The sequence below is a fragment of the Ostrea edulis genome, chromosome 7 (assembly GCF_947568905.1).
Source record: "Ostrea edulis chromosome 7, xbOstEdul1.1, whole genome shotgun sequence".
NCBI classification, from domain to species: Eukaryota; Metazoa; Mollusca; class Bivalvia; order Ostreida; family Ostreidae; genus Ostrea; species Ostrea edulis.
The window spans coordinates 80,983,890-81,055,978 of record NC_079170.1 but is presented as its reverse complement, the minus strand read 5'-3'; the positions used below and the strand labels follow the sequence as shown (position 1 = coordinate 81,055,978).

Below are 72,089 nucleotides of genomic sequence, written 5' to 3'. Positions count from 1 at the left end.
TCTGCGTTATATACAAATAATCAATAATATGTTTCAAAATATTGAATCCAAGGACAATAACTCTGTTTTCATTTAATCATTACTTAAGTTCATAATGCGATATATTTTCTTTATATTTTACAGAAATTTAAAAAAAGTTTGTAAAGATACAGTTTTGTGAAATTATTATGAATACTATTCTTTCGTTTTAACTAGTTTTTGTGAAAGTGTGATGATGCAATTTTCCGCCATTGATACAAGCCATTGTACATATTAAAACGTATGATGACCTACAATGTATATAATTTAGTAATTTTAACGCTAATAAATTACCAAATAAAAAAATGGAAAAAAAATACGCATTTCAATATTTTTATCAGATACTAACGCGAATATGGATCTTCCATTGCACAATGATTAAATATTTCAGAATTCGAACAATTCTACATGTTTGACCTGGGCTTCTTTTTTGTTATTGTAATGATGCATTGATATACGATTAATCTAGTTCACCTATTACATAAAACCTCCCATTTTCATCTGATTGGTGTAATAGGTTGAATTTGACTTTTTCTGTTTAGTGTCATATAGTCAATATCTATTCTTATGCTGGTATGTCCTCGTTTTTCAGTATTTTATCCTCTCAGGAGGCGGCTATAAAGTTTGGAAAAATTTACTAAGTCTTGATTGATTGATTGATTGAATATTGTTTAACGTCCCTCTCAAGAATATTTCACTCATATGGAGACGTCACCACTACCGGTGAAGGGCTGCAAAATTTAGGCCTATGTTCGACACTTATGGCCATTGCGTCAATTCCCACCTGATCAAGATATAGAGCTCACTAGGGGGTTTGACCGGTCGACAGGGAATGCTTACTTCTCCTAGATACCGGATCCAACTTTTGGTAATTCCAGATATCATATGAGATTGACCACTGTTCGTTACCTTATGTATCTCATTTTGTGATATTTTGCGCATCCAAAATCAGCCTATTCCTCTGTAAAGATGATGGATGAATGGTATTTATCAACTTTGAAAAATGACATGTTCGTCATAAGTTACACTAGGAGCCACCTTTTATAGAAAATTGGATGATATTGAAAGGTTATAATTGTTTAAAACCTGGATATAAATCCAGATAAATGTATACATGTGTTCATAGGAAATTACTTGTATGAGTCATTTGGACTCGTTTCAATTCTTTAGAAAACAAACAAAATTACCATTACTATCTCTTTTAGATATTCAACATCTGATGTAGAGAGCAGAATAGCCAAAGCAAGAGCAGCCTTCGCAAGCCTGAGGAACATCTGGAAGTCAACAGCCATCAGCATCAAGACCAAGATCAGGATATTCAAGAGTAACATCATTGGAGTCCTCCTATATGGTGCCGAGTCGTGGAAGGTGACCACAAGTATTGTTCACAGACTGGATGTCTTCCAGACCAAATGCCTACGACGGATTCTGAAGGTCTTCTGGCCCAACACCATCAGCAACAAAGATCTATATTAGAGAACATCAACATCACCAATATCTGAGATGATCAAGATGAGACGATGGAAATGGATCGGACATGTCCACAGGATGGGAGCAACATCAATCCCAAAGATCGTCATGAGATGAACACCAGCAGGAAAGAGAAATAGAGGGGGACCAAAGGAAATATGGCGGCGATCAGTAGAGAAAGAGATGAAGGAATGTGGATGGACTTGGGGCTGGATTCAGAACATGGCAGCAGACAGACAGAGATGGCGATCCTCAGTGAAGGCCTTATGTGCTTCCTAGCACGAAGAAGATTAAGTAAGTTAAGTAATCTCTTTTAGAATATAATGAATTTTAAAACATGTTAAACGTGTTAAAAATTTAAATGTGCTTAAGATCTATAAGCTGCAATTTGATGTTTCGTTTTAAAACACTTTATTTTTACAGTGTAAGGTTAAATTGCATCAATATTTCAACTTGAAAATATATTCCCTCCCTCGTGATGAAATGTGATGATATACTTTTACCTTTTATTATCTAAACTTGTACAGGTGTACTGAATTATTCATTAAGAATTACCCCAGGCCACGTTTTCCGTCCTGTAGTATATAGTTATGTGATGTATACTGAATACACCTCCTAGATCCGCCCACCACTTCGCTGTTCGTTTATAGTTGTTGGATAACGTACATTGTCCTCAATTACCAGATAAGTCTGATTTCTGTCCGTCTACCGTTAGATCCGCTCCCCACTTAAAGATATCATAGGGATACTGCTATATATATATATATATATATATATATATATATACATGTATATATATATGGATGACATGTACAACAGTGAATAGTCGATTGTCGGGACGACCTGTCCCTTCCTCAATACGATAGAATATTTTCGTAGAAAAGATACCTATAAGCAATACAAAATAGAGATATGGGCAAACACGGACTCCTGGATATACCAGAGGTGGGAACATGTGCCTAGGAGTAGTAAGCATTCCCTCTCGACCGGTCACACCCACCGTGGGCCCTATATCGTGATCAGGCAAACGGAGTTATTCGTAGTCAAAATGAGTCATTCAAATGTTTTCTTAACGTATTGTTATGTATTTGATGTCCGTGGAATGAAAGGAAGCCAAGATGACCCACTGCTTGCCAGTTAGTGAGAGTTCGCCTTCAAAAAGGGTGTACCTGGACACCATGAATCAATCCAGCATGCATTATTTATATCTTTAACTTTGTGTTTTGTGAAATATTGTATGTATATTTCATATATCAAAATTTTCTAAAAAACAATTGTAAATAAGGAAAATAGTTTTTTTGAATGACTGGACAGACGCAAGGGTCATATCGTAACAGATTGGTGTTAGAAGTGGGATGATAAAGTCGACAATTTTTCATGATACATATTTTTTGTAATGTACAAATCTTACAGTGTTTTTTGTAGTCAGAATTTTGTGGGCAGGATCGCATTACCGTTATCATGGTTTTGATTTATGCATGGGACCCCAATTGGAGAAAACCTACCGTGTTTGTGTTGTTTGTTTGGGTATAAGTTTAACCTTTATTTATGTGTGTCAGTCCTATAAAATCATAACAGAAACAACCACATTAAGGGAATAAGAATGGTCATTTATTCAAATAAAAATCAAATAAATGCCAATAATCAAGAAATAAAAATGACCATGTATTCAAATACAAATCAAATAAATGACAATAAACAAACATATATTCAAGAATAGACTAGGGGCAATATTGGACCAAAAAGCACCGATGATTAGAAAAACATAACGTTTTTACATGAGTTAAAGATACAATACGGATGATAAGGAAGTGTCCCTGAGTCATTATTGTCAATATGCATATATGTAATCCAAACACTTACCAATACATGTAGAAATATGTACATGTACTAAAACATTATATATGTAAGATAACATCATCAAGAAGCACATTCATATTTCAAACATGAGTAGACGTAGTACAAAAGGACAAGATGAGGCGTAAGTAATCTGCAACCGTAAAATGATAGCATCAAAATTCTAGTTCAAGGGGAAACCTTAAACTGGGCTGTTACCGCCCCAACATTCTCTACCCAGAGTTCCGTGCTCAACTCGCACTATACCCAGAGTTCCATGCTCAACTCGTGGTATACTTCTGTCATCGCTGAATTTACAGAAATCTTAAAAAAAATTCTAATATCCAACATTTGTGTTTTGGTCTAAATATTTAGTCATATTATACCTATTGTTAAGCCGTTCTTGGCACACTGATTTTGACTGAGGATAACTCCGTTTACCTGATCAGGATATAGGGCTCACGGCGGGTGTGACCGGTCAACAGGGGATGCTTACTCCTCCTAGGCACCTGATCCCACCTCTGGTGTGTCCAGGGGTCCGTGTTTGCCCAACTATCTATTTTGTATTGCTTATAGGAGTTATGAGATTAATCGCTGTTCATATCTTCACCTTGCATTATGAAAGGCTTCTGGTGCAATTAAATTGATGTTTACTGTAAATTGTTTAAAATCGCTGTTTTGTGATCCAAAATTTGGAACTACTTTGTATATGTGTATGGATGTAGGTCATTCATGTGGTGGAAATTTAAATGTAAACATAGAATCAAAGTAAGAAGACTGTAACAATACGATAAAACTTGTAAAATTTGAGACAAACAGCTAAATGATAAAACGTACTTTAAAAAGTGCCAGTGTGTTATGAAAAGAGTCTGACGTATCAGCTGTTGCCGGAGCATTTAAAGGTAAGCGCATATATAAGCGAGGATGACTGTTTATATCGTGTGATTATATTGTCATGTGATTCAAGGCGTTGACAGAGGTGTAAGTGGAGCTTGCATAACGCGCCCTCTAGTGAGATAATGCCACCTCAAGTTTTATTTTACGACGATTAACAAACAAGTTCTACAATTCATATTAATGCTTCTCATCGGTTTAGTTTTAAAAGGGTCGTTGTATTAGAATTGTACTGTGGTATTAGTTTTGTTTGAATTTATTCTTTTTGTTTTGCGAATTGTGCAGTTTTGTTGCAAACTAATGTGTTTTTTGCGCTATTATAATTTTAGCCATTATTTAAGAAGGAGTCATTAAATGAAACTTACCGCTGATGGTCGTGAATTACAATCAGCGGATAGGGAGAAGGAAAATCAGGAGAGGGACAGAAGGTTGAATTACAAGGAGTGGGGAGGGAGCAGAAGAGCATACAACGTATATTCGCAAGAAAGAGAAAGTAGAGACTGAGAGATTCTGGCTTCATGAGAAAAAAAGTATGGAAGATATTTAAAGTAAACACCAATCATTATAACAAAAGTTTGCTTTAAAGAATAGCGAAAGAAAAAAACCCAGTAACTAGTAGTGCAAACTAACAGTAAGAAACAGTACCCAATATCATAAATACTATATGAAATACAAAATTCAGAGTTGTGTAAACACGGATTGTGGTACACATCAGAGGTGGGAACAGGTGCATAGGAGAGAAAGCATCCGCTGTTGACCGGTTACGCCCGTCATTAGCCCTTTATATTGAATGGGTAAACAAAACCATCCTTAGTTAACATAAGTATGTAAAGAGCGCGAATCTTAATTTGCAGACACTAGAGATTTGTTAAAGCAATATAGAATGATGTTTTTTTTTAATGTTTGCCTTTCTAATCATTTGATAGTAATGTTCAATTTTGGCTTAAGTTTAAAGTCATTTATGATCCTGCAACCTCTATTACAATTACAATATCAAATTTTGTCATTTGAATTAAATCATGCTTTACTTTTAGAATATGCAAAAAGTTAAAATTGGGTCATTAAAATATTTTACATAGAGCAAGCGTGTAGATCTTCTTGTTTGATCTACGTCACAAACCTCCCTTGTCTCCACCGGAAATAGGTTAATGGACACCATGAGTGCTAGAGTGCTTTTATGTATCTGACTGAATTCTTGCATAATATTCTAAATATATGTTTACTTAATTGAAATATTCGTACGCTGATTAAATAATCTGATTCCTAAGATCAACAAAGTAACAGCTTTACACTTATCTCAAATATGGACCACAGTCCATCAACTCAACGATGAAATTGTTTCTTTACATTCTGTTATGGATTGATCGAACTTGGTATATTTGCATTCGTATATCTGTATTTTGCGTAAAATACTTCACACTGTGTGAAAAGTTGTAGAATCATGTGAAGAATATCCCCACTGCCTCAAAACGAAACACATCCACTTGCAATGTGGAATTTTGTTTTCAATTTTTGATTTGATCATCGAATCTAGCATTTATATTGGATATAATGGCAATTGATGAATGCGGAGAAATATGGAATTGAAAGTTTGCAAACTTTTTCAGTATATTTGTTGTTCAGTCACAATTCTTGGATTGCTTTTCAGAGTACAAACGGCATTGAGAGAATTTGATTTTTTGCCAGACAGTCGATTTGATAACTATTTGCTTAATCACGGATTGTTATGGGAATTGCCGAGTGCGTCTACATTGATGTGTGCTGTTCGTTGTGCAAAATTCAAAACATGCATTTCGTTTTATTTCAATCAAGACAAGAAATGTTGCCGCGGCTACGAAACGTTGATATTGACAACAGAAGCAGGCGGGTATGAAGGCAACTGGAACTATTTCTATTTAACACAAATTGGTAGGTAATCGTTCATGGAAACAGGTACTTATGATGTATGCCTTTTCCGATATTAGAGCAGTAAAATAATATTTGTTTTTAATTTCTTTCCTTTCCCCACTTAAAATTTTGGCGACATGTATCGGTGGATTGACGATGCAAGGTGAAGATAACGAACAGTGATCGATCTCATAACTCCTATAAATAATACAGAATAGATAGTTGGGCAAACACGGACCCCTGAACATACCAGAGGTGGGATCAGGTGCCTAGGAGGATTAAGCGTCCTCTGTTGACCGGTCACACCCGCCGTGAGCCCTATATGAACAAATAATAAATATCAACAGTTTCATCCAAACTTATTTCTTGTACTTGTGCAGCTGAATATAGATTTTCGGAAACTCGTATGAACCCATATCAATTGTTATGTGTGAGATATTGGTGGCACAATTGGTGATATCAAGTGTACGGTGAATATATGTATGCTCTATTAACTACAGATTGACACTGGTTGACAGAGGATGCTTATTCTTCTTAGGCATCTGATCTCACCTCTGGTATATCTAGAGCTCCGTGTTCGCTCACCTCTTAATAATCTTATTAATTAGTATATGGTTGTTAAAATGATCTAGTTTGCCACTACAAACTATTTTGGGTCGAATAATTTAAGACGTGTTTTATACCGATTGTTAAAGCGTTCTTGGCACGCTGAGTTAAACTATGGATTACATCGTTTTCCTGATCAAGATATATGGCTCACGAAGGGTGTGATCGGTCAACGGGGGATGCTGACTCCTCCTAGGTACCTGATTCCATTTCTCGTGTAACCAGGGATCCGTATTTGCCTAACTTTCTATTATGTATTCCTTAAAGGTGCTATGAGATTGATCACTGTTCGTTATATCCACCCATCCTTCCAGGAGTCATAAAGGAAATGCTTTTATCCAATTCACATCCTTTTGGGACTGAAAACGTAAGCTAAAATGTGATTATTTGTATATATTTAATGTTTTGAGACACCATCGACAATTAGTGAAACTCCTCCTAGGCACCTGATCCCACCTAAATAAATGTGTCTCACTGCACTCCAAACTATATATACATGTATGACGTCACAATGAAGAATACACCACGACATACATGTCTATAGTCGTATCGTTGGAGAAAATGCCATAGTATTTTGTCATTATTTACAAAGACTATCAATTGTTAAGTTGTATACCTGTAGATCTGCTGTCAAACTTTTGTTTTTATTTAAGGTAAAGTGTGAAAGAATAGAATGACAACTACTGATATTCCTCAATTCACATCGCGCTTTATGACGTCATAATGAAAATAAAGCGTCACGTCATAGTTGTATGTAAAACTTTTTTTTTCATGCTTTATTTTTAGACATTTACAATTACATCTACATAGATGATCTCACATACAAAATCACACACATGCATACAATATCTTCCATACAAAAACTTTCTACATGAACTAGTATTTGACAGCTAGGCATAATTTAAAGGTATTGAAAATATACACATCAACAAAATGATACTAAAAGTAATGATAACAAATATATAACCTATAAAGCTTTTGTTTTTCATCACTTGTTATAAACAATATCATATATTGAGCATTTAGTAAATAGTTTGGATTTGCATCCAAACACATTTTCACAGTATTTTTCCATTTTTCTGTAGTACTTAAATAAATTCACTGCCTCAGAAAATTTTGGCCTGATTCCTTGTGATCTGGAATAATATATGAATTTTTTGATACTAATAAAAGAAAATTTTCTAAACAGCTTCCTTCTGTATTTCCAAGTAAGAGTATTCTTCTTGAAATTTTATAACCATTTTCAATTGCATCGAACCATTGCTCAAAATCATTCCAAAATAAGTTGACATATACACAATCATAGAATATGTGAACTATTGTTTCTGCTTCACAATTACAAAATGTACACAAATTATTGTCTGAAATTTTAATTTTGTAAAGAAAGGAGTTGGTAGCAATGTAATTCATTAGTATTCGGTATTGAAAGTAAATTATTTTTGTCTCTTTTGTACATAAAGATGCATTTACAAAATAAAATATCCAGTCTTTTCCTGAAATGGGTTCATCTGATAAAGTTTCCCACTTATCCTGTTTAGAGATTGGGGCTATAAACTCCTTTCCTTTCAATATTTGATATAAAAATTTAACATTGCAGGTTGACAAAAAATTTTGTACAATACATATTTCAATATGTTCATTATCTTCATGAATTCTACCTTCTTTCAATGCAATGATATCTCTTTTGACTTTTGATGGTATTTTTGATATTACATGAAAATAGTCTAAAAAGTTATTAGTACAAAGCACTCCTTTTATTTCATTAAAACATCTAATGTTTCCATGTTCAGACACCAAGTCCTCTAGGTTTTCAATACCATTATCAACCCATTTTGTATAGAATGCCCACTTTTGTACACAGCAAAAGTTTCTAATATCTAAGCACAAGTAGGTTGATACATGTTCAGGACTTTTCTTAACCTTTACTAATGCTTTAATAACATCTCTCCAAAATTCATTATCAATAGAAAACACAAACTCTTGGAGTTTTTCTTTTGTTAAATAAAAAATGAAATCTATATTCTTAAGGTTAAAAATGCAACGTAACAAATGCTGCCAAGAACCTTCATATTTTGTCAGGTACCTTTTAACCCATTTTAATTTGATATGTGAAATGAAAGAGGGTAGGTGAACCATGTTTAACCCTCCATCATCATAACTACCAATGAGTGTATTTCATTTTACCTTTTCTGTCTTATATCCCCAAATAAATTTGAAAAATATTTTATTTATTTCATCCAAAATATTCTTTGGAGTCATAGTTGTATGTAAAACTTATACGGTACCAATTTTGATGCACCAGATGCTCATTTCGACAAATTATGTCTCTTCAGTGATGCTCAACCGAAATGTTTGAAATCCGAAATAACAAGTTTTAGAGCTATTATAGGCAAAAACAGTATGCCAAAAAAGTGGAGTCAAATTCGTTGAAGGATAAGAGCTATGCGTGAGGGAGATAATCCTTAATTTTGAAATGAATTTCTGAATTTTATAAAAGCAATTAAATATACATCTCTATTTTCAAGCTAGTAACGAAGTACTTAGCTACTGGGCTGTAGAGACCCTCGGGGACTAACAGTCCACCAGCAGAGGCCTCGACCCAGGGGTCATAATATAAAACTTATACGGTACCAATTTTGATGCACCAGATGCGCATTTCGACAAATTATGTCTCTTTATTGATGCTCAAGCGAAATGTTTGAAATCCGAAATGTATCTAAGGAAATTGTCATAATATTTATTTGCTAATTACTACCGCTGTCAAGCGGCTTATGTGTAAGACTCTATGACAAAATAATAATAGGCCTAATGTTTCTCAAATGATATTTAGAGGGAAACATGAAATGATCACATGAAATACCTGCGAATCTTGCTAGGGAAAGTAGGATTTGTTTTGATGCTGTAATAATCGATCATTGTTTGTGAATAGTATCCCCAAAGACAATATTTGACATCTAACAACCCAACTGTATGACAAACGGGATGATTTCAGCTTCTCCATCGTCAACTTCCCACATTTATGTAGCAATATTCCATTATCACCTGCATATGGTGTTTATATATCTCAACTGATTCGATATGCAAGAGTTTGTTCTGGGTATAGTCAGTTTTTAAATCGAGGTAAGCTACTGACAAACAAGTTGATGGTACAGGGATTTCAACAGTCTCGATTGAAGTCAGCATTTCGTAAATTCTATGGTCGTTATAACGATCTAGTTCGTCAATACAACCTCGCATTGGGTCAAATGCTGTCTGACGTGGTTCATACCGATTGTTAAGCCGTTCTTGGCACACTGATTTTGACTGCGGATAACTCCGTTTACCTAATCAGGATATGGGGCTCACGGCGGGTGTGACCGGTCAACAGGGGATGCTTACTCCTCCTAGGCACCTGATCCCACCTCTGGTGTGTCCAGGGGTCCGTGTTTGCCCAACTATCTATTTTGTATTGCTTGTAGGAGTTATGAGATTGATCACTGTTCGTTATCTTCACCTTGCATTAACGAAGATAGGAATTTTGAAGACATTCTCAAGCATTTAAAAAAATAAACAATGCTTAACCTCCTCTCTAATTATATGCTATTTATATTTCAATGCTATACCACCTACTTGCGCTGATAGAGCGATTTATTGCATGAACTATGGAATGTAGAAAACGCGACTGATATGATCAGGTAAGAATAAGAGTGGGGTCTTTTCTTGTATATTTTAAGATATCTTAAGATAGTCTTAGTTGTAACTGAGGAACATCTGCATAACGAGATGGATCTTTTCAACATAAAAAAGATTTATTAGTGTCATTTTTATTAACTTTACATTACCCCCCTCTAGACCCACCACTGGCCGGGCTTTATATTGTCGTGAAGGCTACAGTTGTATGTTCAACTGTGTAAACACACATCAAGCAATGGAACACGAAGAGGTAATTTATTTTCAAAGATGTAGTATATAAGATAGGGTTCAAGCTAAAGAAACACAGAAGTTTATTTATGATGACGCGGGACTGTGGAACACCCGTCAGGACATTAGTTGTATTGAATTTAGAAAACAAACAAACAAAAACACAATATTTTTAAGATTTTTAATAAATGTGATACTACAATGCTTGACAATTAAATAAAAATATCATTCATCGTTTTAGGGTTAAATTGTATTTTGTTCATGAAAATGCCTAATGCACTCTTCAAAAAATTATTCAATTATAAAACAAAATGACAAATCGCATAAATGAAATAATTCTTTTTAATCCGCTACCATGGAAACAACGCCAGTGAGTAGTAATTTCATATGATTTCTTAAATGTTAATGATCCAAATATTATATGCATTTTTTGTTGCCATGGCAACCAATTTAAATCTTATTCAAAGTATGAAAAGTGCTATTTTTGTGTTTTAAAATAAAGATTTTGTACCAATTAGTATAATCTTATGGATGTTACTCTTTTAAAAAAATCTACCAGCTTTTTACCCCATAAGTTTGCTTCTTGTAGTTTTTATACCATTAGTATTCCCTTTTGTACAAAGATCCAGATAATGTAAAACATCACAAAAATAAGCCCATCGGGTCAAAAAACGTCATGCTGTATAAATCCATCATTATGAAAACTACCCCCAAATTGACAATGGTCGTCATTTCTGGTCAAAAAACAACGATGCTAGGAACTGGTTGGCACTACCACCATTAAACAAGTACAAGCGTGTAGATCTGACTACGCTTCAGTTCTCTAATTGTCTTATATTGCAATGTTATGGAATCTGTCAATTGCATCAAAGCGACTTCCTGAAGCAACCTTGAAATACATAAATATCGGGTCTGGTGAGTGATGTTATCATGTAACAATGTGGTCTTCTCTAGTATAGGAACGATGAAAATAACGAACAGTGATAAATCTCATAACTCCGATAAGCAATACAAAATAGATAGTTGGGCAAACATGACCCCCTGGGCACAGCAGAAGTGAAATCAGGTACCTAGCAAGCATTCCCTGTCGACCGATCACACCCGCCGTGAGCCCCTATATCTTGATCAGGTAAATTAGTTTCATCTAACTAATGAACATTGGATAGCGACAAGGATTTTGCAGACATGATATGTGTTTTATCAATACCTTGGAAGCATTCTAAAACGACCTCTATACAATCCGTTTCACTGGGCATCCATTCCTAATTTGATATTTTTATTTCTTGCACTGATTATTCCGAAAGACTGTGTATCCCGACAAAAAAAAAAAGATTGTGTGGGTGTTGCTCGAAGAAGCAGTCAATATTTATTTCTCTATGTGTTAAGAAGGAACCATTTGAATAAATTGTGAATGAGAAATTCTTAGGTGGGAAGCTTGAATTTGAACAAACTTCTACCATTGCATGCTAATACTAGAATTTAAACTTGAGGTACAGCCCTGTTTTTATCATTCTAGGTCACTGTCCTCCTCTGTATGGTTACAGCAGAATATATGAGTATTGTGTTGGATATGAAGGGCTCTTCATTGGTGATGAGGGATTGGCTAAATGTCAAGAAAATAGTGGAAGATATTTACTAGTCAGAACGGCAGAGGAAAACAGATTTGCAAGCCTGTTAGCATGTATGTATTGTTTTGTTGTGAAGTATAGATTAGGCAATTTTCTTCACACTAAGTGTCTAGTAAAATATATATCTTTGCTGATGCAGAATTATCAAGATGCAATATTTTCTGAACGTAAAAATACTCAGTTTAAAGGACACTTGATGAAAAATATGGTTGCAATAAATACAAATGTAAAATTCCTAAAAGAAAATAAACACCGGGCTTGTAATTTATGTATACTGTTGAAAAATTAATATATCTTACCCTTCTCTACATAACTCTACATTGATTTTCCCAGTGATTTGACTGATAATTTAAGGGGAATGAATTAAATTTCATACGGTAAATTGTATTCATCAGCCTTATTCCTAATTTTGATGTATATAAAGACGAATGTCATGCGGATCAAAGCATTTAAACTGAAATAGTCCATATGTTGTGGCACCATGGTAAATAGAAAAAATAAAGCCATTACAATTTATTTGCATCATGTTTTACAAGAGTATTTAATCAAAAGTTGAATGTAGAGCAGCAAATTTCCATGAAATTTAAATTGTCAGAGGCAATACCTACTTCTCATCTCCGATGTGAAACCGTAGTCAAAACCAGTGCCAAGAACAGTCTAACAATCGGCATGAAACATATCAAACTGCATTTGACCCAATGATAGGCTGTATTTGCAAACGAGATCGTTATAACGACCATAGAATATGCGAAATGTTGATTTTAAAGACGAATCAGAGTGGCGTTTAACAAAGTAATTTTTTGGATGACTGATCACTAGAAAGAAATATTTGCGTTTTCTATTTTTGTTGACGAAGTAACTGTCTATGATGCCAAAAAGTCTAGTCTTTAATTTCAAGTTTACTGTATATTATGTCATTGAACTAGAGTGAATCTCAAAAATTGGCCAAATCAGCAGAAATTGTCCATTCATGAAGTATTGTCTTCCTGACAGTAATTTCTATTCGCAGTCTTCGACAGTTTTGAAAAATGCTAAGTGTAAATAATCTAATATGGCAATTTTATAGCAAATTCATTATCAATATTTCATTTGAGTGGCCCATTTCTAATATTTATTACTTTCATAATCTTATAATATTTTAAACCATTCATGCAACGATGTAATATTTCAAAGAAATACAATGGCTAGCCAGTCACGCCAGTTTCCATCTTTGTTTGATATCGGTCTCATAGCAACCCGAATATACTCGGCAATCATCGTTCCTATGTCCAGGTATACGCTTACGTCCGAGGGTTTCGCGATTAATGCGAAACACTCATAGTAGTAATGCCCTCAAGCAATATACCTTTGTCTATATTGCTATTTTTCCCCTCATTTATTTTTCAACTATATTAGTTATACTGATAGGCTTTAATTGTTGCAAACTTAGAATTTGAAAAAAATACAGTCAGTTACAGCTTGTATTGCTTTAAGTTGAATGTTGTAAAGACAAACTTAGGAATGCTAAAATGCATGAAGATTAATCAATGCTAAAGCAATTTGGTACTAAACAGGACAAAACAGATATTATGGTTTCTCATTATTGTGCCAATAAAACATCTTAAGTACAATACCACACTTACTTGCCAGTTCTGTATAATTTCAGACAATTTTGAGCAACTCCCAAAGTCATCAAATCGTCAAATGGTAATTCAAGGAACATTTGACTTCACAGACATGACTTGGAAAGATGACAACGGAAACACCCTCACGTTTACACAGTTTCTGACAGAAGATATTCCTAAAGCTGACCGCGTCCTGTACATCAAAAACACCCATCACAAAGAAAATTTTACAATGGGTTACCGACGTGGAGCTGTGCATCGATTTATAACTATATGTGTAGTTTGAAAGTTTATATTAGAATTTAAATTTTAACATCATCTACAAACATTTTACCTAAGACTGAAATTGAATCATGAAAACCACACAGAATATAGACTGAATTCTATCACTATGGATATTGTCTATCACAGACTCTTTAACCCACTGCAGCTTATGAATGACATTCCCTCCGAATCATACCGCCACATCCTTAAACTCAAATTTACTAACAAAAGAATGGATGTCGTACAAGCAATATTCTTCGTCATAAAAAGTTCAATATTGTTTTCCAACATATTCAAGTTCAAGTATGCACCTTGTATCCTACAAATAAACTTCCACTATACTATTGCATCCAAACTTGTTAAATACAAACAAACTTTGCAATGTCTGGGTACTGGATAAACCATCTCATACTTGATATCCCCTGTTCTTTTAACTAATGCTGTCCAGCTGGATATGTCATTACTGGTGATGTCGAAATAGTAGAAAATGAAGACCTGAAATCCCTTATTTTAAAATGTCCTTAATTCAAAGAATCCGGTGTTTCAAAACTTTTCTTAAATCAACAACATAAAAAACCGTACAACTCTATAACACCTTACACAAGAATTCCTTTCGATAACTTAAACACTATACTTTTGAACACCTCTGGTGTGTCCAGGGGTCCGTGTTTGCCCAACTATCTATTTTGTATTGCTTGTAGGAGTTATGAGATTGATCACTGTTCGTTATCTTCACTTTGCATACAGTTGCTTCTTTGAAAAAAACCCCGGAAAAAGGACATACATGTATATAGTAATCAGTCATCCAAAAGACTACTTTGTTAAACACCACTTTGATTCCACTCACACGTACTCTAATAAATGTTAATACTAAAGATAGAAGTTCTTCATTGACAGTATATTCGTAGTCTTTGGTGATCATGTCTTCCAACAGTCTATTGTATTTTCCATGGACATGGATTGTCTTCCTTTGCTAGATGGCCTGTTTTTATTTCCTTCTGAAACATGCATGTACTTTATTTCAAAGCGTCTACATGCAAGGCAAACTGCCAACTCAACTTGATGACAAACGGGATGATTCAGCTTCTCCATCTTCAACTTCCCATATTTATGTAGAAATATTCCATTATCACCCGTATAAGGTGTTTATATCTCTCAACTGATTTGATACGCAAAAACGTGTTTTTAAGTCGAGGCAGGCTACTGAAAAACAAGTTGATGTTACAAAGCTTTCAACAGTCTCGTTTAAAGTAAAGTTTTTCACAGATTATATGGTCTTTATAACCACCGGGTTTGTCAGTGCAACCTATCATTGAGTAAAATGCTCCCTGATTCTTAGGCTGTTCTTTGCACACAGATATTGACTATTGATTACTCCTTTTAACTGATCGAGACATCGGGCTCACGACCGGTGTGACCAGTCGACAGGGGGTGTTTAGTCCTCTCAGGCACATCGCCTTACCTCTTGTATGTCCACGGGGTCGTGTTTACCCAACTCTTTACTTTGTATTCCTTATAGGAGTTATGAGATTGATAACAGTTCGTTATCGTCGCGTTAGATCAGAAGACAACATATCTTGTTGTGGCCTTCAGCTTGACACTTAGATATATCGACGATGTTTCACTTGTTAACAATAATCATTTTCATTACAATTTCGATTCAATCCCCAGTGAACCCGAAATAAAAGACAACACAGAGCCATCAACAGATGCTTCGTACTTGGATATTTTATTGAAAACAGATATTAAGAATAACTCTGTTTACCTGATCAAGATATAAGGATCACGGTGGGTGTGATCGGTCGACAGGGGATGCTTACTCCTCTTAAGCATCTGATCCCACCTCTTGTAGATACAGGTGTCCATTTTTGCCCAACTCTCTATTTTGTATTACTTATAAGAATTATGAGATTCATCACTGTATGTTATATTAACCTTTCATTAACGGAAAACTACAACCCAATGTTATGAAAATCGGCATGTATTAAGCTTTTCCATTGTCAAAATCCCACATATATGTATGGATATTGCATTAGCACCTGGAAATGATGTTTATACCTCTCAACTGATTCGATATGCAAGAGCTTACTCTGATCATGATCAGTTTTCAAAAAGGAGACAGGATACTTACAAACAGGTTGTTGTTACAGGGGTTTCAACAGACTCGTTTAAAGTTAGCTTTTCGATAATTCTATGGTCATTATTCCGATCTAGTTTGCCAATAGAACTTGTCTTTGTGTCAAATGCTGTCTGACGTGCTTCATACCAATTCGTAGAACGTTCTTGGCATACTGATTCTTACTTTGGATGAGAAGTCTCCATTTACCTGATCAAGATAAAGGACTCACGGCGGATGTGTCCAGTCGACAGGGTATACTTACTTCTCTTAGGCACCTGGCCCACCTCTGACATATCTAGAAATCTTTGTTTGCGAACTTTCCATATTCTATTCCTTAATTTGAGTTTCGATTTTGAAATTTATCACTGTTCGTTACCTTTAATTTTTCAAACAATGATCTGACCTCATTTTGGGGAGCAGCCATATTACATGTACCATCGCATGGCTATCCGTCATCACGGTGCTTACACTGCAGTTTGCTGTTCTATTCCAGCGCATTACCACGCTCGAAGATTCCGATGTGTATTAACCATTCTATGTAATGAGTTACATTATCAAAGCTTTGTGCATGATGGAAACCAGGTAAGCAATACTAAGACGAGCGCTTCATGTGAAAATAACAGTGATCAATTCCATCGATTCCTCAAAATGCAAAACTGATTGTAGATCAAACGTAGATCCTTTGACACACCAGAGATGCTATCAGATGTCCGGGGGAAGAAATGTTTAATACTATTCTGAAGCTTAATGGATTATTCAATAAAAGTATATCAACCTAATTAATTACTCCGCATAAAAAGCAGATATGTTAAACTCAAAAACATCAATATGCAGAGTATTTACGATTTCTAAGTAAACAAGAGAAAGGTATTGATGGAATTGCAGAGTATTTACAATTTTTGAGGGGGAAAGAAACTCGCAGACAAAGGTAATTGTACATGAATTCTAATATCTCCCTGGACACTGACTATATCACAAACATTTTAAGTGAAATGCTTTTAGAATTTATGCTTGTGCTTGTTTAATGACTATCGGATGTTGATTAGATTTTATGCAATGAAAATAAAACAATCCTTGTACCATCTGTTAAGGCAGGTTTCCATATATAGCGTAACAGCTGAATACGCAAGTTCCGAGATATCAACTCTTCTGTGATGAAGGTACATTCAGTATTCCGTTGAACGCTTGGGTGGGTACAAGATGCATACAAATGTTTTAGACTATCTATGTAAATAAGGATAAAAGTTATTAAAGCGTATTTTGTTTTATATCAGCAGTTGCTATACATTAAACTGACCATTTGAAGAATAATATTTGTTTGAATTAGGCCATTTAACTATCAAATATGAATTCATTTTTTATTTCCTCTTCTGCACGAGTGATACTTTAATTAAAGAAAGTTGGTGATAATCGATTTTTATTTGAGCTATTTTATTATCAAATAATAATAAACTTACTAAAATTGTGTGTCCTAGCAGTTTGTGTGCTTGTATGATGCCTGATAATCATCCTTTACGCAATGTATGAAGGTAGCGATAAACATTTGTACCCACCGAGTGTGGAATAAAGTATGTTTCGTCTCACTGTGCGTAAGAGTTCCACAAAGGGAAAGAACTATTGGGCAACTCGGAAATTGCGTATTGCACCCTACTTCAATAGTAAATAAATTAATGTAAATGTCAAATGATAAACCTAGGTAATATGATTTCTTGAGTTGCTTTTATATTGTAAGACAACGTTTAAGAATCTTCAGAAAATTAAAAATCTTATTTGTCTTGTTAGGATCGATTATAAGGTCTCTATTTACAGAGGTCGAAAATTTATTCATTTTTGTAATACAGAAATCGCCATAACATTTGTTGACAAACAATAATGGAGATATTGACTTTTTTTATCAGATAAAATGTAATTTTGCGTGAGAGACCAATGTTGAAATCAAGAGGGTTGCTAAACAATGAACGAGAGATTTAAGTAGATGTTTTGTAGACCCCACAGCTTAGAAAAAAATAATGGGTCGATAACATGGAAAACGGAGACATATATATAGTACTTGCACAACAGGAATGATAATACCATCTCAGCAACGTTTTCGAAAACACTAACTTTTTATGGTAATTCTTATTGAGTTACTAAGAAACTGAGATATACATAGGCGTTAAGATACATATTAAAGTCCCACATCAACACTCGTGAAAGCACATATGCACATACACACACTGTATGATAGATAATTGCACATCTATACATTGTATTTATCAATCTATTATTAATCTTGTATTTATCTTCGACTTTCTTAGAGTCAAAATTCGCAGGATTATTGAAAGAAAATAAATCACAGTATTCTGTCATCGTCTCATTTGCAAAGCATATTTAGTATTTCCTAAACTTCGACAATACCTGACAATGGCAGTCGATGCCAATGTCTTTGATTGGGAAAGAGCAATAACTGTTATAAAATGCTCTAATATAATCAGGTATATTGTATATGTTCTCCAATTTGTCGGTATTGTAACAAACTTCATTCTTAAATGAAAGAAAACAAGGCATATAAAGTTCCTGCTACATTCTAAAACCTCACTGCAACTTTTAGCGAAGGATTAACGAACAGCGAAGGTACGGTGAATGAACGCAGAGGGAACAGTGTTTGAATGCTGAACGCAGTTTGGTGAATGGTTGGTGATTGGTGAGCAAACGCAAAACGTGAACCGAGCGCAAACGTGAGCGCAAAGTGAATGGTGGTAGAACGGTGATTAAACGGTTAATGCAAGGTGAACTATCTTTTTAAAAACACAACGCCTCGAATGTTTTCATTGTATTGCATCTATTTCATAATCAGCAATAAATGAAAAAGGGAATAACTTTCGTAGTACCGACATCACCAGACTACATTAAAATGTATGCAGCTTTTTTTGAACACTTACCGGGAGAATTAAATAAAGACGCAATGTCGTTAGAATTATGAGACATGAACACCTACACATGTATATAGCGGTACAGGTACGCTACTTCATTTTATGTATGTTTCCCACAAGATACACTATATAGTTATTTATTATCTCTTACATGAAAAAAATAGTCAGCATACAATTAATATAACAGCAATTAACGATAAGAAAAAAGGAATTAATGGATAATTCAAGAATTTGTTTAGCATCCTTAACGACGATTGTGTAGAAATTCAAATATACTGAACAAATTCTTCGAAAGTAAAGTAAACCTTCAACCTATATTGAATATCATGGGGGGAAAAAGAAAAGGAGACAAAAAGCAACAATGTATTCTCTTTTTGAAATTTGTGGTCAAAATAGATTTTGATCCAACATATTGACGAAGAAAACCTATCATGCATTGTTCTGACTTACTCTTTCTTTCCATAATCGTGAAAACAAGGAAGTTCCATGATTTTTATAATTCGAATCGAACACCCCGGAAAGCGTATTTGAGAACGCTACGATGTGTGTGAACCACTGAAACAGTTTACTTTGGAATCATCATTGTTCGTGGGGGATTGTTCGTGGGGGATTGAAGTTCGAGGATTTCGTGTGTCACTCTTACCCACGAATATACGTGTCCTCGAACATATTTTAAACCAGGTAGAGTTATATCTTCTACTTATATTGTACATCATATCGCTTTCCCAAGAAATTATGTCCTCACGAACCAGCAAAATTTTGCTTACCCATGAACAGTGGCCCCTGCGAATTAAAATGCTTCCCCAGTATTCCTTAAATGGCTAGTGGTTGTGTAGTATATGTTCACTTAAAGATATAAAAAAAACATGAACAAAGAATGATTTCAAGGAATTAAGATAATTTCTGGAGTTTAAATACATTGGGTGTTATCTTTGAAGTTGATGTTTCTTGGTTTTCCTTTTCTGTCAAATCTTTAAAACTATATAACCACAATACTGATATCAAACCATATTTTTTTTATTCGTGAACAACTAAACAAAATATCACACCCATCTGAAACAAATATACTTATTAGTAAAACCAATTCCCATTCTGAAGCATTTTGAAATATGTAGCTTTACTAAGTCCTCTGAAGATCTCTTGTCGTCTTCTTTCTTGCAGTCCATTCCCATGTTTCCGTTATATTCTGAGTTACAGTGAAAATATTCAGTTTCGTCACTGTATGTTGCAGCATATACTCTTCCAAATACATACATGTATGCTGCATATTTTATAATGTTTTGGGCCAATTGTGACAATCTATGCTATCATCACTTCATTATAACACTGTGATAATAGATGTCAGACAGAGTTCAAACACAATCACAACCATACCAAGGTAAAGTTACTTTTGATTTTTTTCACGCCGACAACTGTTAGTACTTTGAAAGATATTGTAACATTATCAAATTCTCTGATGACTCCTTGTTGTCCTCTATTTTTGACTTCACATTCCCGTTTTTGCCGGGTTTCAGTGAAAGATATCAGTTTCCGTAAGGTATAATGCCGCATACACTTTTCTTATTATATATACGTGAAGCTTATTTTCTATCATTAGACTGTTCTAGGTCAGTCGTGATGATTTCTGCTATCATCGCTTCATTAGAGCTCTGTGATAATAGATGTCAGATACAGTTCAAGCACATTCGACTGAATATTATAGTAAACGCACTGTTGAATTATACACTGTGATTAATACATTATAGGCATGAACCTTATGTGACATTCTAAACAACCCTTTAAAAATGACATTTCAATTAGTTAAATTTAACCTTTGTAAGAAAATTGTATGTAAAGAAAAATATGTTATAAAGTTATTTGCAGAAAAGGGTAAGATATGCCATCATTAATGTACAATTTGTCTTACAGTTCACGAAGACGTGGATCGAGAGGAAGATTAAAATTCTTACTTATTTCATGTAGGACTCTCTCACAGGGAACACAGCAGTAAAATATATTATAGTTTTCAATGCGCTTGGTGTTGTGTAAATAATGAAAAACAAACATTTAAATTGTATTTCTGTAAAACAGGACTGTAGACGATATGGTACTTGATTCTCAAATTCAAATAGCGCAATTGACAATTTCACTTGTACCTAAACATTTTTACGACTTTGAAAGCCTATTGAGAAAAGAGCACATTTTGAGAAATTAAGACCCATATAACATTTTACTGATTTTCAAATAAAGGCCTACTCTCTCTCTCTCTCTCTCTCTCTCTCTCTCTCTTTCTCTCATTGTTTCATGTGTAAAACTTATACGCTACCAATTTTGATGCACCAGATGCACATTTCGACAAATAATGTCTCTTCAGTGAAGCTCATCCGAAAGTTTTGAAATCCGAAATGATAAACTTGTAAGACCTATTTTAGGGAAAAACAGTGTGCCAAAAAACTAGAGTCAAATTCGTCTAAGGATAAGAACTATGCATGAGGGAAATAATCCTTAATTTTGAAATGAATTTCTAAATTTTATCACAGCAATTAAATATACATCCCTATTTTTAAGCTAGTAACGAAGTACTTAGCTACTGAGCTGTAGAGACCCTGGTGGACTAACACTCCACAGGCAGAGGCCTCGACCCAGGGGTCATAATGTAAAACTTATACGGTACCCAGTTTAATGCACCAGATGAGCTTTTCGACAAATAATGTCTCTTAAGGTTTGCTCAGCCGAAAGTTTTAACCTTTCATAATAATAATACATATTAATGAACATTTAATAGTATTTGTGAAAAAACAGCAGTAAAGGTATACAGAGTGGTATCTATAATCGTATGTTTTTACCTGCTAATAGATTAGCTTAGTATCTTCATTGGTAAGCTTCATAGCTATTTCACACTCTATGGATGAGGAATAGGAAATTTAATTTCACACATTTTATGAGTTATGTAATGATTCAGTTTGCCAATACAACCTGTTATTGGCTTACATACTTCCCGACGTGTTTCATATCAATTGTTATGCTGTTCTTTACACTCTTATTTTGACGACGGTTTACTCCGTTTACCTGATAAACATATAGGGGTCATAGTGGGTGTGACTAATCGACAGGGAATACTTACTCCTCCTAGGCACCTGATCACAAAATAACAATGAAATTGAAAATATATTTATTTATATTTGACATGTTTTATACCGATTGTTAAGCCGTTCTTGGCACATTGATATTGACTACGGATTAAACTGGTCAAGACGGGGTGTGACCGGTTGGCAGGGGATGCTTACTCCTCCTAGACACCTGATCCCACCTCTGGTATGTCCAGGGATCAGTGTCTATCCAACTCTTATTTTGGAATTCATTATAGGAGTTATGTGATTGATCACCGTTCGTTTTCTTCACCTTTTCATACTATCATTTATAACATACATTTATATCACATTTCAATATCATCAACTGACTGTAAACCAGTGTTACCAAAATCGTTTAAAAGGAGAACTGATATTCTGTCAACGCAAATATTTTTTATGGATCATTGTATAAACAAAGAAAAGTACAGAAAAATACAAATGCTTTTAGAAATAGAAATAATGGTGTTATGGAAAAATTCATGGGCTAATGAGAGAACATAGATAATGTCACATCGTTTGACGATTTTACATATGCAATCATTCGTGAGATTTAAGATATCCTAACCATTGATTGATTATTCAAATTATCATGCCTTTTTTCCCCAAGATTTCTAAATTAAATTTCAAAAGTTAACGAAAGCAAATGTTAGAAGATCGCAATCGTTTTTCGAAAATACGTTTTATAATTCGACTAATCGTTTGGCTTGAACACACCCTTTGAAACAAAAGAGATGGGATCTGGAGTCTTGTAGGAGTAAGAATTCGATTTGTTTTGCGTAACGAATTATCAATAGATTGGTGTTTTGTCCAAATCGTCATTCTTAATAGGTTCGATGTTGCAACTCTGAACATCGTGTTTGGAAAATAAAACCCGATAACTATATCCAATTAACATAATTAAAAACAAAACCACCACGGTAAATCAAATCAATATTTGTACGCTTTATTGATTTCTACCTACTTCATTGACATTGAAAATATATCTTACGCTTTGCTGCTATACACTTTCAATACTGAAAGTGAAGATAACGAACAGTGATCAATCTCATAACTTCCATAAGAAATGTAAAACAGATAGTTGGGCAAATACGGACCATTGGATATACAAGAGGTGGGATCAGGTACCTAGTTGTAAGCAGTCCCTGTCGACTGATAACACCCGTCATGAGTCCTATGTCTTGATCATGTAACCGGAGTTATCAGAATCAGTGTAACAAGACTGTCCTGACATTGCTATAAAACACGTTGGAGAACCTTTGATCCAATAATAGGCTGCAAAGACATATTAGATCGTTCTAAGGGAGCATTTAACAGTGTATGCCTAAAATCATCGTCTGTTGTATTTTCCATAGTAACGTGAGGGTGCATAAATCACGGACAAAGAACAATATCAAGAAATGAATTCATGGAGTTAAATTACATTTTCCTGTTCATTTTCTCAATCAATTATCACGGCTAATATCTGTCCGATTAAGTTCCGAGAAATGAAATGCTAGAATTTATATCAAACTATAAGTATTTATTCGTTTACATTGACACCACAACAATAGACCTATAGCAAGTAAACATTTTCCAAATGTTTATGAGTGAAATAAGTTTTCCCTCCTGAAATATTTATACTCACACTTTTAGCAAAGTCACATGTAGTCAGCATCTATGAAAAAGTTTATAGCTTCAAATATTCAAATTGCAACAGAAGAGTTACATAGTTTGGCTTGCATTTAAATTGACATTTGTCGTTGTCGTTTTCTGTACTCTAACAAATAGTGAGTATTTCCATTTGAACACTGTATTTGTGTCTCTGATCGACTTCTACTCAGCAGTCGACACGGTTCAGCTGAAGACAGCGATCTCTGAGTCAGTCTTTTTGTCTGAGATGTCACAATTCTCTCGGTAGCTATTCTGGTTTTTGAGCAGACGTTAGAGGAGCTCACTTTGCTGGGTTCAAAACTCCTCTGGCCTTTATCAGTGCGTCTATACATCGTCCTCTCTAATTCAATTGACCTCTTTATCTTCGGAGAATCACATTCTTTGATTATATCTAGCGGACAAGATTTTTGGTCAGCCGACAACTGGAAGTATTTTGAAAGATGTTGTAACATTACTAAGTTCTCTGACAATCCGTTGTTGTCTTCTTTCCTGCTGCTCTTCTCCATTTTCCCACTATATTCTGTTTTTCAGTGAAAGATATTCAGTTTGTAAACAGTATGATACCGCATACATTGTTCCCTATATATACATGTATTCTGCATAGTCTGGGTCATATTTCATAATCTATGCTATTATCACTCCATTATAGCTATGTGATAATTGATGTTAGATACAGTTCAAACACAATCACTTGGATGTTAGGTTAAAAGCACTTTTAGATTTTATATTGTTATGAAGACATTATATAAGAACCATATTGATATGTCCCTAATGTTGCGTTCTAACTGACTTAACGATGCATGGTTCGATGCTCATTTATCATTATTCTTACAGAATGACTTTAAAAGGTTAGTAATTTTCCCTTAATGACATGTTTGAAAACATTTGTACTGAAAAGAAAATAGTGTGGAAATTATTTAAAAAGTAATTTAATGGGAACCCATCAATATCTCTGTCTCTCCATAAGTCTATTAGGCGTCTATAAATAACCCAACGCGCAAGAGGGAGATTCCTATGTGATGTTTATAACCCAAACGCAACATTGAAACAACGAACTATTAAAATATATTTTATACTTGTATTTGTCTTAAACTTGTGGAACGTTCTGTAAAATCAAAATACACAACTTTACACAGATAAGGAAGTTTCAATTGGACAAGTTATTGTCATTACCATCTGTCTTCTGAATATGCCTTAGAAATAGCCCAGTAACAGTTAGCAAACACCACAATTCTTGTATAAGAGTTAAAATTATGTATCCCATGTCATGCAGTCTCTCAAATACGTATGTGTTATGATTTAACAGTGTTTCTACAAAATGGACAGAATTTGTCGAGATCTAGGCCTTACAACTTTATAATGTTAATCTGTCAAATTCAACGCGTTAGAAGGAGTGTGTGGACAACTTTCTGTCATTGTATTATTTGTAGAAACTGCAAAAAACAATACCATTTATGTACAAGTTCACCACATTGCTGAAGACTTCGTTTGAGAAGAACGTCTCCATGTCAGTGAAAAATTCTCACGACCTACGTCAAACAAGATGCAATCAGTTAATCGTTTGAGATAATAAGTGTTACTAATTTCATATATCCCTCATACGGAACTCAGTGGTAAAACACTTATTCTTTTCCAATCTTCTTAATTTTGTTTCAATTAAGAAAAATATTCAAAAATTATATTTCTTTAAAACAAGAGGGTTTAGACGATATAGACCCTGAAGCATGCTACTGCACCTCCAAAGCGTTTCGTTTCCTTCCATGCAAACCGTTCAGCGTTCCGTGCAGACCGTTCGGCGTTCCGTACAAACCGTTCACCGTTTCATGCAGACCGTTCAGCGTTCCATGCATACCATTTAGCATTCCGTGCAAACCTTTAACCATTTCGTGCAGACCGTTCACCGTTTCGTGCAGAATGTTCAGCGGTCCTAGTAAACCGGTTCGTGCAAGAATCGTTCCGCACATGATTAAGCTACGATCATAGAAAAGTGCAGATCGTTCAAACCACGCCCTTAAAAACGTTCAGGCCGTGCAAAACGTGCAAGTCACTTCGGTATTTCATACACGAAATGGTGGATATTGAAAGTATGTGGCAATTCTTTTATTCTAGATTTTTTGAAGTGGTGAATAAACACATTCCTCTAAAAGAAAGACGAATTAACTCACGTTCAGAAGAATGGATAAACGATGACATAGTTACAGAAATACACTGTCGTGAAAACCTCTTTGGAAAGGGGACACTGAGTAATGATGATCACGCATGGAACCTATACAGCATCAAGAAACAGGGTGACAAAAAAAGAAAGATCAGAGAGGCAAAACATGCAATTGTTGAGGAGGCAATTTCCCATTCAGAAAACAAACCCAAGGACATGTGGGACAAACTTGGGCAATTCTTACAATCTAAGAAAATTAATACAAACTGTACATTTCCTAAGGACAATAATGTAGTTTTTAAAGATACAGAGGATATTGTCAAATGTTTTAATAATTACATTTATAACATTGGTCATGAGGTAGGAAGTTTTACATCTGGTTAATATTACAGACCCTGAAGCGTGCTACAACACCACTTGACAACGGTACGAATCGATTGTTGCACGGAACAGCGAACGGTGTGCAGGAAACGCTGACCGGTCTGCACGGAACGGTGAACGGTTTGCACGGAACGCTTCGCACGAAATGCTGATCACTTTGTAGGCGTGGTTTGCACGTTTTGTGAACGGTGTACATAAAACAGTAGGCATGGCCTGCACGCTTTGAGTTTTTCAGTATTATTTGGTTCACCCTGGGGTTAGTTGAAACAAGGAATAGTTTAACTATAATGGCAATATTCTAGATATTAAGAACATTTGTTGAGAATGGTATTATAATGATACATTTCAAAATGATTACTCATGTACGACGCAGTAAATTTCATTTTTACTTATTAGATCAATGACGTATGAACACGTTGGAATGAAAACAAATGAACAATTATGTTTTAAATTTCCGAAATAAAAGAAAACTATGCATAACTCGTATCGTCATGGAATATCGATTAATAAACCTTTTTTCATTCATTGCTATATCAAATCAATTGAAAATGAATATGAAATGGTTGCGTTTGTTTCTCTATTTTTGTACATCAATTGTGAGTGTCGTTAAAATACATTTGCAATGTGTATACTCTATGTCTCCTCGAATTCCCAAAGACAGATGATAGATAAACCTCTATATCCAATATTCGTGTATGAAAACAGATAAAATGATTTTGAAAAACTTCTCGTCAGGAAAGATTGAAATATTCTCGGGCAGGGAGAGGTGTGAGGTATCCGAATCAACTATGTACGAGTTGATTTTTGTTTGTCTGAGGAGTTACTTCGCTTCATTGTTGCAAAGGCCATTTATAGTATTTACAAATGTGTAACTGTTACACCGGACACTGTGACTTTGTAGCCCTACAGTGTAAGTAAGCTTTCATTTTTCAGAAACTGTAGAATCTTTAGTTACATGTGTTAGAATGCATATTTTGTAATGTCGAATATTTCAGTAATTTGTAGCATTATCTACGCACGGTTAACAAGACCTTATTTTTGTGCAAGCACGTGATTTGTGTTTAAGGCATTTTCTAATAGTACAAATATATGCTACACTTTTATATGTGGATTTGTGAGGATAATTTGTTTATTTTGTGCTGCGTTATGATGATTATCGTATTCTTGCCTTTATTATAAACTGATTGCTGTCCAAAAAGTATGGAAAACCGTTCTATTCATTTCCAATTACATTTTTGTCATATGTTTTCTTTTTGGACTTTAAAGTCTTTTACTACATCCATACTGAATAAAGACATGAAGCATTCTCAACACTGCGTTTCACTACAGTAAAAGAACCAGAACTTGGCAGTCACGAAGAACAAGAGCCGTTCAATTTCATTAGAGGAATCATCTCATTCAGATCATTATTCTCATCAATCTGACAGGCAGCTGACAGCAGCAGAAAGAGAAGTGTATGAAGAACATGTAAATAGCGTTTTCGACAGATTACGGAAACTTAGAAAAAGACTGGAGAATGAAAGGAAACATTCACACGATGAAATCACGACAGGCATTGATAAGTCAGAAATCGTCGTACTTTTAAAGAAAGGTCTAGTCAAACTCTTTAAACATTACCATAACACCAGTGAGGGATTTCTTAACTTTCTTGTGAGAACGAACACTGAGGAGAGCAGAAGAGAACAAGCTGCACAAGTAGTCATAACTTCTCCAGAGCAGAAAGTTGAAAATATCCTTCAGGAAATTGAAACAATCATAGATCAACAGGATATGGATACAAATTTTTCACCGGATTTAGAATCCAAAGTGCCCCATGACTTCAAGGACAAAGTGTCTCTTACGGGCATAGCATGATTTGTAAGTAAAAGATCGAGATCAAGCAAATCATCAACATCAAAAAGTACAACTTCCGTATTATTAGAGCAAAAGGTAAAAAAGGCAGCTAAAGCAAGATGCAATTTGTACAGAAAGCAAAATTAAAGAGAGACCAAGCGAGGCTTGATAAACAAGAGCAATCCAAGGCAGAGACACTCAGGAAAACATGCAGAGTTAGAGACAGAGTTGGAGTTCCTGGACGCACAAAGACTTTGCTACAGTCCAAGCTGAACTACGAGCGATGGAGAAAATGGACATAGATGATTTTGCGTGAAAATCCAATTCAGTTGTTGACTCTTCAGAACGTAAAAAGAAATTTGTGAACGATGTGAACCAATTGCAAGAAAGTGCATTGTGGGAATCAGAAGTCTTGGAACAGAATTTTGAGACAGTTCCAGTATACAAGGGTCATTCAACAAACACTGCAGAACAGACCACACCCAAGTTTCCAGCCATAAAGAATACCACGCTCCACTTTCCAATTTGTGAACCAGGATATTCTTCGCTCAATCCTGATGCCCGACTATTTGAATCATAGAAGGACAATCTCTTGAACCAAGCTTTATGCTTAAAAAGGATTTGATGCTGACAAGACTTGCCAACTTTGATAATAAGCCGGAGAACGTTGTGGCTGGGAAGGCTATCTTTAGATCTGTTGTTCAGGGTGCATGTGTTACACCTCTTGAAGAGTTAGACTTGTTGATCAGATGGCTTGGGTCCGAGTCGAAGGGACATGCTAAGATTATCAGAGCAGCAACTAGCGGGGACCCTTCACAAGGATGCGAAATCTTATGAGCTAGAATAGAAGTAAGATTTGGTTCGTCTGAGTCAGTAGAAAGAGCATTAAAGTCAAAACTTACCAATTCCCAGCGATTGAGTGCAAATTATAATTAAAAGTAGATCCTTTGATCTGCTCATCTACAATTGCAATACATAGGTTACGTGTGATCCGCTCATCTACTATCACCACACATCAGTTATGTGTATATAGCGATATTAGATGGGCGGATCAAAGGATCTAAATTTAATCAAATTGATGTTCCATTACAGATTATGATACTAGCACTTCTATAAGTTAACTCCATATTTTACCAATTTCACAATAACGGTATGTTCCACAAAGAATGTACATGTTTGGCATACATGCAAATTAATTTAAAAATGAAACAAAACAAAGGAATTTCAAAATACTCCTTAAATAATTATGTATCATTGGGATCAAAGTTCTATTCATAAACGCATGTACTGAATCTGGTTTTCTCCTCTTTGGATGGTTCCTTGAAAGATGATAATGGGAAAGTTTTTACTCACGTTTTTCATTTTTGGAGCATTTGTGTATTTTCCTCTCTGTTGCAGTGAAACTGTGATTAATGATTGAATACATTGCTAAAACCACATACATTGCATGATCTCAATTGTATGACAGCATTTTACGAAAGTTGGTCCAAATTCTTGTCATACATCCAGGTCTCACAAGATTTCAAATGTAAAAGGTAAAAAATAAAACTACACCAGATATGGATATTTATGATCTTGCGTATTGGAATGCAAATTATAATAGTACTTTAAAACGTTATCTCCCCATTTAACCATTTCGCAATATGTAAAATTAGTAATATATAGGTTTAACATGTACGACATGCATACATTCCATATTTTAAAGGTTTTTTTTAACCCTGAATCACACCTACGTGATTTTTACAAATACTGCTGCTTCACTCATGTTATGAACACTTCACAGAATAACTGTGTAATGCACAGAAATTGAGGCACCACAAAATTTCAATGAAATCACGACAAATTTCCAGTCAAATAAGTGCTCCTGTGTGTTTACGTAGTAAGTAAGCAAAGCATAGGATGCCTAATAACACAGCAGTTCTGATTGTTTATTTGGTGTGGATTGTGGATTCTGCAGGATTTGTGAGATAAATCAGGGAGGAGTGAAACCAAACCAGAAAAAAAAATTGTCGACTTACAACCAAAATAGGCAACACAGATAATGTGGCGTCAAGAGGTTCAAATGTCTGTAAACGACTAAATCAGTCATCTATAACAGAAATCATTAATGCTATTTTTGTTAATTAATCGGGTAAATGCAAATTAAGGATTTTTATATCACAACATCAAATCATTAACAAGATGAAAAGGTGAAGATAATGAATAGTGATCAATCTCATTATGTATAGATATACATGGACTATCCGGATTATATATCTGGACTGCATTGAGTATTTCTGTCTCTGAATGCCATCAAATCAAGGTTCTTAAATAGCACCCACTCCACAACCAATTCTGCTCATTTAAAAAGGTAATTTCTCTTAGCATCCCCACATACAGAAAATATCATGGGCATAGTCCCGTCTCCTTGTAATGATTAATCTTGTGTACCAGATTAGAATTGTACTTCATTCTATGATACTACTAGGTGGGAATGCAGATTAACATTGTTAATTATATCACATGTAAATGGTGGATATGTCGCATTCAAGCCCATTGCCAATTTAAAGAAAATCTGATAAATTAATGACAGAAACAAATTCTGTCCCCGAACTTGTGATTTTATAATTCAGTTCCTGCAATGTCATACATATTTGATGCCCAAGTAACATAACATTTCAGCTTCCATGCTGAAACTAATATTTTGTGGTCGCCTGCCTAGCCAACATGATTATTTGTCTAAAAGATCCCAGTCTTTTATGATAAGTTTCACCTGTTCTATCACTTGATTTATGAGTTGGTCCCATCTGTATAACCCAGGAGTACTTCTGAGGACAGGTCCCCACTTATAACAATAAAGATTTTTGATTTGAGTTTGTGTATTCTGTGACTTTGTAAAGGAAATGCCAACCATGATGAACAATCCCGGTTAAGTTCCAATTGGCACACTGGAGGTACGAGATCCAGAAACACCTAAACCTCATCAGGATAACTTCAAACAAATGAAATCGGTAACCGTAAAGAAGACTAATTTCAAGGAGTCTGCAGGATACCATAAGGTCGCAGCAAAGAGATGTCCAATTCATGATGCAGATCATACTTTGAATCAGTGCAGGGCATTTAGGAAAAAATCCATTCATGATACGAAACAATACATTCGAGAGCACAACTTGTGCTATAAGTGTTGTGAATCAGACACACATTTTCAAGGCTTGTCATGCAGAAGTGAAATGTGACGATTGTGGAAGTGCGCATCACCCTACTGCTCTTCATCCGTCCGAGAGCACTCAGGACCAGAGGCAGCATGGTGGGGAGGGTAACATTCTCACAAAGTGTACAACTATGTTTGGAGAACAGTTTTCTGGACGTCCATGTACAAAGGCTGTTTCGGTACATGTGTATTCTAAGGAAAGACCTGCAAAAATTATATGAGCGTTCCCACTAGTCAGACTTATTCATTTACTCTTACTTCGTGTGCTGGACACATTCAGTCAAGTGGTCTTAAAGTCTCTGGTCTGATGATAGCGGCAGTCGATGAATCTGTAGAAATTCCCGACGAGAGACATGAAATACCGACCCCAGAAGTCATACAGCATCACTTGCATCTAAATCTAAGAGATCTACCATTGTCACCACTCTACAAAGATGCCAACATCCTCTTACTTATCGGCAGAAACTTGATACAAGCACACCACATACATGATCAGCGAGTAGGTCCCAATGACTCACCCTTTGCCCAGAAGTTGAGTCTTGGTTAGGTGGCAAATTACGCAAAGAAATGCAGCATTATACAAAACTACAGTAGTTGAAGATGACCACCAGTCCATTTTTCAACCGTGTCAAAACAGTTTCCGCTTGACGGAGGATATTATGTCATGTCACCATGCAGTTTGGAAAGACGTTTTCCACACAGCATATGATGACCAAGTTGGCCTTTCTGTCGATGATCGTCAGTTCCTGCAGATCATGGAGGAAGGGTTTAAGAAAGATTCCAGTGGGAAAAGGGAAGGCTCAACTACCTTTCAGAAATCCTAGGCAAATACTAGAGAACAACCGACTTCAAGCTCTGAAGAGTCCACATGCTGGATGCGAGTCTGGAGAGGAACTTAGTGAAAACAGAACATCTTGTGACATTCATGAGAGGACTCATATAAAGTGGAGCAATAGAGGCGGCTCCATCCTTGCCAGCGGGAAAGGAATGCCTTTACTTATCTGTCTTTGGCGTTTATCTCCCACGGAAGCCTGACAAAAAACGTGGCGTGTTTGACCCGTCTGTTAAATATAAGGGTAAATCCCTCAATGGAGTACTACTATCAGGACCCAATCTGACCAATGAACTACTGGGACTCCTAATGCGTTTCCTTATGAACAAAGTGACCTTTATAGCAGACATAGAGCAGATGTTATATTCTTTCCTAGTCAGAGAGGATCATAGAGATTTTCTTCGTTTCTTTTGGAACAACGATCTGGGTGAAAAGTTAATTGAATGCTGTATGCGGGTACACGTATTTGGGAACACGCCCTCACTAGCGGTAGCAACATTTGGCTTCCGCAAGACAGTTGAAAATGTTGAAGTTGTGGTTCACGAGTATATAACTCGGAATTTTTTATGTTGATGACGGACTCATGTCGGTTGTGTCAAGTACAGAGACCATAATTTTGCTTCAAAGAACACAGCAAGTGTTGAAGGAAGAGGCAACATTAAAGGCTTCACAAAATAGCGTCAAACAGCATCAAAGTCATGGAGGTTTTATCAACGGAAGATTTAAAGAAAAACTTAAAGTAATTCAATATTGTTGCTGATGAGTTAACTATTCAACAGAGCCTTGGTTTAGCATGGGATATCAACTCAGACAGTTTAACTTTGTATCCTAGAAAAACCATTCACGAAAAGACGTCGTCTGTCCATAATCTACAGTTTGTTTATCCCACCCATAGTCATACACGGTAGAATACTTTACAGGGAAATATGCGAGGACAATGATGGCTGGGAAGAACCTCTACCAAATGATTGTGAAGAAGAATGGTCTAGATGGAAGCAATCTCTTTATGCCCTGGGGGATCTGCACATTCCAAGGATGTATATTCCTGTGTTTTTAAGCTGTGCAACCTCTAACAAAATTCATGTTTACTCTGATGCCTTAGGAAAGGTAATTTCTGCTGTTGTGCACTTACAGAGAGTTGCCGAGTTAGGTCAAGTCAGTGTTGGATTCGTCATTGGGAAGTCAAGGATAGCGCCTAAACAGGGAAATACCACTCCACGCTGGAGTTGTGTGTCATTCTTCTGGCTACAGAACTAGCTCAGTTAGTATTCCAACAACTTCATTTAAACCAAGATTCAAAATACTATACAGTTGTACTATGATATTTGCATAATAGATCTCGACCATTCTACAGTTATGTCAGCAACCGGATCAACATCATGCACAGGCGATTTAAACCAGATCAGTGTACCTTTGTTTCCACACAGGACAATCCAGCTGACATTGGGATTAGTGGCGTCACTCTGTGGAGTCTATAAGGGACACGGGCTCCTACAGATCGGTTGGTGTCCCTCGGATTATCCTTCGAGATATCAGGATATAGGGCTCAGGTGGGTGTGACCGGTCGACAGGGGATGCATACTCCTCCTAGGAACCTGATCCCACCTCTGGTGTGTCCAGGCGTCCGTGTTTGTCCAACTATCGATTTTGTATTGCTTGTAGGAGTTATGAGACTGATCACCGTTCGTTTTCTTCACCTTTGTTACACATCTGTGGAGGCTATGTCTCAAAGCGATTGGCGCAGAGGATCAATACAAATGAGGACTACACAAAAGGTAGGGGATGAAAGCTTCCATTTAGTTCACCCAGACAGATTTAGAAATATGACCCATAATGCGTGTTAAGAAAATAGAGGTTAAAAATCATTTAGTAGATAGATTTAATAAGTTCTCTTCATGGAAAAGATTGGTGAGTGCAGTCTTACGTCTGAAGATATTTTGTAGAGGAAAAGATACGTTTTCATCATGCAGTATTGAAGCAGAATATTTCATTATTGGGGAGACTCGGAAAGTCTGGTACGGAGATGACATGAAGTGTTTGCAAGAGAAGAAACCACTTTCTCTAAGAAGTAACATCAATGATTTTCATCCCTTTATAGATAATAAAGAAAATTTGAGCATTACCGGACGTTTAAACAAAGCACCTCTCTCTGTTGATGAAAGAAATTATGTCATTCTTCCAGGAAAATTCCGGATCGATAAACTTCTCGTTACTCATCTATATGAGGTGTATCACCAGGGTAGGTTGAAGGTTCAGTGAGATCCAAGGGCTTTTGGATAGTCAGTTGCAAGCGCCTTGTAAATTCCATTTTGCACAGATATATAGTGTGCAAGAAACTCAGAGGTAAACTAGAGTTTCAACAGATGACCGACTTGCCGCCTGACCGAGTTACACCTGGACCTTTGTTCAGTTCAGAAGGGGTTGGTGTATTTGGACCGTGGTCAGTCGTGGTTCGACGGACAAGAGGTGGTCTTTCCCAAAGCAAGAGATGGACAGTTATTTTCACATGAATGAAAACAAGAGCAATACACATTGAGGTTATTGAGGAGATGAGTAGTTCAATGTTTACAAATGCGTTGCGCCGTGTCGTCTCAATTCGTTGTCCTGTAAAGGAAATTCGTTCAGATAGGGGAACTTACTTTCTTGGAGCCCTTGACAACATAAGGGCTGAAGCCATCTACACAGAAAAAGGAACAATTCACAACTATCTGTTTGAGAATAGCATAACATGGACTTTCAAGCCCCCACATGCATTACACAGAGGTGGATCCTGGAAAAGATGATTGATGTGTCACGTAAAATACTGAACTCAATGTTGCTCAATGCAAACATGAAGCAACTCACGCATGAAGTCTTATGAGCCTTTATGTGCGAAGTTTGTGTCATTGTAAATTCAAGACCCATTTGCTCAATATCACCTGATCCTGAGAATCCGCACATTATCAGTCCTTCGATGCTACTCACTCATAAGGAATTTCCAGATGTTAACGGATGCTTTCCAGATATCACCCTGTTAACTCATCCGATATAAAAGAAATATACAAGAAACAGTGGAAACATGTACAGTGTCTGTCAGATATCTTTTGGAAACATTGGAGGAATAGTTACCTACAACTCCAGGTGCGACGTAAATGGCAGACTGAACGTCCAGATGTTAAAGTTGGTGATGTTGTCCTTTTGCGTGACAGAGAAACTCAACGTGGACAGCAGCCACTTGAACTAATTGTGAAAGTCTTTAAAAGTGACAGGGATCAAAAAGTGAGAACAATTGTGGTGTCAAGGATGGCAAAGAGACAACATATATCCGATCTATTACAGAATTGAATTGGTTATCTTGATTGACTAAGACAAACATTTGAATACATTTCTTAAGAATTTGTATCAAGTAATATCTTATAGATATTAGGCTGCGATTGTGATGTCTCCGAGTCAACTATGTACGATTTAACTTTTTTGTTTGTTTGTTTGTATGAAGAGTTAATTCGCTTTATTGTTGCAAGCGTCATTTATAGTACATGTATTTACAAATGTGTAACGGTTACACCGGAAACTGTGACTTTGAAGCCCCACTGTGTGAGTAAGCTTTCGTTTTTCAGAAACTGCAGAATATTTAGTTACATGTGTTAGAATACATACAGCTGTAAATATTTTCATGAGGAGCAAAGATAGGGGCTTGGTAGAGCACTTAATGGATCCAGCAATGTATCTTTGCTTGTAAGGGTTGTATATGTGAATTTGCGAGGGCATTTGTTTGTTTTGTGCTGAGTTCTGATGACAATTATATTATTGCCTTTATTATTCATTATTGCTGTCAAGAGAAAAAAGCATGTAAAACATTTCTAGCCATAACTGAAGCATAATAGAGTCTTAATTTTTCTACGAGAATTTGTATGTATTTTAATTACATTTTTGTCATATGTCTTCTTTTGGTACTTTACAGTCCTTTACTACATCCATACTGAATAAAGAGATTAAGCATTCTCAACACTGAGTTTCATTACAAGAGGGTTGTGAACGGTCTGCACGAAGCGGTAGACAACATGGCCTGCACGCTTTGACTTTTTCAGCGTTATTTTGTTCTTCCTGGGGTTAGTTTAAACAAGAAATAGTTTCAATATGATGGTAATATCCAAGACATTAAAACGGTAGAAGAAAATGATAATGATCCATTTTAAAATCATTGCCCATGTACGACACGGTAAATTACATTGTTAATTAATAGCTCAATGATTGATGAACACGTTCGAATGAAAGCAAATGGATATTTCTTAAATTTTAGAAATCACAAAAAAGATGCATAAACTGTATCGTTATGGAATATATTTTATTCAACTTTATTTATTCATTGCTTTATTAAAGTCATTGAAAAAGTCGCGTCTGTTTCACTATTTTGTACATTTCATTTGAGTGCAGTTAAAACACATGAGCAATTTGTATATTACAGGCCTCCTCTCAAAGAAAGATATTAATTAAGCCTATACATTTTTACATACATGTATGGGAACAGATAAAATTATTTTAAAAAATTCCCGTCAGGTAAGACTGGAACATATTCCCGGGAGGGGGGGGGGCTGCATCTAAACATTGAATCAGCCTGACAATAAGAACCTGTCACTTAGGACCGGAAGGGAAAATTCAAAACAAAAAGAAACAATCAAAATATGATTGAAATAGATTGAGAAATAGATCAAATCTATAAATGAATAAATAAAACAAATAATGACTAACTACACTACTGATCAACAGACATGCGAGCGGATCTAACATCCAATTTTAATTAGATTGCTGTTTTTGCCTCAATTTTAAACCTATAGAAAACTGCATTCATTTTCGAGAGACAAAATAAACACCTCTTTTGTCATATTTCAATTGCATCCGCCGATTTTCACACTTTCTGTACGAATGTTAATTTCAAGCATCCGAATTAGCTGACCTCTAGAGTGATAAAAAGCACCTTGGAATTTGCGTATAATATACAAGTTATACACTGGTCGGTCTTTGCATTATGCAGATAGTTCCAATAATCAATTGTGATGAAAATATTTCTTATTGAAAAAGAGAAATGTGATCATACAAGTGTAACAAGACAAATGAATAATTCCTATCTGCCAAAACACAAAAATACCGAGAGAAGGAATGTGCATGTCTCTGCACTTGCTACAAACTACCAAGGGTGATGAAATGGTAGAGGATTTTGCTCTGCCTATTGGTTTTATAATAAAGTGTTTTCTTTCGATTATTCTCAGATTGTCATTGTGGAAAGCCCGTCTCAAAGACATTTTGATATACTTGCTCAAATTCCCAACAATGGTTACCTATCCTATATCCCATACCGAAATGACTTGCATGTTTTCCAAGGTCTGCACGTTTCTATGGGCATGGCTTGATCATGGACGGAACGAGTCGTGCACGAAACGATTTGCAAGGAACGCTGAACGTTCTACAGAAAACGCTGAACGGTCTGCATGGAACGGTGAACAGTTTGCACGGAACGCTGAACGGATTGGACGGAACGCTGAACGGTCTGCACAGAACGCTGAGAGATGTGCACGGAACGAAACAAAACGCTTTGGAGGTGTAGTAGAATATTTAAGGGTCTGTAATAACAGAAAATTTACATTATTCTCATTTATTACCACATTTTGTACTATCAAAAATTGTGGGAAGGGGCAGTCACACAGTCCTTTATTTGCATATGAAAATAACGGGAAATAAAGGGGGTTGCTCCCACCTCCTGATTCTACGTGCCTGTGGCATATATGTGAACCAACCTACTTGTTGTCTTCCTTCTGAACAATAAAGAAAGAATATATATTGATTTTACAATTAGAGCTGAAACACATGAAACTGAAACCATTTGCTCACGTAGATGTAAATCCACAATACATGGTATTATCCAAATCTCAGATACAAAATGCAAGGGTGACTGTATTGATGATGTCTGAAGGAAGCATATGAAAACACCTGAGCAAGAAGAATGAAAGGTGAAGATAGCCAACAGTGATCAATTTCATAGCTCCTATAAGGAAAGGTGAAGATAACGAACAGTGATCAATCTCATAACTCCTATAAGGAATGCAAAAGAGAGAGTTAGGCAAACATGGACCTTTGGAAGAGGTGGGAACAGGTGAAACACCATCAACTTGATTCCTAGTAGCTTTCCTCGATTTAAAAAACTGATCATAAGCAGAGGAAGCACTTGCATATCGAATCAGGTGAGAAATACAAAAAATACCCTCGATATACAGATAATTACAAGTTTTATTGCAACCGATTCAAATTTCAACAATTGGTGATAATGTCCACGATTGTTTGAAAGAACTTACAAATATTGCAAGTTACCAATATGCTACTACTCCTATGCTAAACTTCCCTCTATAATTTTGGTAGTTATGATACATTCTGATGTTTTACTTTCAATATTTGCCGAAGTTCAGCCTCCACATTGATATCCATTTGATCAATCCACTGAAACCCCCTCTACTAGTTCTGGTAGAGTGAAACATATCATATAATTTGAGATTTTGTTAGCGTCAACGAGACTGTGTTTTGAATCACTATAGTTACTGGCTTGGTTTATATATTTACCATAAAAAAGCATGCTTTCGCGTATCACCCTCTGTCAATTTAAAGTACAAAATGTGCGCAAAACCTTCCCTGTATTTGATACAAATAATCATGATTTCTCTCAAGATATTTTTTTCTTTCTGACCTTATTCCAAATATGACGTTGTTGAAAATTGTAGGTGAAAATTGCTTGTTTCTACCCTTTGCTAATGATGATGTCATCTGTTGCAGCTAGGAATATATAGCCCATTAGTTTTTTAAATTTAGCCAAGCATTTGTGAAGTAATAAATATATACTGAGTTGTTTTGATATTTTGTGATCATAAATGAATTCGTTATCCGTCAACACTAACATTATTATCAAGAGTAATTCGGACCCATAACAGTGGGTTGGGGTCATAGATGAATTCGAAGTTTATAAACACCAGGACGACAAAGATCCGTGAATTCTGTTGGGCTACTCTTGACTTTTGTTTACATTACTGGAAAGTTTGTAGACACTTTGTAGGTTTCTTTTGCATTGATTCTTTTCATTACAGCACCCAACAGGTGCGCTACAATATGCCCATGAATACATTTATTTCCATTCATGCAGGACAATCGCACTGAGCTTTCGGCATGAATTCCTCCTCAGTTATTTTGACATCGACTGTTTACAATAAATCTTTTTTCTCTTTTCTCATTTTCTCTGTCGTCTTTGCTGTTTGTGAAAGAATTTATATTCATAATGAAGCGGTAGTCACAGTTATGATGGTTTGGGTGAAATGAAATCATGTTTTAGACTGTTCGAAATATTTGAGAATATGATCCATAACTAAACCACAGAGTGTGGAATTTGAATTCATATCCTAGTATTCATTGTAGCCAGTGGGTGTCATTTAGAATATGCTTTAAAAATATGAACTTTCAAAATTGTATTTCCATTGCGCTTAATGATGTCAAAAATTACTGAACGTACATATCACACAAAGTTAAGATTTAGATTTGTACATGAAATATGCGGATTTGAGTACAACGAAAAATATTAAGAAATGAAACTTGTAGTTAAATTCCATTTCCGGCTTTATAAAGTTGATTTTCATTTGTTTAAAAGCAAGGAAACACATCAAACCTACCTCATGCAAATATTTTAAATGTGTATTGATGAAATCAATTTTCCATCCTTTTGAAATATTTATGCTCACACATTTTGTAAAGTCAAATTTAGTCTACATTTGTAAAAGGTTTTAAATCTTGTTAAACTTTAAAACAAATATATGCACTGCAACAGAAGAGTTACACAGTTTGTCTTGCACTCAAATTGACATCTGTCGTTGTCGTTTTCTGTACTCTAACAAATAGTGAGTATTTGTATTCGAACACTGTATTTGACTCCCTGATTTTGTTCTCGTCAGTAGTCGACACGGATCATCCGAAGACAACGATTTCTGAAGCAATCTTTTTGTTGGTGATGTCACAGTTTTTTCGGGAGTTATCCCGGTTTTTGAGCAGATTTTAGACGAGCTCACCTTCTTGAGTTTACAAGTCCTCTGTTCCTCGTCAGTGCGACAAGATCTCGTTTTCTCCATTTTAACCGACCTCTTTATATTTGGAGAATTGCATTCTTTGATTATATCTAAACAAGATGTTTTGTAAGCCAACAATTGGTAGTGTTTTGAAAGATGTTGTAACAGCATAACAGTTTCTGAAGTTCCCTCGTTGTCCACTTCTTTGCAATTAACCTCCATGTTTTTGCTATATTCTGGTTTCTGTATAAGACCTTCAGTTCCGTAAGATATGATGCCGTACAGATTTTACCTGATATATATACACAGCGTATTAGTATCATTAAGCACTTATGGATGAATCATGGCAATTCATGCTGTCATCACGTTATGAAAGCTCTGTAATAATTGATTTCAGATGTAGTTCAACACATGCAACTGAATAGTACAGTAATAGTACTTCTGCGGTATACATGTACAATGCTATTAATACATGAACGAAGAACTATTTTGATATTACCCTATTATGACACTCTGAATAACCCGTTTTTGATCTATCAAACTTATGTTGTTTTTAGAAATGTATATGGACAACTTTCTGTTATATTTTAATTGTAAAAAACAAAAGATTCTAAGATATGGCATCATTGATGAATGATTTTTACCACAATTGATGAAGACTGCATTGGAGAAGGAAATAAGTTTAACCATCTCCTGTAGATATTTAGATAAGATTTAGAAAAGCACCTTGGAATTTGCGTATAATATACAAGTTATACACTGGTCGGTCTTTGCATTATGCAGATAGTTCCAATAATCCATTGTGATGAAAATATTTCTTATTGAAAAAGAGAAATGTGATCATACAAGTGTAACAAGACAAATGAATAATTCCTTTCTGCCAAAAAAAAAAATACCGAGAGAAGGAATATGCATGTCTCTGCACTTGCTACAAACTACCAAGGGTGATGAAATGGTAGAGGATTTTGCTCTGCCTATTGGTTTTATAATAAAGTGTTTTCTTTCGATTATTCTCAGATTGTCATTGTGGAAAGCCCGTCTCAAAGACATTTTGATATATTTGCTCAAATTCCCAACAATGTTTACCTATCCTATATCCCATACCGAAACGACTTGCATGTTTTCCAAGGTCTGCACGTTTCTATGGGCATGGCTTGATCATGGACGGAACGAGTCGTGCACGAAACGATTTGCAAGGAACGCTGAACGGTCTACAGAAAACGCTGAACTGTCTGCATGGAACGGTGAACAGTTTGCACGAAACGGTGAACGGTTTCCACGGAACACTGAACGGTCTGCACGGAAGGCTGAGGGATTTGCACGGAACGAAACAAAACACTTTGGAGGTGTAGTAGAATATTTAAGGGTCTGTAATAACAGAACATTCACATTATTCTCATTTATTACCACATTTTGTACTATCAAAAATTGTGGGAAGGGGCAGTCACACAGTCCTTTATTTGCATTTGATTCTACGTGCCTGTGGCATATATGTGAACCAACCTACTTGTTGTCTTCCTTCTGAACAATAAAGAAAGAATATATATTGATTTTACAATTAGAGCTGAAACACATGAAACTGAAACCATCTGCTCACGTAGATGTAAATCCACAATACATGGTATTATCCAAATCTCAGATACAAAAAGCAAGGGCGAGTGTATTGATGATGTCTGAAGGAAGCATATGAAAACACCTGAGCAAGAAGAATGAAAGGTGAAGATAACCAACAGTGATCAATTTCATAGCTCCTATAAGGAAAGGTGAAGATAACGAACAGTGATCAATCTCATAACTCCTATAACGAATACAAAAAGGAGAGTCAGGCAAACATGGACCTTTGGAAGAGGTGGGAGCAGGTGAAACACCATCAACTTGATTCCTAGTAGCTTTCCTCGATTTGAAAAACTGATCATAACCAGAGGAAGCACTTGCATATCGAATCAGGTGAGAGATACAAAAAATCCCTTCGATATACAGATAATTGTAAGTTTTATTGCAACCGATTCAAATTTCAACAATTGGTGATAATGTCCACGGTTGTTTGAAAGAACTTGCAAATATTGCAAGTTACCAATATGCTACTACTCCTATGTTAAACTTCCCTCTATAATGTTGGTAGTTATGTTACATTCTGATGTTTTACTTTCAATATTTGCCGAAGTTCAGCCTCTGCATTGATATCCATTTGATCAATCCACTGAAACCCCCTCTACTAGTTCTAGTAGAGTGAAACATATAATTTGAGATTTTGTTAGCGTCAACGAGACTGTGTTTTGAATCACTATAGTTACTGGCTTGGTTTATATATTTACCATAAAAAAGCATGCTTTCGCGTATCACCCTCTGTCGATCTAAAGTACAAAATGTGCGCAAAACCTTCCCTGTATTTGATACAAATAATCATGATTTCTCTCAAGATATTTTTTTCTTTCTGACCTTATTCCAAATATGACGTTGTTGAAAATTGTAGGTGAAAATTGCTTGTTTCTACCCTTTGCTAATGATGATGTCATCTGTTGCAGCTAGGAATATATAGCCCATTAGTTTTGAAATTTATCCAAGCATTTGTGAAGTAATAAATATATACTGAGTTGTTTTGATATTTTGTGATCATAAATGAATTCGTTATCCGTCAACACTAACATTATTATCAAGAGTAATTCGGACCCATAACAGTGGGTTGGGGTCATAGATGAATTCGAAGTTTATAAACACCAGGACGACAAAGATCCGTGAATTGTGTTGGGCTACCCTTGACTTTTGTTTACATTACTGGAAAGTTTGTAGACACTTTGTAGGTTTCTTTTGCATTGATTCTTTTCATTACAGCACCCACAAGAAGCGCTACAATATGCCCATGAATACATTTATTCCCATTCATACAGGACAATCGCACTGAGCTTTCGGCATGAATTCCTCCTCAGTTATTTTGACATCGACTGTTTACAATAAATCTTTTTCTCTTTTCTCATATTCTCTGTCGTCTTTGCTGTTTGTGAAAGAATTTATATTCACAATGAAGCGGTAGTCACAGTTATGATGGTTTGGGTGAAATGAAATCATGTTTTAGACTGTTCGAAATATTTGAGAATATGATCCATAACTAAACCACAGAATGTGGAATTTGAATTCATATCCTAGTATTCATTGTAGCCAGTGGGTGTCATTTAGAATATGCTTTAAAAATATGAACTTTCAAAATTGTATTTCCATTGCGCTTAATGATGTCAAAAATTACTGAACGTACATATCACACAAAGTTAAGATTTAGATTTGTACATGAAATATGCGGATTTGAGTACAACGAAAAATATTAAGAAATGAAACTTGTAGTTAAATTCCATTTCCGGCTTTATAAAGTTGATTTTCATTTGTTTAAAAGCAAGGAAACACATCAAACCTACCTCATGCAAATATTTTAAATGTGTATTGATGAAATCAATTTTCCATCCTTTTGAAATATTTATGCTCACACATTTTGTAAAGTCAAATTTAGTCTACATTTGTAAAAGGTTTTAAATCTGTTAAACTTTAAAACAAATATATGCACTGCAACAGAAGAGTTACACAGTTTGTCTTGCACTCAAATTGACATCTGTCGTTGTCGTTTTCTGTACTCTAACAAATAGTGAGTATTTGTATTCGAACACTGTATTTGACTCCCTGATTTTGTTCTCGTCAGTAGTCGACACGGATCATCCGAAGACAACGATTTCTGAAGCAATCTTTTTGTTGGTGATGTCACAGTTTTTTCGGGAGTTATCCCGGTTTTTGAGCAGATTTTAGACGAGCTCGTCTTGTTGACTTCACAAGTCCTCTGTTCCTCGTCAGTGCGACAAGATCTCATTTTCTCCATTTTAACCGACCTCTTTATATTTGGAGAATTGCATTCTTTGATTATATCTAAACAAGATGTTTTGTAAGCCAACAATTGGTAGTGTTTTGAAAGATGTTGTAACAGCATAACAGTTTCTGAAGTTCCCTCGTTGTCCACTTCTTTGCAATTAACCTCCATGTTTCTGCTATATTCTGGTTTCTGTATGAGACCTTCAGTTCCGTAAGATATGATGCCGTACAGATTTTACCTGATATATATACACAGCGTATTAGTATCATTAAACATTTATGGATGAATCATGGCAATCCATGCTGCCATCACGTTATGAAAGCTCTGTAATAATTGATTTCAAATGTAGTTCAACACATGCACCTGAATGGTACAGTAAAAGTACTTCTGCGGTATACATGTACAATGCTATTAATACATGAACGAAAAACTATTTTGATATTACCCTATTATGACACTCTGAATAACCCGTTTTTGATCTGTCAAACTTATGATGTTTTTAGAAATGTATATGGACAACTTTCTGTTATATTTTAATTGTAAAAAAAAAATAAATTCTAAGATATTGCATCATTGGTGTATGATTTGTACCACAATTGATGAAGATTGCATTGGAGAAGGTACTAACTTTAACCATAGCCTATAGATATTTAGATATAGATTGGAACCCTAATGCCAAAAATACTTAATCATATCTTTCAATGCGTTTGATGTTGTTGGAATAAAGAAAAACAAACATTAAAAGTTATGTTTGTTGAAAAAGGAGTGCAGACGATAGAATGCTTGAACCCCCAGCTTCACATTACACGACATTGTGTGAAAAATCTCATGGAGTGAATTTGTCACACAAAACTTGACAATTTCAAATCCATTAAAACATGCAAAGAAACACAATGCTAAAGACTGCGATTTTATACAAGTGTTTCTGATGTTCATATGAAAAGCCGTTTACAATTTCTTGTCGTTTATTTGTCATTGAAACTCACTGCAGAGTTATATAGAATACACAGGAATATTACTGTCATTCTAAATAGTGACGAAAATAGTTCGTTCGACTAATCTCTCTTACATAATGGAATATTAGATTCATTGATATATAGATATCACATGTGATATTTACTTTCGGTTTCCTTCTGTTTTTTGTTGATGTATATGTGCCACTGGTATTAATAAAACCATAAAAGTTTCTGTTTCATAACATTGTCTTTATCTATTGGTATTTATTTTAGAATTCACCGAGTACCTCTTGATGACGGTCTTATGAAGTGAATATTTCGTGTATATCATATCCTTCAGAAATTTTATCGAACAGAGATCAATCACATAACTACTATAATCAAGACTTGGACAAACAAGGACGTCTGACCATACCAGAGGTGGGATTAGGTGCAATAGATGAGTAAGCATTCCCTTTCGACCGGTCACATCCGCCATGAGTCATGTATCTTCATCAGGTAAACGTAGTAATCTGCGGTCATATCAGTTTGTAAAGAACGACCTATAACGGAAATAACACACATGTATTATATAGTGTATTATACTTTTTTGATATGTTTCATAGATACATCATGTTGGATATGACTGACAATGTCAAGTAGTATCCCTTAATGATAAGCTTGGAAGAGGGCCTACATGGGTTTATGCCTGTTGCCCGATCCTATTGAATTTCTCAATAAAATATGTTTAAACCCTTTACTGATAAGCTTCTTATATCATATCATTTTGGAAATGGTGTACTATATCAAGTATCGTCCTTTATTGATAAACTGATAAGCTTTAAGGTTTTGAAGTTTAATAAAAAGAAGGAAAAATATGTCTATATAGTCAAGGTTTGGATAGGTACATTTTGTTGTCTGAATCTAATTGGGAAATTTGACCAATCGATGATATCTTAAAGGATAGAAAAATAATAATCATGCCCATTCTTATCCGCATATGCTTGATTACTGCATACCGTGGAATTCACGAAAACTCCCATTAATATATGTTTGATGGCCAGGGGTTACTTAATTGTAGGTGGCAATCCGATTCCAATTAGCGTTTGTGTTTATGATTAAGACATTTTAATTACACAACTATGTTGAGGGCTTCCATAGTAAAATATGGCATGGAATTACACCTTTTATTCACAGGTACTATTACACTTGTTACAGTTAAACACCGAAATGATACTACCCATACGTTGACTCTGACTGAGCTACCGAAAATTATACTCATGATAATTTTCCGTGACATCAGTTGAATATCACGTAACACTTTATTTTTGGAAAACAGCAAGAGGCCCTACTTATGAACAAAACTTTGGGTTCTTACGAGTAACCAGCTGAATGTTTATTGATATACTCAGAAATAAATAAAAATTATCTACATAAAGTGTTCGGAGCAGATGCATACTCAAACTAAACATACAATAATTTAACATGTCAACAGTCGTCAGCGAATTACCGGGGTTGTTCATATTCTTATATATATCATACCGTTAATATACAAGACAGAAATTGCTCCCTGTACTTTTCAAACGCATGTATATATCTAGAATATACTTCAGAAAAAAAATCCTATTGTTTTTATAGCAGTTGAACCTGCGCTTTGTCACTGTTTCTGTATAATGATATTTATGTACATAACGGAATTTTTAAACGCATCAGTCATTCAGATTAGGTGCTATTTCAAGGTCACAATATAATATGAATATCAACTTCGTGCATACGATATATTAAAAGTGGAAAATGATTTGATACTATAAAGGAATAATATATAATCATTTGATAGGAAATGTTTTAACGTAAACAGCTTATCTTTTGATAACAGTAGTAAATAACGACAAAATATTGTGACACTTTCCCCGCGATACAACTATCAGAACCTGTACACTGTGACATACTTTTTTATTGTGACGTCATATGGTGCGAAGTGCACAGAGGTATATCTATAACAGCACTGTGATTTTTCTCGGATAGTCTTAACTAAGCTGCGTAAGGTTAACTGTCATTTAAACTAATTAACTGTTGTTCAACTGGTTTCAAAAGAAAAACAAAGTACTCATTTGAGGAGAAAGTAGGATAAAAGAAACCAAATGTGTTGAGAGGTCAGTAGGTTTTTGTGTTCGTACTCTCGACAGGATAATTCCACACAAGCTAATTATCTCGTCTTCTTATATATCACAATGTACTCTATGCAGATGAATAGGTGATGATGATTGACTGCGTTATAATGATTTGGTTAAATGGCCGATACACAGTATTTCTATATATACCAATTCACAGTTAACAATACATTTAGTCGATGTAAAGAGTTCTATCCCACATTTATGATAACAGTACAAATTCACACAAAAACAAACCATGCATCACATTTATGGGCACCTATTCATTGAAGGAGAAAGATGCCTTTGTTTATTTAGTACCTAAACGTTGTGAAAGGGTCCCATCAGCCCAGATAATTCTTCTGAACAACACAACACGTGCACCATTGAAGTAGATGGGGGGTCACGTTTAATACAATTACTATTACTTTTATTTCTTGTGATAGTTCCTCATCCTCTAAAATAATGACAGAAACAATTAATGGGATATGATTTTGACTACGGATAACTCCGTTTACCTGATCAGGATATAGGGCTCACGGTGTCGCTGGCCGGTCGATAGGGGATACTTACTCCTCCTAGGCACTTGATCCCATCTCTGGTATATACAGAGGTCCGTGTTTGCCCAACTCTCTATTTTGCATTGATTATGGGAGTTATGAGATTCATCACTGTTCGTTATCATCACCTTTCCTTCATATTATTAGATAGTAAAATCAGTCAAAGGGTTAAGAAAAAGATATTGAAGCACAAGAAACCCAGTGGAAAACGATTGCAATAGATACATAATATTATATGTATGATATTGTAAATGGACTGGTTGCACCTCTATGCATTTTATCTGGAAAGGATATTGGAAGCCAAATTTAAAATGTTTAGGTCACCCAAGGTGATATATGTTAGAAAATGATTTATTGCATTCGATAAAAAAGATCAATTACTTTGTCCACCTTTATAAACAAAGGTGAAGATAACGAACAATGATCAATCTCATAACTCCTTTAAACAATACAAGATAGGTTGGCAAACACGGACCGCTTGGCACACCAGAGTTGGGATGAGGTGCCAAGGAGTAAGAATCCCCTGTCGACCGGTCACACCCGTAAAATACGAAGATGAACACAATCGAAAAATATTGAGAATGACTCCGTTTACCTGATTAAGATATCAGGCTTACGGTGGATGGGAAGAAACTAAATGAAATTATCCGAATTTTTACTCCATAAGTAAATCAGTCTGTCATATTGTTCTTTATCAATTCATATGTATTCCTACGCCGTATGCCGTCACCTTACAACCACTATGTATTGATAGGAATTCTTGTTATACATGGTAACTGTGAATTTCCATGTTGGATAATGTATTTTTACGCTTTTTTTTTGACATCATCGTTGCTGAAAAACAAATACTGCGTCGGAGTAGTGACGACTTTTCTCCAGCAGGGAAGGGAGAAGGAGATTTTAAATCAACTGATTTCAAGCCAAAGTACTCAAATTAAAACCAATTTTAGTTTAGCAAGTATTTTTTCTATATTTAAAGGTTTCACCATTCGATCAAAGTGACATATAGAAAAGCGTGATTTAATGATATAGTTTGTTATCATTTAGTGTCATTCAAACATAATACTGATGCATGTGATAGTTTTTCAACCAAATAGCTTTACTGTGCCTTTCAAAATGAGTTTAAGTGAAAACTTTGTACAAAATAGCAATTATAAAGTAGGTTTATATGTCTGTAACAATTTTATGTTGAGAATTATTTTCACAATTTTCATAATTTCATTGTTGTTGAGACCATTAGATATTTTATCATCTCTAATATTTTATCCATACATACATGGTATGTGCGATTAGTAAAGAATAGAGGAATTGGTTGATCATATTTGGTGACACTACCAACTTACAACTAAAGTGATAATAGATATTTTCATCTATTGTTCTAAGATAATATTTGAAAAATGAAATCTTCAAATCATTTTCAAAGGCATAAACGTTTCTAACCCACAAATTCACCTTTTTACCCTAATAACTAGAATGTCTATACAACCTTTTTTTGCAAGTCTTAAAGACTGATAATTATTTGTTTCCCTTCAAATTATTTGAGAGAAAACAAATTTAAAAATGTCAATTAGCAATGACAATTATCACTGATGGTTTGATTTCGTCTTAAACAAAGCACTTGTTTGACCCATCTCTGACCGCAGAGGCGAGCACATTTTTCTGAGATTCACGAAGCATATATTGAAGTCCAGCATCGGGCAATTGGCATGGTGTGCAATCAAAACAAGTGACTCTAAATGCGGGGGGGGGGTAAGAGCTAGACGTAGTTTATAGAACTAAATCTGGTAAACAGCATAATTCATATTTTTGTGTTTTAAAGTACTGGCAAGTGTGAATGGGACTGATAGGTGTAAAATTTGGTGTACTCTTTGTACATATCTAATAAATTCTTACATTGGATGACCGCTTTAATTGTGAAAAGAAAATCCAGTTAAAATTGATTGTGGAATGAAAATAAGATGAAGGAAAACTTAAACTTAAAGAAAATAAACTTTAATGAAAACAGATCGGATTGTACTTCAATTTAAAGTAAGGGGCACACATATTGGTTTGCCTCATTTAAAAATGCGAGAACGTGTATTTCTACCTTCTCCTACGCAAAGTAGTTATATTGAAATAATCAACTAATTATCAGATTGCGATAAAAAAAAAATAAAGTTAACTTTGCCCTAAATAGGCAAACGAAAACTTACGATGTGAGAGAAATCTGTCGTAAAAGATGAAATCCACAAAAATTGTACATAGTCCACTCTAGAAGGACTAGCGCTGAATGGTATTGATTTACAACTTTGCGTTTCATTATCGAGAGGATTATTCCATGAACCAATTTCGTAAGATGTTTGAAGTACCAGATCTTAAGTTGTGACGAAACCATTATAGAACTCGGAGGAGAATCTCTTCAAATGAAAAAAATCTTATTGTAACCTTCAGCTATTGACACAAAAATCAATATGAAATTAAGTCAACCCTTGTAATTTTTAGTGTTTTAAAAGTATTATTATTTATTGTAGATGTACTGTGTAATATTTAATGCGTTTGAGTGTCGATGGACATAGAGTCCCATAGAGATACGGTGGGGACGGGTGCATCAATATTAAATTAAACTTAATTTCTGACAAAGTTCTCTTCGTATTTTTATCGCAAATCTGACAAGTAGCTCTTTTGTTTGTGGCAACTTCTAATATGAGAATTCAAAAATGGTCTACATGACAACAGTTTGCCATGTGTAAACGTTGTGATTACTGCTGTCTTTTCTAGTGATTTCTGAGGCTATCATACATGTTGAATTCTATACCATATCGTTCCGCTGAGAAGAGAGCGAATAATCAAATCCGTATATTGCATATATATGGCATAGGCACGATGTATCGAGTTCTTTCAAAGTGGGTGGGGAATGGTAGAAGAGATTATAATCTGTTTAAAATTCTTGACAAGCCAAAGAAGAAAAGACGGGTGTATCTAAATCGGTCCCATTTTTTACCACGAGTGTTTGAAAGAACTAGCACGATTTAACAATATTAATGTTACCAATACGTCCTTACTTTAATATAACGCTGTTGTGTCATATTACCCACAATGCAATTACTGCACATACATCACAAGAAAATCGAATACATGTATATATCATAAAATACAAAATATGTATCACAAGTTATTGAACATACATCAAAAGATATAGAACATACATCACAAGATATAGAACCTACATCACAAGATATAGAATATACATCACAAGATTTTCGAATATACATCACAAGATATAGAACACACATCACAAGATATAGAACATACATCACAAGATATAGAACATACATCACAAGATATAGAACATGCATCACAAGATATAGAATATACATCACAAGATATAGAACATACATCACAAGATATTGAACATACATCACACGATATTGAACATACATCATAAGATTATCAAATATACATCACAAGATATTGAACATACATCACAAGATTATCGAATATACATCACAAGATATAGAACATACATCATAAGATATAGAATATACATCACAAGATATAGAACATACATCACAAGATATAGAACATACATCACAAGATTATCGAATATACATCACAAGATATTGAACATACATCACAAGATATAGAACATACATCACAAGATATTGAACATACACCACAAGATTATCGAATATACATCACAAGATATAGAACATACATCACAAGATATAGAATATACATCACAAGATATAGAATATACATCACAAGATATAGAACATGCATCACAAAATATAGAACATGTATCACAAGATATAGAACATACATCACAAGATATAGAACATACATCACAAGATATAGAACATACATCACACGATATTGAACATACATCATAAGATTATCAAATATACATCACAAGATATTGAACATACATCACAAGATTATCGAATATACATCACAAGATATAGAACATACATCATAAGATATAGAATATACATCACAAGATATAGAACATACATCACAAGATATAGAACATACATCACAAGATATAGAACATACATCACAAGTTATTGAACATACATCACAGGACATAGAACATACATCGCAAGATATTGAACATACATCACAAGATTATCGAATATAACAACGTTTTACACGTCATATTTTACAGTCCGTAAACATTTCATTTTCTGTGAAGTGCATGTAATTTTATCGATATTTGAAATAGTTTTCCAAACGAAAAACAGAAAATAAATTGATAAAATAATTTTTGAATAAATCAAATATACACAAACCGAACAAATGTCTTCGATTCAACTTGATTTCATGTTACTGCTTTCAAACTTTCAGATCTTTAAAAAGGATGACCCTCTCAGCCACGTACCTTAGATCGCTTGACTCGACCGTAACTTATTGTTTTGGTGATGCACTACGAGAGTTATGATTGATCAATTTTTATAGCTGTTTTTACTTTGTTGCGAATTCGCGATCATCAGGAGCCCATTTGAACATCGGTTGTATACAAAGTATTCAATTATACTAAGTGAGGGCAAATCAACTAATTTCTTACGACTGCGTCTCTATGACATAACATATAATTCAGAGAGAATTGCACTGCAGTCGTATCCTTTGTAAGGATGTGTCAGCATTTTAATGGTTTTCATTCAATTTTTCGGAGTCCAGAGTTGTAATTGATCATAAAAGGGAGGTGATATTAATTTTTGTTTTTAAGCATCATTTTGCCACGTAAGAGATGTGTTTCTATCATGATATTCTATACATTTTGATTTATTACTTCATTTTTACCATGACTTACCTTTTTCATATTCAATTTAAATTCAAACAAAATTTTGTCTTTAAGCGCAGTATTATTTTTGTGTGTCTTAAATGAATAACGATTTTATTTTAATTAAATCCTTTAAAGACAGAAGAATTGTGAGCACTCCTACAGTCCAAATTTAGAACGTGTTGAAGAATTTGATGTATGTTTTAAAATCCAAGATTTCATCAATTATGTTGAATAGTTTTCCATTGTATTTCGTCGGATTCAATTAATCTCTGGAAATTACGTACATGTCATTGAATTTCAGTAATGGATAATGAGTATTGAATGCATTATCGCAATAGCGACCTTAATATGTATTTTTTGCTTTTCCTGGACATTTGCTACAAATTCCGGTGGAAATTTGATGTAAAGGAATACTGCACACTAAGGAAGAACACGTACAACCCATACAACATCCAATGTTTTAGTTTGAATTCAAATACATGTATATCATTTTCTAGAATTAATCTAAGTAAATAGTTCAGGTCTGCATTGGACGGCGATTGAACTTTTATCAATTATCTCCAGACTGCTCCATTAACGGCAGCGATTGCCTACTCGAATCACAACTGATCAGCAGCAACTGGTGTTTGGTCGCAAACCTTAACTGTCCCTAATGATTTTTCTCAAGTTTACATACACAATAGGTGTTAAAATTGTCGATAAATAGACTTTCTTTTCTGTTGTTGCATTTACTTATTTGAGATTAAATACATCTTCTTTGTGGAATGATATTTATTTTGCAGTATTGATTCTTATAAACAGAATTAAAGATGTCGGTATCAAGTTTGCGTATTTTTGTAAGTAATGCAATATCCTCAATTTGAATTCCAGTAAAATCCGCTCAACATTTTCATTAAACTTCCCTGTCTCGGCATTCATTATTTTTTTGCTTTTTGTGACAGACGTAGGTATACTGTCCAATGTGTTTACCCGGATTCCCCGGAGTGTACATTTCTGATCATTATTTTCCTGTCTAGGAACTCGACTACTGTTTTTAGATTTGTCTCTCTGTCTTTTGTCGTTTCCTCTCTCCAGAATTCCTGGATTTATTCGTACTTTAGAAATAAACTAGTACAGCACTCCATTTGCCATCTCGTGTATGGTTATAGTGTCTGCGTGATGGCGCTAAAGTTAATCAAAGTCTAATACTGCACTATCCTGAGATGAAGACTCGGTCATTGTTGTCAAGTCAAAATTATAATCAAATTCATCTTCACATTGCGATTACAGAGTTTGTCTTGATATATGTCGTTGTCGTTTTCTGTACTCTAACAAATAGTGAGTGTTTCCATTCGAACACTGCATTTGACTTCCTGATTTCCTTTTACTCAGCAGTTGATGCGGTTCATCCGAAGACAGCGATCTCTAAGTCATTCGTTTTGTCTGTGATGTCACAGTTTTCGCGGTAGCTATCCTGTTTTTGAGCAATTCTTATCAGGATATGCTTAATGACTGAATTCAATGACATTCCGAAAATTCTTACTGTTTTATGCTTGATGACCGGGGGTTAATTAATTGCAACTAGTAACCCACATCCAATTTGTTCTGATTTTTATAATAGTTTAACGTTTAATAAACGTTAACTGTTATTTACACTAACTAACCGTTGTCAACTGGTTCAACAAGAAAAATAAAATATTTTCATTCTAGGAGAAAAGTAGGACAGAAGACACCAAATATGGTGAGTTGTCAGTAGGCTGTTGTGTCAGTAGCCTCCACAGGATATTTTTAACTGGTCTTTAATACCACAATGTACTCTATGCAGGAAAATGGGGCATGAACAAATGAAATGATTGACTGGGTGATAATGATCTGGTTAAATCGCAGATACAGGATATGTTCAATTTAGAGCAATTCACCGTCATCAAATTAATGAGAAGATTTAAAGGACTTCTCTCATATTTATCAAAAGCATTCATACAAAAGCAAAACCATGCACCATCTCTATGTTCATAAGAGGAGAAATATGTCTTTTTATTTGGCGTCTAAACTTTGAGAAAGGGTTCCAACAGTTAAGGGAATTCTTCGGAACAAAACTTCTAAAAACACACGTGCAACATTGAAGTCGATGAGGGTCACGTTCAATAAGACAACTACTACAGCTTTCATTTCTTGTGATAGTTCCTCGTCCTTTAAAACAATAACAGACACAGTGAATGCGGAGATGATTAGAGAGTGCGAAAAATCAGAGTTTGAGAAAAAAAATTTGAAGCACGTGGAACTGAAAGGAAACCGATTTCAAGAGGCAAGACATGGTGAATGGACTGATGAGAACTCCACGTTTCTGATCAATCTCTACCCAGAGTTATCGTTCTCGCTACGCTCCGTCAATACCTCTGTCAACGTCTAAAAAGTTATATCAAAATGTACAAAAACTAACTTAGCAAACACTTCTCTGAATTTTTTAAAATCAGAAGATGGTAAATATGAGACACCTGAGCGAATCAGAAGGTTTATATAAATATTCATTCATTCAATAGTACTAGAATAATCATGGATTTCGTTGTTTTTGTGAACCTACTTTAAGATTTAAAGCATAAAACTTAAATTTATAAAATTATTATTCATGATGCTATAGGTATAGATAAGTGTAGCCAAGAATCTTGACATTTAGACGTTGACAGAGGTGTTGTAGCATAGCGTAATACGCCCTCTGGTGAGAGATTGGTTTCTGATCTGGAAAGGGCACCAGAAGCAAAATTTGAAATGTTTAGGTCACACCAGGAGATGTATGTCAGAAAATAATGTGTTGCATTCGATAAAAAAGACGAAACACTTCGTCGACCTTTACGAAGACAAAATACGGAGATCAACTCAACTGAACATTATTGACAAGGACTCTAACAAAGCCTGAAGCTTTATTATGTAAAACAAGCATTATATATACATGTATATATGTTACTCTGTTAAAATACTGATGACCAACGGGTTTTTCTATGGAAAATAAATGAAATTAATCGGTGTTTTACTCTCATGTGATTGTATTCATACAATGCAACACATCTTTTTATGTGTTGAAATTTAATGATCTACATTTTATTCGTTACATAGACTGTGAAAGGTGAAAATAAGGAACAGTGATCAATCTCATAAATCCCATAAGCAATACAAAATAGATGGTTGGGCAAACCTGCACCCCTGAACACACCAGAACTGTATTATATGTAGGTATTTTATTTATGAACTACCACTATTATGCGGACAACTCTCAAAACCTTGAAATACAACCAATGGAATGGTGGAATAATTACAATTCAAGATTAGAAACTTGTATAGCAGATATAAGTTCATGGGTGGCTACAAACTTGTTGAAACTGAACCAGGAGAAAACAGAGCTGATAATTTCCTCTTCAAAACACAATGCAGCAAAAACTCCATTACACCACCTTAAATTTAGAGAAAAAAACTGATCCCCTGCATTGTGTGTAGAAAATCTTGATGTGCACTTAGATCCCTATCTCATTTTGAGAATCATATATTATTTATTATGAAAGCATGCCACTTTCATATTAGCAATATTGGTCGAATTTGTCATTTCGTAACTACTGAAGCGTGTATGACTCTTAGCAATGCCCTCGTTACATCAAAATTTGATTATGCGAACTATCTTGTATTTGGAATCAACAAGACAACAAGGGGACGCTTACAGAAGGTACAGAACACCACAGCCTGGCTTGTGTCGAGGACAACGACACGGGATCATATCTCCCCAGTCTTAACGCCACTGCATTGGCCTCTAGTGTAGCATCGTCCACAAAACAAAATATTGGTGTTTACCTTCTGTGCGCAGACGGGATAAATTCCTCAAAATCTATAAGAACTCATTGAAGTGTACTCTCCTTCTCAACCACTAAGATGTGAAATATCACTGAGACTCATTGTGCCAAAAATTTGCAGAAAGTCTTTTGGAGAACGCATATGTAGTTAGGCTGCAGCCAGTTTGTAGAATGACCTTCCGCAACATATTAAATTTGCGAAAAACATCAACGTTTTAAAAAAAAAATTTAATTTTTTTTTTAGAATTGCTCTCGTTGGTTTTTAAGCTTCTTACACAGTACAAGGTTTTTTTCAATGATCATTTTATTGCAAATTTCTAAATATTCGTAATGTTTAATTTCCTGATTACTAATACTTTGTATAGTGCACGACAAAAATTCAAACGAAAAAAAAATTAGCTATTGATCTTGGAGTGTTTTATTTTGGTAATTTTACAGATATAAGATCGCATGCCATTTGATTTCATTCAATTGTGTTTTATCGTTTTATTCCTCATCTTACTCTTGCAAAGCGCTTTAGAGTAATGTGTCCCTCGTTCAATTTGTTAGAAAACGACTCCCAACAGGCACGTACCTGAAATAACTTGACTCATCCCTCATTGCGTGTTTAAGCGGTGTTGCCTAGGTATTCATATTTTTGAAATGTCAAGAAAATATCTATAAAAGTACTAATAAATAACTGCAATATAAAAACAACATAAAGGAATGCAATTAGATTACGACATATACTGATGAATAATTTAATGCAAAACAATTAATTTCTTCAGTTTTCGGTGATTTTTCACTGAAATCTCAAAATCGTATTCAAAAATTCCGTTTTTCACATAAATTTAGATTTGTATACCGTTAATACGTTATTAGTACATGGAAAAACCTGTTATTTTAGTTGTAGATAATTTGAAATTAATATATTTGACCAAATCATCCATATTTCCAGTTTTCAGCGATTTGTCACAGGAAAGGGATATTCGCCCCAAACTTCCATTTTCCTTACATCAATATTTGTGGCGTTTTTATATTACATGTAATCATACAAATTTAATCCTGTAATTTGAGTTTTAAATAATTGGATACCAATTTATTTGATATAATTATATAATTTTTCTAGATTTTCACGATGTTTAGTGAAAAACCACAATATACCTCCAAAATTCAATTTTCCTCAAATTGCACTTTTGTATAATTTTAATTTATTACTTGTTCAAATAACTATCTTTATCATACATGCAAGTGATAATTCGTTCTGTAGCAATTAGTTTGAGGTTTAGCTGAAATTTCGACAAATTGATTAGACTATAAATCCAATAACTATATTTAATTTGCATCATTAAACCAAAAAAAAAATCACAGAAAAGCAACGTCATATTTGTACACAGTATTGATTTCTATCGATTTCTCTGACATTGAAAAAACTTCCTACATTTTGCTGGTATATTTTCAATATTTATTTGAATAAGTAGTACAAAACTCCCCATGTGTTTTTTAAATCTAGAACGAAGCCTTAAGAAACCTTAATTGACAGGCTACCATGTTGGTGCATCATAGAAACAATTTATGCATAAAATCGTCGTCTGCTTGTCATCCATGGTAACATGGAGGGTGCAGAAATCATGAACAAAGAACGATGTTAAGAAAACAACACAGAGCTTGGAATTTAAATCCATTTCATTTTTTAGCTGAACTTCACGGCTATTCTCCGATAAAGTTATTAAAAAAATAAAATCCTCGTATTCATATCAAAATATAATTTTTATTCGTTTACAAATATACAAAACCATCATCTCAAGCAAATCAATTCCATCGTTTTGAAATATTTATACTCACTTCTTTAGCAAAGTCAGATTTAGTCAGCATCGGTATAATGTTTTAAAACTTGGAATATATACACTGCAACAGAAGAGTTGCACAGTTTGTATAACACTCAAATTGACATCTGTCGTTGTCGTTTTCTGTACTCTAACAAATAGTGAGTATTTGTATTCGCACACTGCATTTGACTCCCTGATTTACTTCTACTCAGCAGTGGACACGGTTTATCTGAAGACAGTGATCTCTGAGTCAGTCTTTTTGTCTGAGATGTCACAGTTTTCTCGGTAGCTATTCTGGTTTTTGGGCAGAATTTAGAGGAGCTCATCTTGTTGGGTTTACACGTCTTCTGTCCCGCGTCAGTGCTAGAATGGCCAGTATTCTCGATTTTATTTGACCTCTTTATCTTCGGAGAATCACATTCTTTGATGATATCTAGAGGACAGGATTTCTTGTAAGCCGACAACTGGTAGTACTGTGAAAGATATTCTAGCATGATTAAGTTCTCAGAAGACCCCTCGTTGTCCTCTTTCCTGTAGTTCACATCCATGTTTCCGCTATATTCTGTGTTTTAGTGAAAGTTCTCTTCAGTTTCCGAGACGTATAATGCCGCATGCATTATCCCCTTATATATATATATATATATATATATGCAGGATGGTTTGTATCATTAGAATATTCTAGGTCAGTCGTGATAATTTATGCTATCATCACTTCATTATAGCGTTGTGATAATAGATGTCAGATACAGTTGAAACATACTCACCTGAATATTCAAGTAAAAGGTTTTTTGCAGTATAAATGTATAATTACAGTGTAGGAGAGCTACGTATTGTGTGACTCCACATAACATCTACTTTAATCAGTCTTTTTGTTTTCAGAAAAGTGAGAAAAAAATATGTTATGTGAATTCCTTAAAGGAGTTATTCAATCGATCACTGTTTGTTGTCTTCAACTTTCATCGATAAGATCATAAACGTTTCTGTTTCAAATTAAAGTCTTTATTTATGAGTATCTTATTTAAAATTTAAGTGTGTACTTCTTAATGGAGCTCTGATGACGTAAATATATCGATATCGTTCTGAAAGAAAAACATGTACTATGTCAAGTATAACAATGTATCCTTATTGATAAGCTTCAAAGATTTTACATCCTGTAAAGATGACGGTCTGGACAACTTTGATCAACTATAAATATACGTTTATATCTCATATCAGTGTATAGTCAATTTTTTCGAGGTAAATTACTGCTACACTAGTTGATGGTACAGGGGTATCAGCAGTCTCTATTGAAGTCAGCATTTCGCAAATTCTATGGTCGTTATACCGATCTAGTTCGTCAATACAAGCTGTCATTGGGTCAAATGCTGTCTGACGTGTTTCATACAGATTGTTAGGCCGTTCTTGGCACACTGATTTTGACTACGGATAACTCCGTTTACCTGATCAGGATATAGGGCTAACGGTCGGTGTGACAGGTCGACAAAGGATGCTTACTCCTCGTAAGCATCTGATCCACCTTTGGTGTGTCCAGGGGAGCTTGTTTGCCCAACTATCTATTTTGTATTGCTTGTAGGAGTTATGTGATCACTGTTCGTTATCCGCACCTTTCATATATTACATGTGAAAATCAGCTATTCGCATATCCTCATTTTATTAAAAGATAAAAAAAAAACCTCAAATGAAAAGTGAAGATAACGAGCAGTGATCCATCTCATAAATCCCATATAAATACAAAATTAAGAAACACATATCCATTGCAAACTTATTGCATTAAAACAAATTGTTGTACCCATCAATTCCGTGTAAGAATTAGAAGTTCATAAAGGTTAACTTTGTATTTAGAAGAATAGGACAAACATGTCATGGGCCCTTAAGATTTTGTATGTGTTCAAAATGACTCAGTATCCATACAATAGCATGCCATTCTTTTAATGCAAGGTGAAGATAACGAACAGTGATCAATCTCATAACTCTTATAAGCAATGCAAAATAGAAAGTTAGGCAAACACGGACCCGTGGATACCCTAGAGGTGGGATCAGGTGTCTAGCAGGAGCAAACATCCCCTGTTGACCAGTCACACCCGCCGTCAGCCCTATATCCTGATCAGGTAAACGGAGTTATCCTTAGTCAAAATTAGTGTGCCAAGAACGGCTTAACAATCGGTATGAAACACGTCAGACATCATTTGACCCAATAATAGGTTGTATTGACGAATTAGATCGGCATAACGACCATAGAATTTGCGAAATGCTGACTTCAATCTGTTGAAACCCCTGAACCATCAACTTGTTTGTCAGTAGCTTACCTCGATTTAAAAACTGACTATACGTAGAACAAGCTCTTGCACATCGAATCAGTTGAGATATATAAACACCATATGCAGGTGATAGAGGAATATTGCTACATAAATATGGGAAGTTGACGATGGAGAAGCTGAAATCATCCCGTTTGTCATACAGTTGAGTTTTCAGTTTGCCGTTAACGCCTACTTTCAATAAAATATCTAAGTATGAAGCAGAAATGGACGACTCTGTGGTGTCCTTTATTTCAAGCTCACAGAGAATCGACATTTGAATGAAAGTTATTATTGTTAATAGACAAAACGTCATCGATATATCGAAATGTCGAATTGAAGGCCACAGCGAGAGATTTTTTCTTCTCACGTAGAAGTTCTTGAATAAATTCTGCTTCATATTAATATAAAAACAGGTCAGCTAACAAAGGAGCACAATTCGTGCCCATGGGAATTCCAACAGACTGTTGGAAGACCTGATCACCAAAGACCACGAAGATATTGTTAATGAGGAACTCTAGCATATTTTTTATTTCAACTTCAGAGTACTTGTGCATGGAATCAGTGTGGTGTTTAACAAAGCAAGTTTTTGAATGACTGATCACTAGATGTGAATATTTCCGTTTTCCATTTTTGTTGAAGAAGCAACTGTCTATGATATCAAAACGTCTAGTCTTTAATTCATCGTGAGGAATGGTCATGTATAGTTTTGAAAAGTCATAGGTTTTAACGTTATTGATTTGGGAAAAATTCTGCGATTTCAAGTTTATTAAAAGTTCTTTACAATTTTTAGAATCCACATTTGATTAACACAACTTCTGGCATATGTAGTCGCACAGTACGTTTGAAGTTTCTCCTTCACAGCTGTTAATATTTTCGTGAGGAGCAAAGATAGGGGCTTGGTAGAACACGTACTGGATCCAGCAATGTATCTTTGTTTGTAATGTGCTACTTTAACACTCAGGTGCATTTTTCATTATATATCTATTCATAAACAGCAATTTGTACAAGATGTATCAAATCCACAAGGAATAATTATTGAAGATATATTTGTAGAGAAGATGTACCTCCACAACTACTCATCTATTCCTGTTATTTGCTTTTGAAGCTTTTATGTTCTCAATCCTTATTTCTAAAGCTGTAATGAATTGAAAAAAAATAATAGCCCTCCCTCCTTACTGTTTAACAACGTTTGTTTTCCGTTATTGTGCACATGCCAAGTAAGACATTGACCTCTCCCCGTTTTTTATTAAGAACGTAAGCTTTACATGATGAATTGACCCTATATAGTGAAGGACGAGCACTCTCTCCCTCCCCCATATTTATAATGTTGAAGCTTGGGCAAAAGAAAAATAAATCTTTTATATCTTTTATTTTTGACACTAACTAACCGTTGTCGACTGGTTCAACAAGAAAAATAAAATATTCTCATTCTAGGAGAAAAGTAGGACATAAGACAATAAATATGGTGAGTGGTCAGTAGGTTGTTGTGTCAGTGGCCTCCACTCCACTCTACTCTATGCAGGGAAATGGGTCATGAGCAAATGAAATGATTGACTGTATGATAATGATCTGGTTAAATCGCGGATACAGGGTATGCTCAATATAGAGCAATTCACGGTCATCAAATTAATGAGATGATTTAAAGGATTCATACAAAAGCAAATCATTCACCATATATGTGGACACGTTTTATATGTTCATAAAAGGAGAAATATGTCTTTTTATTTGGCGTCTAAATATTGTAAAAGGGTTCCAGCAGGTAAGGGAATTCTTCGGAACAAAACTTCTAAAAACACACGTGCAACATTGAAGTCGATGAGGGTCACGTTCAATAAGACAACTACTACAGCTTTCATTTCTTGTGATAGTTCCTCGTCCTATAAAATAATGACAGACACAGTGAATGAGGAGATGAATATTGAGTGCGAAAAATCAGAGTTTGAGAAAAAAAAATGAAGCATGTGGAACTGAAAGGAAACCTATTTCAAGAGGTAAGACATGGTGAATGGACTGGTGAGAACTCCACGTTTCTGATCTGGAAAGGGCACCAGAAGCAAAATTTGAAATGTTTAGGTCACATCAGGAGATGTATGTCAGAAAATAATGTATTGCATTCGATTAGAAAGCCCAAACACTTCCTCGACCTTTAAAAAGAAAACATACGGAGATCAACTCAACTGAAAATTATTGACAAGGACTGTAACAAAGTCTGATGCTTTATTGTATATAACAAGCATTATACATATACTACTCCTTTGAAATGTTGTTGACCAATGGTTTTTTCTGGAGGATAAAGTAAATGAAATTAATCCATGTTTTACTCGCATGTGATTGTATTCATACAATGGAACATATATCCCTGTGTGTTGAGATTTAAAGATCTTCATTTTATTTGTTACATAAACTGTATTATATGTAGGCATTTTATTTATGAACTACCACTGTCATGTGGGTGACTCTCTAATTTACCTTGAAATACGACAAATGGAATGGTGAAATAATTACAATTCAAGATTAGAAACGTCTACAGCAAATATTAGTTCATGAATGACTACAAACGTGTTTCAAATGAACCACGACAAATCGGAGCTGATCATTTCCTCTTTAAAATATAATGTAGCAAAAATTCCATTACACCAACTTCAAGTTGGAGAAAACAATATATCTGCTGCATTGTGCGTCCAAAATCTTGGTGTGCACTTCGATCAACTCTATCTCACTTTTGAGAATTGTGTATCATTTATGGTGAATGCATGTCACTTTCATATTAGTAATATTGGTCGAATTCGCCATTTCACAGGTACTGAAGCGTGCAAGACTCAATGCCCTCTTTACATCAAAATTTGATTATGCGAACTCTCGTCAATTTGGAAACAACTAGACCATATTGGATCGCTTACAGAAGGTACAGAACACCGCAGCCAGGTTTGTGTCGAGGACAAGAACACGGGATTATATTTCCCCAGTCTAGCGCAGCTGCATTGGCTTCTAGTGCAGTATCACCCACAATACAAAATATCGGTGTTTACCTTCTGTGCGCAGACGGTGTGTGTTTCCAAATATCTACAAGTACTCATTTAAGTGTATTCCTCATCTTAACCACTAAGATCTGAAACATCACTGAGATTCACTATGCCAGATATTCGCAGTCTTTTGGAAAACGCCTATTTAGTTGGGCGGCAGCCAGTTTATGGAATGACCGCAACATATCAAACTGAAGTCAACATTTTTTTTAAAAATGTTAAAGATTTTTAAAATTGCTTTCCCTGATTTTGAAGCTTCTTAAACATTTTTTTTCAATGATCGTTTTAATGTAAATTTCTAAATCTTCGTAATGTTTTATTTCGTTTGTTTCTAATACTTTTGCATAGTGCTCAATAAAAAATCAAAAGAAGAAAAAAAGACTTTAGCTAGACTTTAGCTATTGATCTGAATTATATTTTGTTTATCTGATATTCGTAAGATTGGTTAACTATATATCGTTAACCGATTGGTGACTTTAGCTATTGATCTTAATTATAGTGTTTGATAATTTTACAGATATAAGATCGCATGTCATTTAATTTCATTTAATTGTGTTTTATCGTTTTATTCCTCATCTTACTCTTGTAAAGCGCCTTAGAATAATTTGCTTTATATAAAGCGTTATATTAGGGGCGAGGTCAAAAGTTCAATGTCTGACAAAAAATAAAATTCACATAATTTTCACCAAGACTCCCCTCCCCCTTATGTCGAACCTAATCGATTAACAAGTAAAAACATACGATTATGAATAACACTCTGTATACTTTTTCTACTGTTTATTCACAAATAAAAATGTGCATTAAAATCATTAAATGTTCATTAAGATGTAATATTATTATATGATTTTTAATAGTCACTTATCCTTTTTGTAATCGATGTCGGAAGACAGAAACTTAAGAGATTTTACCCCCTCTCTCTAACTATTTAAATTTAGATTTATATCCAACATCGATCGTTTGATTCGCCCCAACATCTTATTATTATCAATTATAATCAAGGATCAGTCCATCTTAGTGTGCTTGATAAATTCATATCTATCCCTACACCGTATGACGTCACCTTACAACTACTACGTTTAGATATACACTTTGACTGTGAATTGTCATTCTTACGCTTTATGACGTCATCGAACAAATATACAAATTTTCATTGTCTTATCAATTTTGACTACTATTTTTCATAAATTTAAAATTGTCACATGTTATGAAACCCACATTATTGTGGGGGGAAAAATCCAAGGAAACTTATTATAACCAATGACGGATTCCAAGCACAAGTATTCTCAAGTTGAAATAGAAAATATGCTAGAGTTCCTCATTGACAATATCTTTGTGGTCTTTGGTGATCAGGTCTTCCAACAGTCTGTTGGAATTCCCATGGACACGACTTATGCTCCTTCGTTAGCTGACCTGATTTTATATTCATATGAAGCAGAATTTATTTACAAAAACTTCTACGTGAGAGGGAAAAAACCTTGATGTGGGCTTCAATTCAACATCTAGATATACAATGTATCGACGACATTTTATCTATTAACAATAATAACTTTTATTCATATGTCAATTCGATATATTCCTGCGAGCTCAAAATAAAAGATACCACAGAGTCGTCTACTTCTGCTTCATACTTAGATATTTTATTGAAAGTAGATATCAACGACAAACTAAAAACTCAACGTTATCACAAACGGGATAAGTTCAGCTTCTCCCTTGTCAACTTTACATATTTATGCGGCAATAATCCATTAGCACCTGCATATGGTGTTTATATCTCTCAACTGATTCGATACAGAAGAACTTGTTCTGCGTATGGTCAGTTTTTAAATCGAGACAAGATACTGATAAATATGTTGAAGGTACAGGGGTTTCAACAACCTCGTGTCAGCATTTCGCAACTTCTAAGACTATGGTCGTTATAACGATCTAGTTTGCCAATACAACCTACCATTTGGTCAAATGTTCTCTGACGTGTTTCATACCAATTGTTAGAACATTCTTGGCACACTAATTTTGACTACGGATAACCCCCTTTTCCTGATCAGGATATAGGGTTCACGGCGAGTGTGAACGGTCGACAGGGGATGCTTACTCCTCCTACGCACCTGATCCCACCTCTGGTTTGTCCAGGGGTCCGTGTTTGCCCAGCTATCTATTTTGTATTGCTTATAGGAGTTATGAGATTGATCACTGTTCGTTCTCTTCACCTTTCATATGGTAACCTAATCGTGCCATTTACACAGCAATAGTGTGGTGTCACATACATGCAACTTGTCACATACATGTTGCTATAATACATTGCAGAATGCGATGTCGCGCGCAACATATTATTAGCGCAACGACGTGTCTTTTGCCACCTCACAACTGTACATTGTGTAAGGTTGTGTTAGCGTTGCAACTGTGTTTTGACAACGCGCTATTACACTTTTGCAAATTCACATATCGGGACACTATGGGAGTGTGATAAATAAAATCCTCTCAACATTTTTATATTCTTCCACATTTTATTTCCTTTCTGGGCTCGGAGATACATATATAAAATACGCCATAGTACATGAAATGTTCATTTCAGCTACATTGTATGTATCAATAAAGTAAATATCACAGGAATTTACGTGGATATTGATTTATTATGTCCATGACTCTCGCGACTATTAATGTTGTTCTTAAACACTAAATAATCTGCAAAATATATCGAAATTGCCACTTCTCCAAATCTTTTAGCATGTTGCTTAATTTGTTGAGCAGTAACTATGATTATTCTGAAAATAAATTTTTAAAACACAACCAAATAAAAAAAACAAACAAACAAAAAATCAAAGATAGAAAAACAATGGTTAAGATGGAAAGTTGTGAGTGCAATTTACAGTTGAAAATTATCAATATCTTTACTTAAACTTTTCAAAAATATTTACTTTGCATTCAAATAAAATCATGATATTAATTTCATAATTCCTAATATCAATTTTTAAAATTTGTAGTTTGTGATGCAAGGTGAAGATAACGAACAGTGATCAATCTCATAACTCCTACAAGCAATACAAAATAGATAGCTGGGCAAACACGGACCCCTGGACACACCAGAGGTGGGATCAGGTGCCTAGGAGGAGTAAGCATTCCCTGTTGACCGGTCACACCCGCCGTCAGCCCCATATCCTGATCAGGTAAACGGAGTTATCCGCAGTCAAAATTAGTGTGCCAAGAACGGCTTAACAATCGGTATGAAACATGTCAGACAGCATTTGACCCAATGCGAGGTTGTATTGACGAACTAGATCGTTATCACGACCATAGAATTTGCGAAATGCTGACTTCAATCGAGACTGTTGAAATCCCTGTACCATCAACTTGTTTGTCTGTAGCTTACCTCGATTTAAAAACTGACTATACCCAGAACAAGCTCTTGCATATCGAATCAGTTGAGATATATAAACACCATATGCAGGTGATAATGGAATATTGCTACATAAATGTGGGAAGTTGACGATCACTTGTTCGTTATCTTCACCTTGCATATGAAAACAAATGACAAAGTAAGTGTCAAAATACACTGAAACTTTATAAAAATTAAAATTGTATACATTTCAAGCTTTTTTGTCTAACAGAAGACAATGTTGACTTTTTAAATTAAGTGTTTTTCCTTTAAATGTCTACACTTTTCTATATTTACTATGCAAAGAAATATCATCTGCCTGAATCATTATTTGTTCATTTTATATTTCAATGTATTTTGAAAATATTTATTACATCTATAATTACTAAAGTGGTTGTATTATGACCCCATTAGAATGATTTTTATTGAAAAATAATGAAGTAAACATAAACAAATAATTACATCAAATATTTTACATGAATGTAGACAGAGAAAATTCAATGTTTCGCTGTTGAAATAGAATAGATAAGATAAGATAAGTTTATTCCAATTTTGGGCCCAGAGGGCATAACAGAAAGACAGCTTATAAAGAAGGAAATTTTAAAGCATAGATCTAGATCACAGGCACTTGAAGTGTGGATAGCTTGTATAGATCTTATGTACACCCCCCCCCCCCCCTAAGAATAAGATTATTTTATACAGAATCAAATCGTTATCGAAAATATGTTATTTCCCCACCGATCACCTTCATATGTACATATATTAGTATCTCACAAGTGGTCATCTCAAAAGCTAACAGAGGTATAAACGGACTATTCAGGACGACTTATGAAGGTGATCGGTGGGGAAATAGCATATTTTGGATAAAGTTTTGGTTCTGTATGAAATAATTTCATTCTAGAGAGGTGGGGGTATGTACAAAAAATTTATACAAGCTATCCACACTTCAAGTGCCTGTGGTCTAGATCTATGCTTAGCACTCAGAGTTGTAGCAGAAAGGGTTCTTTAAAGAGTCAACGCCAGCCTCGATACGGGACCTCCGTTTTAATGGCCATATCTGAAAGACCCGTGATTCAGACTTCTAATTACTGACCGCTTGACGAAGAAATATTCATTACCTCTGTTTACGTGTTAGGTTTGACGCAGCCATTGTATGAGCGAGACTCGAAACTCCCAATCTCTCCGTTGCAAAGCAAACGCTCTACCACTGACCTACAAGCCATTGGTCCAAAAGGACATGTCATAATTCACTCCCTAGAAAACACATTGCCGGATGTGAGTGATCAGTGGGTTTTTCTGGCAATAGTCGCGACAGAATAATTTTGTGTACGGTTTTCTAGATTAAAATGTACTCTATGCAGGAAAAAAGGTCATTTATATAAGTAATGGTTGACTACATGATAATGATCAGATTAATTCGCAGATACAGGGTATGTTCAGTATAGAGCAATTCACGGTCATTAACTTAATGAGCCGATTTAAAGGATTTTGTCCCACATTTCTTAACAACGTACAAATTAATATAAGACCAAACCATGTACCATCTCTGTGGACACCTGTTCATAAAAGGAGAAATATATTTGTTTATTTGGTTAAAATTTTATGAAATGATTGCAGCATGTCAGGGAATTCTTCCGAACAAAAGGTGGAAAAAAGCGCGACATTGAAGTCGACGAGGGTCATGTTGAATATGACATCCACCACTGCTCTTATTTCTTGTGATAGTTCCACATCCTTCAGAATGATGACAGAAACAGCGAATGGGGATATTATTTAAGAGTTAAAAAATCTGAGCTTGAGGAAACAATCTTGATGCACCTTGAACTAAGTGGAGAACGATTCCAGGAGGTGAGACATGGTGAGTGGACTGCTGGCAACTCCACGCAATTTATCTGGAATGAACATCAGAAGCCAAATTTGAAATGTCAATGTCACCCCAGGCGGTATATATGAGAACATGATTTATTGCATTCGATAAAAAGATTAAACATTCCCTCGACCTTCACGAAGAAAAAACTACGAAGTTCAATTCAACCGAAAATGGACTCTTAATAAAGCCTGATGTTGTTTTATTATATCAAACATTATATTGTATATCTATTGGTGTTTGGAAATATTGTTGGAAAATAAACTAAATGAAAGTAATCTGTTTTTTACTCCCATATGAATGTATTCATACACTGCAACATACTTCTGTTGTACTTAAATTTAAAGATCTTTCAATTTTAATCGTTGATTGGGCATCGGTGTCTTTTGCGACATCGTAACTGCGCATCGTGTTAGATTGTGTCAGGATTGCAGTTCTGCTTTGACAACGAGACGGTGTGTTGTGTAAAGTTGTGTTAGCGCGACGGCCAGTTTTGTGACAACATCCAATTGCACTTTTGTTAATTAACCTATCAGGACACCATCGTGGTGTGATAAATAAAACCATCCCAACTTGTCGACTTAGGACAGCATTTGAATGAAGCGAAGTAAAAATAAAATAACTTTTTGCATAAATATTTTACACGTATTTACATGTAGATATATGATATTCAATGTTTCGTTGTTGGAAATAGAATTTCACGAGTATATTCAAGTGTGCAAAGGGAATAAGAACATTGAATATTAGTCGAAATATTACGTCATTTATAATACAAAAAGGACACCACACAGTCGACCACTTCTGCTTCATATTTAGAAATTTTATTGAACGTTTATATTAATGGCAAACTAACAACTCAACTTTATCACAAACGGGATGATTTCAGCTTCTCCATCGTCAACTGCCCATATTTAGGTAGCAATAGTCCAATATCACCTGCATATGGTGTTTATATATCTCAACTGATTCAATATGCAAAAGCTTGTTCTGCTTATGGTCAGTTTTTTTTAATTAAAACAGGCTACTGGCAAACAAGTTGATGATACAGGAGTTCCAACAGTCTAGTTTAAAGTCAGCATTTCACAAATTACATGTACAGATGTATATGGTCTTTATGACAATTTAGTTTGCAAATACAACCTATCATTGGGTCAAATGCTGTCTGACGTGTTTCATACCGATTGTTAGGCCGTTCTTGACTAGGGATAACACCGTTTACTTGATCAAGATATAGGACTCACGGCGGGTGTGACTGGTCAACAGGGGATGCATATTCCTCCTAAGAACCTGATCCCACCTATGGTATACATGTAGGTGTCCGTGTTTGCCCCAACTCTCTATTTTGTATTGCTTATAGGAGTTATGAGATTGATCACTGTTCGTTATCTTCACCTTTTTAGTCCCACTTCGCGCATTGTGCATCAGTCCATTGGTTGTTTGTGTTGGGTAAAGTCAATTTTTTTTTTTACTCATGAGACGTCACCAGCTCTACATGTAGGTGAAGTACCACAAATTTAGATACATGCCTAACGCTTAGAGCTGTGGCAGTAAGGGTCCCTTAACGTGCCAATGCCTGCCGTGAAACGGGACTTCCGTGTTTATGGTCATATGCGAAAGACCCGCGATTCTCAATTCTAAATGCCAAGCGTTTGGCGAAGAAACAATCACTACCCATGTTTACGTCTTAGGTTTGACCCAGCCATGGTTTGAGTGGGGCTCAGAGTTCACAACCTCCCGGTTACGAAGCAAACGTTCTACTACTGAGCTACAACCCATTGGTCTAATAGGACATGTCATAATCCCCTCCCCAACATTGATTAGCAAGCTAAAAACAATCAACAGTGTGATATGGTATATGTAGATTTAGCATTATCTGTTTTGCAGAAATGCGCAACTGTCCTCCAATTCAAGAATTTATAGGTAAATGTATAATAAAAGCTGTCGTATTTTTGTTTTATTCATAAAAGCTGTCATATTTTTCTTTTTATTCAAACGTCTCCATGAGTGAAAGATTCTCGAAAAAGACGTTAAACAATATACAATCAATCAATCAATTTTTATATTCAAAATATTTTCCATCAATTATTCAACACTGAACAAATATATAAATTTTGATATACATGTAACTGATGTAAAAACAAGAGGCCCATGGGCCACATCGCTTATCTGAGTTACCTTGACCCTTATCTGAAGACTTTTCATATATATTTGCATGCAAAACCTTAGTCCGTATTGTGACCCCAACCTACCCCTGGAGGCCATGATTTTTACAAACTTGAATCTGCACTATGTCTGGAAGCTTTCATGTAAATCTCAGCTCCTCTGGCCCAGTGGTAATTGAGAAGATTTGAAAATGACCCCCCCCCCTTATTTTTACATTTTTGTTATTATCTCCCCTTTGAAGGGGGCATGACCCTCTATTTGAACAAACATGTAACCCCTTTACCCAAGGATGCTTTTGGCCAAGTTTGGTTATAATTGGCCCAGTGGTTCTTGAGAAGATGAAAATGTGAAAAGTTTATGACAGCGATGACGACAAACAATGGACAAATTTTGATCAGAAAAGCTCACTTGAGCCTTCGGCTCAGGTAAACTAATAAAATGTAATAACATTAACAGTGTATGTGTAAAGTTGCTTAAAGAATAACAAAAAACAAACAGAAAATAATATTTTGTTCAGAAATCACAGGAATTGGACAGAAAGACACAAGAGATGTTAAAATTCCAGCCTAAATACATCTAACAAGTAGATCACAAACCATTTAATACAACATACAATACATACAAAAAACTGTAGATTAAAAACTTAAATACTTATAAAAATATTGCATAATTAATACACAATACATTAATTCATTTATCACAATTTATCACAATTCTTGCTATCCATTTCTAGATAAAATCTTCACGTTAGAAACGGAATGAGTAGTATCATTCAGTAACACCCCTTGTGTGTATGAAATATTGATCAATAACTGTACCATCAACAAATATCCTGTCAAAATTTAAGCATACGCAATCCAACATTGTAACATTCTTTGTCCATGAACAGTCCTTTTATTCAATCTTTGAATTCTCTTTGAACTCACATGTTTCAAATACAATGACAACAGCACCATTTTCTTGACTTTCTGGGAAAGAAAGTTTTGGAGTTGGTCGATTCTGGAATACATATCAGCATCCGGAGAGCCCTGTAGCAGCTGCAAAGAAGAAATACATGTCAGAATTTAGAATGAAAAACATGATTTTTGGGTATCAAATTGAAATGATTATTTACATGAACAGAATCAT

The 72,089-nt window shown here is 35.0% G+C and overlaps 2 protein-coding genes across 2 annotated transcripts in view; one reads left to right on the top strand and one right to left on the bottom strand.

Moving 5' to 3' along the window:
* Window positions 1-37,678: 37,678 nt before the first annotated feature.
* LOC130048803 (uncharacterized) lies at window positions 37,679-41,713 on the top strand. Its single transcript, XM_056145864.1, has 2 exons — window positions 37,679-37,866; window positions 41,491-41,713. Exons 1-2 carry the CDS (start codon window positions 37,679-37,681, stop codon window positions 41,711-41,713), a joined length of 411 nt encoding a protein of 136 aa, XP_056001839.1.
* Window positions 41,714-70,839: 29,126 nt separating this feature from the next.
* LOC125653980 (uncharacterized) overlaps window positions 70,840-72,089 on the bottom strand; it is a 19,341-nt gene continuing 18,091 nt past the window's right edge. The window contains exon 14 of the mRNA XM_048883674.2: window positions 70,840-71,998. Within this exon, the coding sequence (XP_048739631.2) occupies window positions 71,804-71,998 (195 nt within the window). The 3' untranslated portion in view covers window positions 70,840-71,803. The remainder of the gene's footprint in view (window positions 71,999-72,089) is intronic.

What these genes read in the sequence shown, in the direction of transcription:
- LOC130048803 (XM_056145864.1), top strand. Translation starts at nt 37,679, where the DNA reads ATGGACGGAACGAGTCGTGCACGAAACGATTTGCAAGGAACGCTGAAC. An exon ending in AAACAAAACGCTTTGGAGGT is followed by an intron (nt 37,867 to 41,490) that starts GTAGTAGAATAT and finishes ATGTTTTCCAAG; the next exon opens with GTCTGCACGTTTCTATGGGC.